Genomic DNA, 68,346 nt, shown 5'->3' with positions numbered 1-68,346 from the left:
GAATCAAACCTCGATCTGGATCCTAGGTTGATACTCAACTGCTGAGCCACGCCCAGCCTGGCTCAACCCTATCTTCTAATTCACTGATCCGATCCTCAGCTCATCCTAATCTGCTGTTTATTCCTTCCAATGCTTTTTTAAGTTTCTATGTCATTCTTAATTTCCTTCATAGTTTCCATATCTTTTCTCATGCTTTTGAGCATCCTTATGATCAGTATTCTGAACTCTATATCTGAGAGATTGCTTATCTCCATTTCATTTAGCTCTTCTTCTGGAGAATTCTTTTGTTCTTTCACTTGGGGCTTGTTTATTTGTCTCCCCATTTTGGCTGCCTATTTTGATTTGTTTCTATGTATTAGGTAGATTTGCTAGGACTCCCAGTCTTTTGGATGGTCTCTGGTGCAGACCAGTGTCAGATGCTGTTTGTGACTGGCCTTGAGTACCCTGTTTGAAGCTTTCCCCACTTCACAGCTTGTGGTTCCTTCCCTCTGCTTGGGCTGGGTGCGTCTGGAGGGAACCAAGGTGCACACCAAGGTCTGCTTTTCCAAGCCCTGGGTCCAGAAGCAAATCAGGCAGACTCAGAGCCCCCACAGGCTGATTGCAAATCAGTCTCTTAATGAGCCTCAGGCTCTAGAAATTTCACAGGGTGGGGCAGCTGATTGTTATTCAGTCTCCTAAGGGGCCTCAGGCTGTAGAAACTCCACAAGGTGGTGGTGGTGGGGGAGATTTTCCAACCAGGTGGGGCAAATGCTCCCCCCCAGGCAAAAGGTCTGTCTGAGAAAGATGTCCTCTGCAGTATGGGGGAATGACTCAGCACCGGGGTCCAGATGACTGCCCTTTGAGCACCATCCCCGAGCCAGCAACTCCAGACTCTCCTCACACAGCTCCAGTCCACTCTGCCCTCCCTCTGCCAGAGCCCAAGGTGAGTGGCTGCACATAAAACTTTGTATGTTGGCTTTTTAAAAGGGTGTCCGCATTTCCAGCTATCTCTCCCTGCTGCTTTTCACAGCCAGATGTTATGTGGGCACCTTTCTCAGTTCGGTTGCTCTGGGCTGGGGAGCCCAGGTTGGGGTTTAGGCCCCAGAGTTCTCCGTGGGAACCCCCACAGCTGAGATCTCCCTCCGGCCCTTCAGCTGCGGCCTGTGGGAGCCCAGCAGCCCTCTCGCGTCCGCCTTCCTACCAGTCTCTGTGCGGCCTCCACTTTTCCTCCTTGGTGATGAGGGTTCTCTCCAGCTAGTCTTCAGTTGGTTTTCAGGATGGTTTTTCTATGTTTTAGTTGTAATTCCAGTTTGGTCCCTGGAGAGTGTCAGTGTAGCTTCCAGTAAATCAGCTGCAGTCTTGGAATCTGGCTGTTTTATTTTGAAGGTTGACAGCTTATTTAAATTATTAAGTCAGGCCTGGCCAGTGAGGCTCAGAGGTTGAGCGACGACCCACGCACCAGGAGGTCCTGGTCCAGTGCCTGGTCAGGGCACATGCCCGGGTTGTGGACTCGGTCCCCAGCAGGGGGCGTGCAGGAGGCAGCCCATCAATGACTCTCTCATCGTTTGATGTTTCTATCATTTCCTCTCCCTCTAAAAAAATCAACAAAAACATATTTTAAATTATTAAGTCAGGCCATGTCACTTCTCTGCTCAAAATCCACTCATGGCTCCACCTCACTGAAGGTTAAAAAAAAGCCAACAGACTCCACACAGTCTCACCTGATCTCTTCCCCAGACCTCTGAGCTCACCTTCGATCACTCCCTCCTCCTTCCATCGGCTCCAGCTCCTCCGGCTCCTTGCTGCTCCATAAACCAAATGTAATCTCTGCCTCAGAGCCTTTGTCCTTGAGACTCTCTCTTCCTGGAACATTCTCCCCCAGTTTTCCATGTGATCTTACTTCCTCTATTAGCTTCCTAGGGCTGCCGTAACAAATCACCCCAACTCTGGCAGCTGAACAACAGAAATTCATTCTCTACCAGTTCTGCAAAAACCCTTTTTCCAAATAAGGTTACAGTTACCGGCTCTGGGGACGAGGGCATGGACATATCTTTTGGGGCCCACCCTTCAATCCCCTACACCTCTTAATCTCCTTCAGGCCTTTGCTCAAGTGTTACCTTCTCAGAAAGACTTTCTCTAGCCACATTACTTAAAAATGGGCGCTCGCGAATGAGCCCCCCCATTCCCACTCTCCTGATGCTCCCCCTCTGCTGGATTTTTCTCTCTAGCACTCACCCCCAGGCACGTCATGTGTAGTTTACTGATTTATTGATTTTTATTGTCTGTTCCCCCTTTAGACTGTAAGCTTCAGGAAAATAGATTTTTGTCTGTCGGTTGTATTTTGTTCTCTGCTGTATTTCAAACATACAAAACCGTGCTGGGAGTACAGGGGACATGCAGTAAATAAGTGCTGAAAGAAGGGATGAGTGAGTGATCATAGTGAGCCCCAAGCTCTGCTTTAAATAGAAGGGTATAAACAAGAGGCGCGCAGGAGAAGGGGAAGAAAGGCCTTCTGTTGGGAGTCTCTGGGGAGCAGGCTTCACTGAAAAGGTGTATTTGAGCTGGGTCAGGTGGAAATGGGAGGTGTGGGGATCCTCGGAAGCAGGAGGTCCAGGGCCAGGACCCAGAGCGTGACTGGGAAAGGGTGAGGGGCCTGACGTGGCCCGGGTGTGGGTTAGGAAGCAGAGCAGAGGGACAGCGTGGTGCACGCGAGGAAGGAGCCCACCTTTGCTCCCCTGACCCTTATGATGGGAAACCACCCCCTGCCTGGGGTCTCTCACTGGGAGACCCAGATTGATGATCCTCCTCAAAGTACCCGGCAAGGGGAGCCCGGGGATTTTCTCAGTGACCACATCTGTGGAGGTGCCTTGGTGCACAAGTCAGCACTTCAGGCTGCAGGCAGGGGCAGCCGGTCTCAAACTGGCTTGAGCTAAAAAGGGCGCCTACTGGCCGGGGATCTGAACAGTCCCATGTAGATCTCATTTTAGGCTTAGATTCATCCAGGGCTCAAAGTGTCACCCGGAATCAGTCTCCAAAGGCTGCCTTTTTCCTGTAGTGGCTTTCAGGCAGCACTCCTCTCACTAACACACACACACACACACACACACACACACACACACACACACACGCACGCACACATGCACAGACACACACACATGCACAGACACACACACACATGCACACACAGAGACACACATGTGCACACACACATGCACACACATGCACACACACACACATGCACATGCACACACACACCAACACACACACACCTCTCCAGACCCATCAGGGAAAGAGCTGGGCCTTCCTAAGAGCAGCAGCCAAAGTCCAGAGGTCACCTTTGAGGGGCTACCTGGGTCATGTGATCATCTCTGAGCCCATCACAGCGGTTAGCAGGATGGAATCTGATTGGCCAAGCCTGCAGCATGTAACCAGCCCGTATCTGAGGGGCGGGGCCGACTCCATCCCAACGGGGGGGGGGGGGGGGGGGGGGGGTTCTGGGGGGGAGGACAGAGGAATGAGAATGGGGCCCTGGCTGTGATTTCCCCCAAGGACAATCCCTAGGCAGGTGGCAGGTGTGAGGAGAAGGCAGAACGGGTTCTGGAAAGGCACAGGGCCTGAGCCTCAAGTGAGATGAGCTATTGGGATGCAGGTTTCCCTGAACTAGTCGCCACTCTTCCACTTTGTCATTCACTCCAGAGCATAGATGGGGGACACAATTGGAGGGTGTAGCAGAGGCTGTCGGCCCCTGGCTGTCGCTGGTCCAGGCACGCTGGCCCAGCTTCAGCTGCTGGTCCTGTGTTTCTTAAGCTTCCCCTAGCTGCAGGAGCAGGCGCTCCCATGCACACAGCAAGCAGAGGCACCGAGACTCAGCACAGGCCCCGCAGCGCCCGGCCCGTGTGGATGGGGCTGGCATTTGGTTCCCCGGCTCCTGCCCGAGGAGGCGGCAGGGTGACTCTGCTGTGTGTTCCGCACCATCCTCCACAGTTCTCCTGGGGGCATCAAGCTTCAGTTACCCAAGTGGTAAACTAGCTTGATAACACGTCCTTTATTTCCTGCCTGCCTTTCCCTTATCACTTTCCTGATCCTGTAATGCGCTCCTGGGCCACCAGCAATAAACGACAGTACTTTCCCTGGAACCCTTGCGTCTGGGGCGGACCCGAAGCGAGACACAGGAGTACCCTTGCAGCTGCTTTGATTGGTTTTCAAAGCAAACCAGTGGCAAACTCCTGTTGACACACAGCACAATTACGTGTGACAGAGCCCAAAAGAACTGCGAGTCTGCGGAGCGTCTGACTGAGAAGAATCTTTTTGGCTGCCTCTGTGGAGGGTGTTACAGAGGGGAGGGGACTTGGGAGGGGAGTCTCTTAAGGGCCCTGAAACGGGGCTCTGTGTGGGGGTGACTGCTGTGGCCCTGGAGGGGGGGCAGGGGGACCTCACTGTGCGCACGGAGGACCAGGGAAACTAGAAGGACGCATTTGATTCCATGTTGGCACGGTGTGACTGCGGGGATGTTGTTGGGGGCGCTATGGGAACAATTTGGTGACTTAAAAAATGCCCACATGCTTTGATCCGGGAATTTCACTTCTAAAAATTTATCCCACAGACACGCATACCTGCACGTGTAGCTTAGGAAATAAAATGTTGCCCAAATATGTGACAATGTTCTATCTCCCAAAGAGATAAAAAAAAAAAACCAAAGCAAAACCAGCATCACACCCGACAGGATGGCTACTGTCAAAAGCCAGGAAATCAGTGTTGGCGAGGATGTGGAGGAACTGGAACCCTCCTGCGCTGTGGGTAGGAATGTAAAACGGGGCTGCTGCTGCGCCGAGTGGGGTGGTTCGTTAGCAAGTTAAAAATAGAGCTGCTGCATGATCCAGCAATCCTACTTCAGGGTATGCAAAAAGAATTGAAAGCCGGGCTGCAAACAGATACGTTGGACCTGGCTTGCTTACAATTTTGGCTGTTGCACATAGTGCGTAATGATTCTGACACCAATTCTGATGTTTGGGTGGGGTTTTTATCAACATCGCTAAGCAATGAACTCAGCTCTGACCCTGCCTACCTGGAGATAGCATGAGATTCCCAAGGTTAAGGGCTCAGTCCTACAAGTCTGCCCCTTCCCTTCAGACGCCAATCACAACCCCAGGCTGTTGTTACCTGTGCTTCTGACCCACCAGCTATAAGTGGAAGGTTCTAACGGCCCCCTCCTTGGGTTTGATTAATTTGCTAGATTGCATGCTTGGTACTGTTTTCCTGATGGGCATGAAGTTGAGCATGTTTTCATATGTTTAGTGGTCATTGGGATGCCTTTTTTTTAAAAAAAAATGAAGTGCCAACCAAATCTTTTATCCATTTTTCTTTTTGGATAATCTGTTTTTTTCTTATTGTTTCGTAGGAGCTCTTTATATAGTATGGATACAAGTTTTTCATTAGACATGCAGATGGCCCATGTCTTCTCCGGCTCTGCAGCCTCTGTTTCAGTCTCTTAATGGTTGAATGGATGTCCTTAATTTTAAAGCATTGCTTTTTGAAGTAACCTTTAAAAGGTTTGTTTACAGCATTATTTACACTTGTAATTGTGAAGTCATATCCCCAGGGGAAATTATTAAATTGGTGTTATATGTCTGCCTCCTCCCCCCTGCCCTCCCCAAACTAATTCCGTTGGGTGACCGCCATAAACATCCAAAATTAGAATTCACTGAGGTCATTTCAGGCTATTGTGTCTCCTGAAAATAGTACATCCTGGTTTAAAATAAAGGAATCAGAAAGTATCAGGTAATGGGAGAGCATTCTCTGTTTCACTGTTGCAATAAGAAAACACTGGAAGTGCCCACGTGTCATCCTTGTGTTACATTCATTCACTAGAATACTAAAGAGCCATTCAACAAAGGGAATATGCGTTTATGCAGAAGAATATACTTATGTTCCTTACAGGGACAAGCGGGCAGTGGACCAACGTGTGTGGGAAAACTCGGGGGCACGTCTCTGCTCCTAGAGGCGCCGTCTGCTCGGAGGGACTCAGACCAGCGGTGGCAAGGCGGTGGGGACATTTGGGACATTCAAAATATTTTTTAAGCCACGTGCATCTATTATTTATTCCAAAGGGAAAAAAACTAATGAAAAATCTGAAAAATACAAAATAAAGGAATTTGAAAGGGAATATAAGTTTTCATCCTAAGAAATGTACGCAGTCATTTTGTCTGAGTCCTGAGCAGTTCCCTTCAAAGCCACCAAAACTTCTCCCTGCCCAAGGTGAGTGAGGGCTGAACACGGGGGTGTCTCCTTTGGGGGCTCTACTTTCAGCCATGGGGGCCCACGTGTGGCACACTCAGGGCCCGCTTCTCCACAAGGCGTGGAGGTCCACAGTAGTCCGAGGGACTCATGGAAATGTTTGAATTTATTTAAAAGCAATAGAAAAAAAAAAAGAATACAACCCAGCCTGGATTATACTTGTCTTTATACCAACACAGTTATAACATATAATTATATATAATACATATTATGTTAAATATTACATATACTTGTTTTTATATTTATTTTATATTATACATTTATTTTAGATTACATAATTATAGTTGTATAACATTATGTTAAAATATATTATATATTATATAATATACATATAATTTTTTTTGTTTCTTCTTTACCTCTTTTTTTATTTTTATTTTTTCCATCACCATTTTTCCCCTCTATGCCCTCTTCCACCTCTACCCCACCCACCCATATAATTTTTTTCAGTCCTCACCCGAGGATATTTTTTCCATTGCTTTTCAGAGAGAGTGGAAGGGAGAGAGAGGGTGGGGGAAACCTCAATGTGAGAGAGACACATTGGTTGGTTGCCTCCTGCACGAACCCCAGCCAGGGCCAGGGATCGAGCCTGCAACCAAGGTAAGTGCCCTTGGCTGGAATCAAACCCAGGACCAGTCCATGGGCCGATGCTCTAACCACTGGGCAAACCCGGCTAGGGCAATATAATTTTTTTTTTTTACAAGGAAGGGCTTCATCAAAGGGCAAAATATGGGCAAACTTTTTCTTCAAAGGGCCACATAGTAAATATATTGGATTTGGGGCCAGCTGGCCTCTGCTGTGACTGAACTCTGCTCTGAAAACTGCAGGAAGCAGTCAGGGATGTGCACAGATGGATGGGAGTGGCCACGGTCCACACTTTAGTTACAAAAGCAGACGGCGGGCAGAGTCTGGTCAGGGGCCAGCCCTCTGCAGTTGGTGCGAGTGAGTTTCGGTATTTGTTGAGTGAATGAATGGCCTGGAGGTGGGGTTGATGCCAGGCCTGATCCTTGTCTGGTGGTTCAGTTTGGGTGGGTGGGGTGGACACCAGGCCGAGAGTCAGTTTTCACGTTACCCCAGCCTCTACCTTGCTGTGTGACCTTGGGCAAGCTGGCATCCCTTGCTGGGTCTCAGCCCCTGTCTGTAAGACGGAGGCAACTGCCTCCCTTTGCTGGACTCCACCGAGAAAATGAAATGCAACAGAGGCTACGGAAGTGCCTGGAATAGGAAAGGAGATTCCCACCGGGCAGCTCAGCCAGGAGCGGCCGGCTTCCTGGAGGCCTGGCAGCCCAGGGAACGTCACTTTGGCAGAGGAAAGAAGAGGGTGGGGGCAGCCAACAGTGTGACCCGAAACACAAACAGTTCCAAAGAGGGGCCGAAACTCAGCTTGGTGAAAACACGCTTGTCAGGTTTTCATCCCGCCTCTGAACAGGACAGGGGAAGGTGCCCCAGGCTGATCTCAGTTGGCAGCGGCCGTTAGTGGCTGGCAGGGCCTGGGCCCCTCACGTGCTCCTGGGCACGCATCCGGCCAGGAGTGGCCCCAGGTGCCCCAGTGTGCAACTGTTGATCAGCCAGGACACTGGCTCCAGAACCTAAGGTCGCACCTCAGGAGCTGACCCCCCAGCCCCGTGCAGGGGGCCCCACGTCCCCATCTCTCTGCAGGGCTGCCCGTCGGTCAGCTCCCGTGTGACCTGGAAGGGCAGTTTGGGAGCACGTGTTAAAGTAGACAACACACTTTCCTGGGATCTGAGAATTTCCCCTTCTCTCCAGCTGGATCAGTCAGAGCCCTGACAGGATACAAAAGTCATTGCAGACAGGTAGGGTCACCAGACCCTACGAGGGAAGTCGAGGTACCAGACTAGTCCAGAGAAATGCTCTCGGGAGTGCAGACTAAGAAGTGTACGGAAATAGCAATTGCACCTTTGTCGGTAATGGAAACATTAGGAGCAGCCTACCAGTGGAGGGAATTGTTTTCAAAGCAATTACACCCAGACTGTGTCCCTCAGGTAGGACAGCATTAAACTGCAGAAACAACTCAGCCCTGAAATCTCTATGGTTTAACACAGTTTTTATCACTCAGCCTATGTGTCCAACGCGGGCTGGGGCTGTGGGAAGGCGCATCCTCGGCTCCATACAGTGACTTGGGGACCCAGGCTAAGGCAGTCTCTCCCATCTTATAGGTCCCACCTCCTCACCAAGAGGCTTTGGGAATCAACCCTCCAGGGGGAGAAGAAGAGGGGTGAAGCCCCTTTTTTTAACTGCCTCTCACTACAAGTGACGCTTGTCATTTGTACTCACAGTCCATTGCCTCCCCCCACCCCCAAGGATCCAGGAGGTAGGGCTGCCTTCCTGGGCGCTCAGGGAGGAGAGGAAAGCTTGCTGCTTTATCCCTAGTAATCCTGTCTACACAAAAGGCTCGCGGTTAAGATGAATGAGGTGGTTGCCCGGCCAGGCGTGGCTCAGCGGTTAAGCATCGACCTAGGATCCAGGCGATCAGGGTTCGATTCCCAGTCAGGGCACATGCCCGGGTTGCGGGCTGCAGCCGATCAATGACTCTCTCATCATTGATGTTTCTGTCTCTCTCTCTCCCTCTCCTTTCCTCTCTCTGAAATCAATAAAGATATATTAAAAAAAAAAAAAAAGATGAATGAGGTGGCTCCTTAGGTGGTGACATGGAGAGAGGGCCGGGACATAATAGTGGGTGAAAAAGCAGGCTGCAGACCACTGCACACAGTGTGACAACATTTAGGCCACGCGAACAGATCAGTCACAAAACAAATACTGTTATGAAAAGATAGATGTATAGTATGTAACTGCACAGAAGTGAGCTGGGACCATGTAAATCACCTCTGAGTGAGAGGGGGTCTGGATTCCAGCCTCGCCGGCAGTGTTTTCACTTTACACACTCGGATATATGCACACGCTGCACTTGAGTAATTAGGAGCGAGGGCTGGGACCCATACCTTCCTCCAGGGGCCACGTCTGAGTCTAGCTCTGCCACAAACGTCCTCGAGGCCCTGGGCAAGCAAGCCACGGGCATCTGCTTGGACCTCTGTTTCTGTAACTAGAAAATGAACCATTTGCTTTTGAAGGCCTCTTTCCACTTAGACCCTTCCCCCCAGGGTGCCAAGTTCCCTTCTCCCCTCCCCTCCCCTCCCCTCCCCTCCTCCTCTGTGAGTCCCAGAGGAGCCCCTCCTGCCCTGGCTGCCCTAGTCCATGTAGCTGATGGGACGATTTCCAGAATCACCGCATCAAGCTTGTTTCATGGTTTCCACCAAAGACCGCGCCACAGCTCATTCAGCTAATGGCCTGTTGTTGGACCTTTTGTTTGTTGCCAGTTATGCCCATTGCAAATAAAGAACAATAAACGTTTTTGTGCACGAAGGGTTTCCCATGCGTTGAGAATATACTTCCTTAGTATCGATTCTCAAATGACTCCATTTGTTTTTGAACTGGAGCAAGAGCTCATGTGTGCAAAGCCTTTTGTGAACTGGCAAGTTCACATGGATGTGAGGGAGAGTGGCTGGGGCCCCCCATCACCTAAACCAGCTCACCCTGGGGAGCAGGGCCTTGTGGCTGGGGAGGGAGTGTCTGGGCTTCCGGAGCCCTCGCTCTGCTACTAAGTTATATGTGACCTGGGACCGGTCTGTTCCCCTCCTTGAGCCCCAGACTTTGGCAATGAAGGACTGAATTAAGTGACAGTTGTATTTGTCTTATTTTTTTCAGTTACAAATCACAGAAATTCCAAGTCAAAGTGGACTGACCAAAAAGAGTGTTTATTGTCTCTCACAAAAGAGTAAGGGGCACCTGGCCGGTATGGATCAGCAGTGGAACATTGACCCGGGAACCAAAAGGTCACCAGTTCAATTCCTGGTCAGGGCACACGCCGGGATTGCAGGCTCAACCCCCTGGGGGGGGGGGACCCGTGCAGGAGGCAGCCGATCAATGATGTTTCTTTCTCATTGATGTTTCTAACTCTCTATCCCTCTCCCTTCCTCTCTCTAAAAATCAAAAACTTTTTTTTTTTTTTAAAAAGAGTAAGGAGCAACAGTATCAGGTCTGGCTGTATCCAGGGGCTCGAGCAGTGTCATCTTTCTGTCTTTCTGTTCCCTGTGTGCTGCTTGTTTTCATGCAGCTGTTCCCATGTGGGGGCAAAGGCCAGAGAGGACTTGGATCGTTGCCTGTTCCCCGCAGGGATGAGTAGGGGGTAGGGGACTGACCCCCCCTGCGTCTCACCTGCCCCTCCACTGAGGGTAAGCGCAGCCTCTCTGCAGCTCATGACTCAGAGCGGGACAGGAGCGGCTCCCCAGAGGAAAATCAAGGTGCGTAGCCAAGAGATGGGAGGGGGGTGCTGGTTAGGCAAGGACACTGATGCCACCACAGTAAGCACACGTTTATATCCATCATTCAGCTGATTCTAGCACCAGCTCTGGGAACTGAATCCCCATCTTACAGCAAAGGCCTAGAGCTCCAGTAAGTTCCCAGACAGAGCTGGGCTCCAGCCCAGGATTTCCGAGCCCCCATCAGGACTTTTTCTGACTCACTCCACTGCCCCTTCTCTGATGCCCCATTCATGTTGGAAGGCCTGCTCCTGGAAGCCTTCCAACCGAATTATGCGGCCCCTCCTGGCATCTGGGGACAAGGAAATGACAGAGGCACCACCCCTGCACCCCCTCCCACCCTCCACCCCACCCAGGAAACTAAGCTCTGTTCCCTGGGACCCATTCCTCCACGGGTGACATCATCTCACTCAGAGCCAGTTGTCTGCAGAATGTCTTCCTCTCTGTTAGGAACCAAATAGGAGGCTGTGGTGGCGAATTGGGGTGGGGGCAGGGAAAGAATCCTATAGACAGTGATAGGGGCTGGAGGCAAGGGAGGGGGTCTCTAGGCTATGAACACAGTTGACAGTCATCCTGCTGGAACCAGCCTGGCTCCAGAGAACTGGGAACACTAATTAGAGCCAATACCTGTTCTTGTCTGGGCCTCAGTTTACCCATCTGTACACAGGGGCTTGGGCAAAGAATGTTCTAACACTAAATAAATCTCATTGAATAACAAAGAGCCAATTTCCTCACACGATAAAGAGTTCCTACAAACCAATAAGAAGAAATACCCCAAAGGAAAAGTAGGCCATGGGCCTGAGCAGGCAATCCTCTAAAAAATCCCCCTAGCTCTAGCCGGTTTGCTCTGGCCTGCGGACTGAAGGGCCCCGAGTTCGATTCCAGCCAGGGGCACGGACTTGGATGCAGGCTCAATCCCCAGGCGTGTTCGGGGGGCAACCAATCAATGTGTCTCTCTCACATCGATGTTTTTCTCTCTCTCTCCCCCCACTTCTACTCCCTGAAAAGCAATGGAAAAAATATCCTCAGGTGAGGATTAAAAGAAATAAAAAAAAAAAATGTCTCCAATAGTTAACAGTTTACAAGGGAGAAAACGTTTAAACTCAGCAGCAATCAAAGGACTGCAGGGAAAACCAGCAAAGCAATATTACTTTCCCTGATTGCGGTGATAAAGATGATCTCATGCCTAGTGTGTGGTGGGTGGGGATGAACACTCAGCCACTTGGGGGAGGAGGAGAAACAGGTGCTACTTTCTGGGGGAGAACCTCTCATATGTAATAAAAGCCTTAGCACATTGTGGGCGGGTGATTCTACTTCTAGGACTCTCTCGGAAGGCAAGAACCATGGAGGTCTGCAAAGGTAGCTTAGCAAAACATACAGTAGCCAGAGAAATATTCTTAAAACCATAGATCACGCCATCTTCTTCCCCACCCCTTAAAATGCTCTGAAGGTTTCTTGTCAGGCTTACAATAAATCTAGCTCCTCACCCTATAGCCTGCTGCTCCCTTCTTTCCCTCTCTCTCACCCCCTTTACGACCCTGCTGTCTCTTTTCTGTTCCTCAAACATGTCAGGCCTTGTCTAGCCTCAGGACCTTTGCACTGGCTGTTCCCTCTGTCTGGATGCTCATCTCCCTTGAATGTAAACCCCATGAGGGAGAGGGTCCCTGTATGATTCACAGCTGGATCCTCAGCGGGACCCCTGACATTAACAGATGTTCATTGAATAAATGAACAGTTAAGAGCGTGAGATTTGGGGTCAGAGGCTTGAGTTCAGGCTTCCCCACTGATTAGCTGTGTGACCTTAAGCAAATTCCTGCACCTCTCTGAGCCTTGAGCTCCTCTCATGGGAAATGCAAACAGAAGAACTGCCCCGTGGGGTTCTTATCAGGATTAACTACAGTAAATCATATCAAATCTGGTGCAAGAGAGCCCTTGAGAACTATTTGTGATAATTATGGATATTTCCAAGGTATTATCTGTGATTGTCCTGCAGTGGGCTGAGGAAGCCCCTCCATAGCATCCAGCATCCATAGGATGCACCCACCAGAAGGATGTTGTAGAGAACAACTCGTGAACATGACAGGTGATTAGAGATACTGCTTCATCGCTCCTTTCCCCATCCGGGGCCTGTAACACATGCTCATAACAATTCAGGCAACAAATAAAGAAATACCTCACATTTCTCATCCAAATCTCATGCTATATTAAGTGAAAAAGGCATGACTGCAATGAGCTCACTTTTAACAAATAAAATATATTAATATATACTCATAAGGGCAAGCCTGTGGGATTTACAATAAAAGGTTAAGGTAGAATAGAATAGAGTAGAAATTACTGGCATTTTTCAGTCACCTTTGGCTTTTCTGTGGTTTCCTCATTTGATGGCCAACTATGTATTACCATTTGCAATCTGAAAAAGCCCATGTGACAGTTAATGGAGCCCCTGCACCCCTCCTGCCACCATCTGGCTACTTGATTCCCAGGGCCTCTTAAGAAGATCAGGTGTCCTGTGTTGCCTTAGGCAGCTGGGGGTTGTATCAAGACCCCAGAGGTGAGCCCTGGTTCTTAGTAAACATTCAAGGATTGAAGAGATTAGTGCCTTGTGGTCCTGGGATTGGGTGCTACCCTGAGAAGAGTCCTAGATCGGAGAAAAGTTTAAAAATAAAAAAAATTTTTAAAAACCAATACCAAAACCAACCACATTGGCTTAAGAACTAAGGGGAGTTTATTGGTATATGTAACTGGAAACCCAGGGCCCTAGAGCTTCAGGAATGGCTGGATCTAGGTGCTCAGATGCTGCCTTCCAGAATTTTCAAGGCTCTGTTTTCTTTTACTGGCTCTGCTCTGAGGCAGGCTCTCTCCCTGTGGTAACAAGATGACCCATCAGCCGCTCCAGGCTCATGCTCTGGTAGCTCAGCAACCCCACCAGACACAAGGCTTCTCTCCCCGCAAAAGCTCCAGGAAAAGTCACACGGTGGCCCTGGTTGGCCAGACTTGGGTTTCTTGCCCGCCCCTGAACCGTGCACTGGATGCTGATTGTCTGGTCCTGGTCCACAAGCTCACCTGGCCTTCAGCTGGATGGGGTCAGCTCCACCAGGAACCGTGAGGGGTTGTTCTCACAGGACAGCCGAGGGGCTATTCCCAGAGGGCAGAGCTCCTCTCCACCAGCGCATTGAAATACAAAAACTCCCTTTATCAAGAGAACTGGATTAATCAGAACACCCTGTCCTCAGCTCTGCTGAAGAACTGAAGAGGAAGGTCCCACATGGGGGTGGGGAGGTGGAGGGAGAGTGTAAGGTGGGGAGGCTGGAAGAGATTCCTGCCTGGGATGGGAAGACATAGCTCAGAGTCAGTGTCCGGGCCTCAGTATCCCCATCTGTAGAGGAAGGTTGATGTGGCTGAAGCCATAGGTTTTAGGATGGTGCTGTATATTTTTTGATGAGATGATTGGGGACAGCTGCCCCTCCCTTTCCACTGACTTTGGGATGATCTCTTAATGGAATCCAGTTTATTGCTGTGATCCATGCTGGCAGCGTCGTGATATCGTTTTTCCAGGAGGGGCCTGTTAGCTTGGCTGTAAGTGGAGTTTGGAGGCTATTTCTGGCCAAGACCGAGGTGGGTGAAAATGTGGGGGTGGGAGGTGTCAGGCAGCTTGGGGAGGAAACCTGAGCGGGGCCTCATGGCCCAGGGTCTGGGGAGAAGGGCTGGTGCTGCGGGTGGCCAGGACAGCCCTGCCCCCAGGTCTGCAGGATGAGACCTCAGCAGCTGGGAGAGGAGCTGGTGGGACATGAATGTCCCTCCTCCTGGCACCTGTCCCCAGGCTTGTGACCATTGACCCCATTCCACAAACAGTCTTGGGGAGAAAGGCGAGGAGGGAAGCCTCCTCCACAGTGCCCACGAGGTACCTGCACCTAAAACGGAGATACTAGTAACAAACCACTGAGAGCCCGCAGTGGGCAGGCGCCATTCTAAGTGTTTACAAGGATCAGCTCAGTCCAGCCTCACAACTGTATGAATCAGGCGTGATTTGTCTCATCCTACCAATGGAGAATCGGGGAGACACTCAAAGAGGTGAAGTGACTTGCCCAAGGACACACAGCCTGTGAGCAGGGGAGCCACAGTCAGCATCTGGATGCCTGTAAGGATGGGCAGGCTGAGCTCAAAGGCAAGGAATGGCAGGGACACAAGTGCTGGGTGGGCCAGAGGTGGAAAGAAAGTCAATCACCTTGAGGAGAGAGGGTGGGAATCTGTAAGGGCAAGCCTGAATCTGGGCCTTTGAAGGATCTGTGCAATTTGGACAGGATGAAACATGCAGGGAAGGGTTTTCAAGCAGGAACAGCATAAGTAAAGTCACAGAGACAAGCAAGTACAGGGGCTATTTGGGACAGGGCAAGCAGCCTGGCAGGGGCCTCTGCCAGTGCTCTGTGGGTCATGAGGTCACTTGAGCAGTGGGCTGAGGATGGGACTACTGTGCCCTGAAAGTGCCTTGAGGCCTGGAATCCTGAGCATTTGCTGGAATGGCCGAGGGGTGGCTGACCCCAACCCGTCACGTGATTTCATGGGTCGGGAGGCAAAGCCTGGCAGCCTCGGGCGTCCGAGGCAGGGCTGGAGGACGTGGAGGGGAGGAGCCCTGGTTCTCTTGGACCTACATGGGGCAGTCCACGCAGTCTGGGCGGCTGTGGATGGACAGGAAGCCAGCCATTCCTTCCCGTGAGCTGGAGAATGGCCTCTGTGTGAGCCACAACAAAAAGGCTTTTCTGCCAAGTCCGAGGGGGAGGAAGTGGCCAGTGCGGCCCCTGCCCCAGCCTGAAAGGAGGCTCTGTTGGTGGCCCTGGGGTCTTCGATGCCTAGAATGTGTGGGGAGGGAAGGCCAGGGTGGGCAGGGGCCTCATCTCTGTCCCATTCCTCCAGCGGCACCAGGGTGGAGTGGGGTGTTGGGCTGCTGTGAAGTTGGTCCCTCTAGGTTCTAATCCCTGCACGGCCATTTCCTAGCTGTGTGACCTTGGCCAAGTCACTTCACCTCTCTGAGCCCCACTTTTCTCATGAGTAAAAGGTAGTGGGGGAGCTTGCAGGCCGTTTCCTAGCTCAGCCTGAGAGGTCTTTGGGGCTTCCCAGGGCCAGCATTTCCTCCTCTCCTCAGCCAGCTTTCAATACAAAGAGAGGAAAGGGTGGGATCAGGGGGGCTGGGGAGGGGGTACGCAGCTGTGAGGGAGGGTGGGGCCCGGAACATGTTGAAGGACCCTGAGTTGTGGAGGCTGGGCCTGCTCCATAGTTGGGATGGGACCCCACTCCAGCTGATCACTGCATTCCCGGGGGTGCAGGCTGGTGCTCATAGGACAGCCCAGAGGACAGACAAGGTCCAAGGCTGGCCCAGACCTGAGGGACAGCAATGCTTGTCTCCTGCTTTCCTGAGTGTCATCTGCACTCTGCCTGGGCAAGCCCTTCTGCTACTTCAAAGGTGAGAGGGCAGATCTTGGGTGCCCCTCACCCTCTGAGCAGAGCATGTGACAAGGGGAAGTTTGGAGCCACAGTGGAGTCATTTCCCTTTCTTTCCTGGCCAAGCTGGGCCTGCAGGCTGCTCAGAACCCAGTCTGGAAGGGTGGAGGGCCAGATAGCCTGGCCTGGGTCTCTCACCCATCTTGGATGTGCAGGCTGTGTGGGAAGCTGGGCTGCCCTTTCTCACCATGAATGAATGACAAGCGTCTTCCCTACTCCTCCCCTGTCCCACTCCAGTGGGGCCACCCCCAGTCCTCTGTCCTGCCCTCGTCCAGTCTAGAGGGCAGCTGCCTCTTACTCTTCCCCCAGCTCCTCCCCTTCCAGGGCCACTGGGAAGAAAACCCCACAGAACTGGGAACGAGGTCTCTTAGGTGCTGGGACTCTGCCCAGTCACCTGCAGCTCCTCCAGCTGTAAGCTCCAGCCCAAGGCCTCTTACAAATGAGGCCACACTCGCCGGCCGCACAATTTAATCAGTGCAGATTATTTACAGAACGAAACATATGGGGGTGGACACAGACCCCCCTCCACCCCTTGGCTGGCTCCCCAGTCCCAAGAACAGAGGGGGCAGAAGCTGCTGGACCTGCACGGGGTGGGGGGAGTGGGGGGGTGAGGGGAGGAATGGGGAGCAGCCCATGAGAAGCCCCTCCTTCCAGGGGCCTTGGGATTCTGGGTGGCAGACCCCTGTGCTCAGGGCTATGGGGGAGCGGAGTAGACAGAGCCGGCTGTACAGTACCATTTCCCACAGCAGCTCGCCTCTGCTTGCTTTGGGAAAGAAAAGAGGAAGCATGTCCACCCTCAGGGTTGAGCCCAGCAGCAGGGGAGTCTTCAGGCCACAGTGGGTTCCTGCTCGCCTCTCCCACTAGTGCCCTGGGGAACAGGGAGCTGCAGGGGAGGAGCCCTCTCCAAGCCTGGTACATGGTGGGCTGTGGGCACCCACACAGGTGGGCATATTCTGACATCTAGCACCCCAGCCCGGGCACCCATCAGCCTTCTCTCTCCCCAGGAGGGCCGGGATACTGGCAGCTGAAGCCTGAGGTTGGTGGGGTTCTGAGACCCCTGAGGATGGTGGTGTGGGTGAGAGAGGGTGGCATTAGGCCCGGGGAAGGAGCCTGGATGGGTCATACAGCTTAGAGAGGGAAGGTAGACGGGGGCGGGAGGCCCAGCCAGGGAGGCAAGGCTCCTGGGGTGGAGGGGCCTTGGCAGACCTCCTTTGGTCCGTGGTAAGGCGGGCCCAGGACCCCTTCTCTAGACGGAAAAGGAGGTGTGGGCTCAAGGGGTACATGGGAGCTGGGGGTTGCTGGCCCCTTGGCTGGCCAGGGGAGGGTGTAGCGTTCTTAGGCACAAAGAGCCTGGGCTGCTGGGGTGGTTAGAGGTTGGTTGGGAAGGAACCAAAACTCCACATGGACTCATAGCCAAGGGTCACCTCCCCTTCCATTCCCTCTGACTTGGGGTGGCCCTGGGTGAGAGCTGTTCCTAAGGCAGAGAAAGACTTAGGTGGGTGGAGACCAGTCAGGCCCTACGAGCTCCAGCAGAGCTCAGGGTCTGGCCCTGGGACTCAGGCTGTGGAGGGCCCAGCTCCAGAGGAACCTCCACAGCTCACAGCTCAAGTCAGCCTCTCCCACCTGGGCCTTCTGACCCTCCCCTCTGCTGGCTGTGGCCAAGCCAGAGGTGGGTGGGGGCCTGATTCCCTGTCTGGAGCAAAACTCCATTTAGAAACCTCTCTAACCCCCTGCCCTGAGGGACTGCCCCTGGTTGGGAAAGTAGAAACCAATGCTCAGTTAGTGTGCAAAAAAAAAACAAAAACAAACCAAAAAAACAAAAAAACCTGGGCATAAATAAACAATGGGGTCAGGGCTGGCAGGGATGTTGGAGGGCCTGGGGGGCGGGGCCCACCCAGGGACTGAGGGAGCCACCGAAGGCTCTTGCTGGGTGCCCCAGGAGCAGTCTCAAACCACAGGCTCCGCCAGCCTAGCACCGTGAGGAGCAGGAGGGCGGCGGGTCAGACCCAGTCCTGCAGAGAGCGCTTGCAGTACAGGAGCATGCGGGGCGCGCCCTTGCGCTGCATCTGCACCAGCGCGTAGGTGAGGCCCAGGATGCACAGCAGCAGCAGCAGCGGCGGCACCAGCACCAGCACCATGTTCACTGTCCGAGTCACCTCCTCCATCTGCACCACCACGCGGCTGCCCCCATCCGCATCTGTCCCCTCCCCAGCACCCGGGCCGGCCTCCTGGCCTTCGTCGCCCTCCTGGCCTTCACCGCCTGCCCCAGGCTCTGCACCCCCGTCGGGGTTGAAGGGCGGACGGGCCACATCGGGCCATCGGGGTCCTGGCTCTTCGCAGCCCATGAAGTCCCGCAGGATGGACTTTGGGTAGCCGGGCTCCATTCGCAGGCGATCATTGTCGAACTTCCAGTATTTGGTGCCCTTGTAGAAGTAGGTGTAGGCTGCGGGGGCAAGCAGGCGGGAGTGGTCTCAGGGTGGGGCCATTCACCAGCCAGGGACCCTTGCAGAAGACCAAGACGTGCTGAAGGAGCCCTGGCTTTAAAACACCCTCCTTTTCACTTGCTTCCCTGAGCATTTTCAAATCTGCCCCTTCCCAACTTACAGGAAGCCAGACCGGGTTCAGAGACGGGCAGGGTTTGGGTCAAGGGCACCACTGAATACCATGCTTCCTGGCTGGGCTGACATGGACTAGGGCAGTGCACGGGGGAAGGGTCCCACAGCCTGCTGGGTTGGAGGCTGCAGCCAGGGGACCCTGTTACCGTCCCAGGACTGGTTTCACCCCACATGAGACAGTCTGGCTCAAGGCCACACAGCCAGCCTGCAGTGGACCTGGAGCAGAGCCCAACACTGCCTTGGCCCAGCTCTCTGGCCTTGGGCATCTTGCCACGTCCCATCAGCCCCAGGAAGGGCCAGGTTTGAATCATGTGGTGAGTCTGTGCTCTGCTGAGCACAGCAAGATCAGAGCGGCTGCAGAGCGATGCCATCACACACAGCAGTGTGAACTGCCCAAGCAATGGCAAAGCCCGCAGGGTCTCCCCTACGCCTTCGAGCCTGGAACCTAAGATTCGGGGCTATGGCCTTTCTTAAGCTCACCAGAGACCACGCTGGAGAAATAAAAGCCCCAGCTCCCTGTCACTTGGTTATAATGACAGAGATCAGGCTTCCCTTCCAGGTGGGTAGGTGGGCACCCTGGGAGGATGCTCATCCCATCGCTCTCAGCTGAGCTCAGGCTTGAGGCTCCCTGCAGGCTGCCCGGGGGGGCAGGGAAGCTCTGAGCACCAGCTCTAGACACCGGCGGGCCTGGGTGGGACTCCTGACTCCACAACTTCCTGGATGTGGGATCTGGGACCCTTTACTCAAGCTCCGTGGTTTAGTATGACTGTCTGTAAACCAGAAAGGTGACGATGAAGGGAGGACCAGGAGGGTCATGCTCTAGAAGTTCCCAGAAGCCCAGGGCCTCACACAGCTGTGTGTCCCCCACAATGTCCAATGGCCTGGGGCAAGCCCTGTCCCCAGTGTGTGGAGGGGGATGGTGAGTGCTGGGCAGACTGGAGAGTGCTGGCTTTGGTACCTGCATCGTTGCTCAGGAAGGCCCCTCTGGGGGAGACGGGGATCCCCTGCCAGACACTGATGGGCTTGGGGTAGCCAGGGTCTCCACGCTGTGTCTCCTCATTGAAGCGCCAGTACCTGTGACCAGAAGCACCAGGCTGTGGGCCTGCTTAGGCCTGGAGTCTGTTCCCCATGGGTAGTGGGTTCTCTGGGTAGCCTGGGAGGAGGGGGCCCAGTTGGGCCTTTACCCTTTAGGGGAGGGCACTCACCTGTCCGCTTGGAAGAAGAAGGTATGCCCCGTGGGCTCCCACCAGATGGCTGTGTCGATGCGGTCGTAGGGGATGCCCAGGCCATAGCTGGTCAGCGGCTGTGGGTAGCCGGGCTCCAGGTTCGCTTCTCGGAAGAGCCAGTAGCGGTCACCTGTGGGAGGAGTGGGAGGCAGGTGAGAAAGGAGCTGAGGGCTGAGGGGGGTGAGCGGGGAGGGGACACAGGAATGTTATTCTGGGCCCATAAATCCATTCACATTCACTGCCAAACTCATTACACACACACACAACCACACTCACACCCTTGCACACAGGGCAGGCACTGATACCCATGACAACACACAATGCAGCTGACCCTTGTGTCACCCACTCTATACTCTTGCACAACTGTGACACACTCGTTTACATATACACGTCACCTGCTCACACCTGTACACACAACATACAGTCATATTATACATGGGTCTGCGTTCCCATGTGAACATTCACCCCTCAACCGTTCTTGTAGAGAGGAAAGCTGGGGAGTCCTGCCTGGCTTCTGAGTCTGGGGGCTGTTCCCTGGGGTACCCCAGCACATGGCCCAGGGCTCCCCACTTTTGGTTTGGGCCAACCCTGTCCTAGGGGAGCTCTGCCTCATTGAAGCTCAGGCCAGGTGCCTGGGGACCCAGCTGACCGGGGGTGCTGCCCCGATGGGTGCAGTGCCCCTTTGCTCTCCTCCTCAGGCCCAGCTGGGTCAGAGGCAGGGGCCGGAAGACTGCTCATCCCCTCCCACCGACCCCAGCTCACCTTTGAAAAAGACAAAGCGCCCGTCTTGGCGCTCGTAGGCGGCACTGATGTCGCTGGGCAGACCACGCCAGAAGTGCCCAATGGGCATAGGATAGTTGTCCAGGACACGGTTATGCCGGACCCGCCAGAACCAGCGGCCCTGGGGAGGGCGTGGGTGTGAGTGGGCAGAGCATGCACGCTGCCTCGGCCTGGTGTAGGGACCACCTGGGACCACCCGTTCTTGGATGAGGGAGGGTCCAGGGGAGGCCATTGAGGTCCTGAGGGCAGCACCAGGGAGAGCGCCCTGGGCAGAAGGGGCGAATGGGCGGGGCAGACCCCTGGGCTTGCTGTATGACTCCAGGGAAGTCCCTCATCCCTCAGGCTGGTGGCTCCTCAGTCTAGAGTCTGCTGGCTTCCCAGGGGCAGCTCCGTGGAGGGGTGGGAGTGCCTGGCAGCCAGGTGGGGCAAGTCTTGGGGGGGGTTGCTCTCCTGCTCTGAGTCTGGGCCAAGGGGCTGAGGGAGGCATAGGCAGGGGCCAGACCTTGAACACGAACATCTCCCCACGCAGCATGGCCACTGTGTCAAAGTCCCCGTCGCAGATGTTGGGGCCATACTGGTCAGGCCGCTCAGTGGCTCGGGGCTGGACTGGGGGGCCTGGCCTTGGGGGCCGCTCTGGCTTCCCGCCTGGGGGTGGAGGCTGGGGGGGTCTGGGGGGCCGATGGTCTGGCCGGCCTGGCCGCCGGGGTGTCACAGTGGGGAGGGGCCGGGTAGGCTGTGGCTGACCGTCTGGGGTGCCTGCAGAGCCAGGGAAGGGGGAGCAAGAAGTAAGCCCCAGAACCCAGCCAGGACTCCAGGGTGTCCTCCTCAGAACCCTGGGGAGAACAGGGTCTCTCCAGGGCCCCTGCCTGGAAAAACACATGCCCCTTGTGAGGACCCTTCCTGTCCACTGCAGACCCCATCCCACCCTCAGGAGGACCGCCATCCTCCATAGAGCCCCCTCCTTGACCTTCCAACACGGGGCTTAGGTCACTGTGCCCCCAAGGTGGCCCCTGTCTCCATTTCCCCTTGGGGACATTCCCCTGAGGATGCCAGCCTGTTCCACTGGAGGCTCCCGGGACACAGTAGACACACACAGAGGCAAGAACACGGCTCTACCAACTCTGCCAAGTTCCCCTCTTATTACCAGGCTGCTAGTGTTTGCCTTGTGCCCAGCAAGGTGGGCACTGCCAGCCCCAGTGAGGGGCTTGGTGTGGGCACTGAGCACAGGCCCTGACCCACCAAACTGGCCCTCAGGAGACCTCACCGCTGGAGGCTTTCTTGGTTGGGGCCTGGGTCCGGGGGTGCCACCTGCCTGAGGACACTGGGAAGTGATAAACCAACAATACTTAGCAGAGAGTCCAGGACAGGACTGGGCTGGGAGTGACAGTAGGAGGAATGGGGTCCTGGAACCTTCGGTCTAAGAATATCACTGAGACTGAGGAGGACAGGGGGTCAGAGATGGGACCTGGGGCCACCTGGGGCCCCTGCAAGCTCCAGTCTGGAGCCACTGTGAGGGCTCTGGGTGTGGGACCCTGGGTGGGCCAGCTGATTTCTAGCATCATCTGAGTGATGTGGACAAGTCACTAATGCTCTCTGGGCCTCGGTTTCTCATCTACAAAATGGGACAGCAGTAGCACCTATGTCCCAGTAGGGCTGGGAGTTGAGGGCAGGCGTGCAGAGCCCACCGGCTGTGTCCGTGCTGTCCGCTCACCGTAGAGCTGCTGGATGCCCCTGAGGTCGTCTTCGGGCAGCTGGAAGTTGTCAATGTCCATCCACTGGTAGAATGGCGCCATGATGGCACTGGGGTTGCTGGAGTGCTCCAGCCCCAGCGCATGGCCCAGCTCATGCACCGCTACCAGGAAGAGGCTGTTCCCTGCAGTGAGGCCAGCAGAATGGTCAGCTCTGGTCTGGCCCAGGACCTGGCTGCCCCACACTGGGCCTGAGGTTGCCAGGGAGCCTGCCCTCGCTTCACTCTTAGAAGAGGCTGAGCTGCTCTGACTTTCTGGGCCTCCAACTTCCCCATCTGAGAAATGGGTACAACGATCCCATCTCTTCACTGCCATCCCTTGAAGATGGACAACAGCTTGAGACCAAGTGTCAGTGCTCCAGAGAACCACGCAGAGGAAGCTTTCCCCTCCCGACCCTGCAATTCCAGCTCTGCCTCCGCCGCCCTCACCCTGGCCAGCTGTTCTCACCATGCATGTCCGTGCTGGAGAAGGTCCAGGGCTCATCTGCGTCGAAATGGGTGTCCCCACCCATACCAGGGCCGGGGAAATAGGCGTGGGCCAGAAAGCCGCCTGTGCCATCAAAGGGTGAGCTGTCGCCATGGAAACCGGAGGCAAAGAGGACCATGATGTCAGCCTCCTTCTGCCGCCGCAGCCTGATGTCCTGGTAGGGCACCTCCTGGAAGACCAGGGGCGTCGCCTGCTCCCACACGCGGAAGGCCCTGCGCACCGCCTCCAGCGAGTGGTACCAGCCCAGCTTCTCTGTGTAGTTCTGGATGCTGCAGGTGGGCGAGGAGACACGCCAGTGAACCCAGGGCCTGGGGCTACTGTCCACTGCTGGCACCCACTGGGTTGGAGGCCAGGACTCGTGGTTGGAAGCCGGGAACTATAGGTTCTGAATGCTGGGCTCCAGGGTCAGGCTGACCTGAGTTCAAGGCTGGGCTCTAACATTATCTGTGTGACTTTGGGCAAGTGAGTTAGCTCTCTGAATCTGAGTTTTTTCATTTGTAAAACGGGTAAAGGTTAGTGCTTTCATCGTGGTGTCCCTGTGAGGATAATGTGAATGAACTCATTAGATCAGAGTTAGTGTCTGTGCTGGACAGATCGCCAGTAAAGCTGGTTGGACCATGAATTCACTCTGGGGGCCTGGGGTTTAAGAGGCCGTGGGAGCTACTCTTCCTCGGGAGATGGAGCACTGGTGGGGCCATCGCTGGACAGACACAGGAAGAGGAGCCCTTGGGGACCACCGCATGCTAAAGGCTCACAGGAGGTTCTTGCTTAAGGACTCAGCATGAAGGAGGAGGGTGCCTGAGGGTTTTTATAGGTGACTTACTGCCCACCCACCTGACAGGTGCCTGGATTCCGGTCCCCCTGCCCTCCCCCATACTCAGGTGCCTGACACCCCATGTCCTGTACTGTGGAGGCCCCCAGTTTGTACCGGTGCAGGAATCCATCTGGGCCAGTGAGGCCAACCCAGGCAGCTGGCGGGTGGGGGGGAGGGAGAGCGGAAGCAGCTCCAAGAGTCCTGACCTTCTCAGGAGGAAGACGGCCTCGGGTGTGCAGCCGCAGTCAGTGTGGGACCTAGAGTGGGTTTGGACTGTCTATATACTGGACACCCTGGGGGGGCTGCTGGGAAAGGAAACCGTCCAGATGAGTCCACTGGGAAGCCTGAAGCCTCAGACCAGGTGATGCTCCAGGAGGGACACCACTCTGGGAAACCGGGGTCCCTACCTGAAGGTCAGGTGGGGGTTGTTCCACTTCCTGCCGGTGAGGGCATAGCGCTTCCGCCTCCGCAGATTGGCTTTCACACGCGCCCCAAACTGATCTGGCACTCCACAGCGGGGCCGCTTCATCCACCTGGCTCATGGGCATGGATGGGTGAGCACAGAGCCTCCCCCAGACAGTCCACCTCCTTCCACCCTCCTCCCTCTGGCCTTCAGCTGCCTCTTAGGGTGTGGTGGGAGACTAGCGAACCTTCAATTTCCTCACCAGGAAAATGGGTACAATGATCTCGTACTGGAAGACTGGATGCCCAGTGGTAGCTCTGCAAAGGTGATCCCCTTCTCATCAGAATCACCCAGGGATGGGACAGTTACTCCTGAGGCCTCCTGACCTGGATACGTTATGCTCTTTGCATGCTCATCAGGATGTGGCTTTGGATCATATCCCCTCTGTCAGTCCCATCGGGGCATGTGCACTGTGTCCCACCATTCCCATTCCTGTGGCAGACATCACCAATCAATCCTACGCTCCTTGTGGCCAAGCTGGGATTCGGGCTCAGGTGCTTTCTCAACACAAGGTTTTAGGCAGCCACTCCCACCCAATCAGACTACAGCATGGAAGATCAAACCATTTGTCATCTCTTATCTAGACCAGTCTTTTCTGGTAGCTCCACATGCCAAGACCTCATAAGAGTAGGCCAGAAGGAGGGCAGGTACCAGAGGGGTCTGGGAAGGGCCTGACAGAGGGACTCACGCCTTGGTCTCTTCGTCGAGCACGCCGGTGACAGGGATCCCGTAGAAGCGCTGCATTTCAGAGAGGGCTGAGGCCAGGATCTGGGCCGAGCGCATGGTGGACATGTGGCGGCTGGGCTGAGGCAGGTAGCCATAGAGTCGTAGCCAGTTCTGCAAAGGAGAGACTACAACAGTCAGCAGGTCCTGGCATGGCTGGCTCCCGATACATACAGCCTGCGTCAGCCTACTACCCACCACATCACCCCAGCTGCCACCACCTTCCTGCTTTCACCTCCTGCAAACTGTTTTCACATAAGAGCCAGAGCAAATGGCCTTTACAAGTCAGGTGTCTGGTTCATGAGGTGTCTTCTCATCTCGGAGGAAAAGCCAATTTTTACAGAAGCTACCAGGCTCTAGATACCTGACCCCACCTCAGCTCTCAGACCACACTCTTCCCATGCACCCAGCCAGGCACTTTCCTGTCTCAGGCCCTTTGCACATGCTGCTTTCACAGACATGTGCATAGCTCACTCCCCCAACCCCCATGTTCTTCAAGTCTCTGCTTTAGCTTCATCTTACTGGAGGGTGTTCTCTGATAACACTAAAAAAAGACCCCCACCTGCTGTGCCCTGAACCCCCTCTCCTTACTTGTACTTGTCACCATCTGACATACCATATATTTCACTTAGGTGTTTATCATTTGTCTCCCTGCTATGGTGAGAAAGGGGACTCTGACCTGCCCACCTTATGGCCCCAAGGCCTTGAGAGCATGATGACTACTATGGGAGGCTGTTGGCACAGAGGCCAGGGACTTTTTGTGGGCCTTGGCCACATGGAAATGTGTCCTTTGCACCTTCCTGGCTCACCTTGGGTCTCTGGGTGCCCCCAGAGTAAGGGCTATGCATCAAGGGCCCACAGGCAGGATGGTGACAGAACATGGTGGCTACTCTGGGCTGACAGCCATGTGTCAGCTGGCCAGGGCCACGCCCACATCTGTCTGCCACCAGTGTCACAGCCAACCTCAGATACTTGCTCCCTCAGTGCCACCCGTCACCCCAGCCCTAGCACCCGGCCACACCCCCTGGCTCAGCAGCACCCAGACTGCCGCTGGAGGGAGCACCGCTGAGCCCAAGAGGGCAGCGCAGAGACATGGTGGCAGAGCTGCGAGGCCTCTCAGGGCCCAGAAAACAGCCACAGAACAGGGAGGCAGAGCCACGGGGATGAGAAACAACCATGGCTCTGGGGACAGAAAGAGCTGGGGTCACATCCAGCCAAGCCAGTTCTGAGGTGTGGCTGTTATACTAGGACCCGCCTCACATCTAGGGTTTCTGTGAGGACTACATGGGGACGTCCACACTAGTGCTCCCATTGCGCTGGGGAGGGGAATGTGCTCAATGAATGTGTCATTAATGACAGAGGTGGGGGGGTGGCTGTCTGGCTGTCCCTGGAGCGGCAGACTTTTGCCTCTGCCAACAGGGCTGAAGGCTCAAGGCTCCAACAGGGCCTGAGGGCTGTGCAGCCTCAGGTGAAGGCAGGTGGCCTCCCCTGCCAGCCCAACTCAGCCATGTGCCCAGGCCAGACACCGGCACTGTCATGGGCACCTTCCCACAGCTCCTGCTCTTTCCAAGCACGAGAAACCTTTCCTGAAGTCCCGTGTGTGTGTGTGTGTGTGTGTGTGTGTGTGTGTGTGTAAGGGGGGATGCCCACCACCCTTCATGGACAGTTTTCCTGAAGAAGCTTGGAGAGATCTAGAAGGCGAGGCCACGACTCTCGGCCAGCAGCAGCAGGGAAAGGGATCCAAAGGGAGGTGGGGCTGCTTGCTGACACTGGAGGGCACCTGACGTTGCTTATTTGCATGAGGTAAAAATATCTCAGGGAGCTCAATCACAGGCCACCAAGGGGCTGATTAGCAGTGTCTGCAGAGTGACAGGGGAGGGCAAGGAGGGGGAGGCTCCCGCTGATGCCCTGGAGAGGAAAGAGCGGGGGGGAGGGAGCTGGGCCTGTCCGCAGGGAAGAGCTCCAACGCCCAGCAGAGGGCATGGGGTGCGTGGGGGGCCCTTTAATTCTAGGGGCAGTTCAGGGGCTGATGGGAAGGTCCCAAGGGTGGCTATGGACCCTCCTTCACCCAGATCTCTTGGAAGCCAAGAGCTTCCATCTCAGTATCAGCCAAGCCTCAAACCCTCAGCCTCCTGGTGACAAATGCCTCCAGGCCACTGCCAGGGTGAGAAGCAGCACCACAGATGGGTGGCATGGGTGGGGTAAGCAGAAACACAGTTTTGGCCCAGAGCAGCTGAACCTCTGAATGACCAACAGGCACTTGGGGCTGACCACCCGGTACCAATCCATCTACACCACCCATATAGGGCTCTGGGCTTTTCCTGCCCCAGAGCCCGGGAGGGATATTCTTGAGTCCTACTGCTGTGCTCAGTGTGACAAGCCCAGGAGGTGAGGATGTGGAGGGAAAAGACAGCATGGGACAGGGGTGCACAGGGAGGCCGCTTGCACCCTAGGCCCCAGCTCCCTGCACGGCTCTGCTGCCATGGACAAAAGTGGGGAGCGATTTAAAAGGTCATGACTGACCTCTTAGTGCCAAAGTGGGAGAGGGGCTGTGTTCACGCTCCTGCTACTCCCACTGGTGACTGACTGTAAAGACTGTCCCTTATACAACGTGCCTCCTTTTCCTCCCCTCACCTGCTCTCACAGCTGGAGTGCCAAGCAGATGAAGCTTTGTTTCTCAGGTGAGGAAACTGAGGCTTGGGGAAGTCAGTAAGCAGCAGAATAGGGGGACCTCCTCCACGAGGGTCACTGTCCATTGGGAGGCAGGGAAGGTTCTGAAGAGAGCTCTGGAGCCACAAGGGCCCCTCCTACCTGCAGCCCACCCTGGTTCTTTCAGCCATTTCTTTGCATAGATGCTTCAGGTGAGTGGCTGTCCCCAGGCAAGGAGATATGGGGCTATCAGGAGTTGGAGGGGGAATCCCTGGCCCCCTGCCCTAGGAGAGGCCATAAATGCAGCAGCTGAGGGCTGAGAATCTGCTGTGGGCTGGCCATCCACTCACCATCCCATTTAATGTTCACAAAAACGCCATTCCTGTTACACAGACAGTGAGGTTCAGAGAGGTGGCCCACTCAAGGTTGCACAGCTGACTTGGCTAGAACTAGAGCCCAGGAGCAGTACTACTGGACCTGGCTGTTTGTAAAATAGCACCAGCTCCTCTTGGCCTGAGGCTGGGGACACCGGGCTCAGGTCCTTCTCAGGAACAGTGCCCAGCACAGCACTGGGAGAAGGTGTCTCATGCTCCCCACGTTCCACATCTCTGGCTGGGTCTGGGCGCTGGGCCATGTCAGCAGGGCTGCCCCCCAAGGACTGCTGAGACAATGCCAAGGCAGGTCCGCAGGGGGTGTGTGTCTGGAAAGGAGCTTCCAGATGGATCAATACTGTGCATTAAGCACAGCCGTGGGGGCAGGGGGCGCGGGCTGCTGCTATCACCACAGCCAGCTCTCAGCCAGCTCCTCCCATCGGCCTTGTCAGAACCTGTGCGATAAGGACAATCTCTGCAGGGCTCTGCTTTGCTTCTGTCACCCATGGCTTCTGTGCAGTCTGAGCAGACTCTGGCAGAGCTGCCCAGACAGGCACAAAGGGCGTCTTGTCAGGCCTGCTGGTGACGAACAGACCTTTCAGGGCACTGTGAGGTCCTCGCTGTGCCCATCTCAGCACCCGGGGTCTCGGTCTCAGGGCTCTTGGGAACAAACCAAGGCCATGTGGGGGGACAGAATGGGTGCTCAAGGGATGATAAGCCTGGGGGAGTCACAGACCCTCCAGTCTCAGGCTGGAAGGGACCTCAAGGCCATCAAGCCCAGCTACTTCACTGAAGCCTCCACGGACCACAACTGGGCCAGGGACCCATCAGGCCTACACCCCTGAAAGGTGGGGGGCTCACTGCCACCAAGGTAGCCCATTTTGTCTCCTTGGTCCCCACTGCTTGTCCACAGAAGCCGGCCTCCGAGTAACAGAAAAGGACAAGCACAACCTCTCCGAGCCCCTGCCCCACCTCAGCAAAATGGGGTCCGAGTTTTCACTCCCCTGCCCGAGTGAGCCGCATAAATCTTGGGGGGATATTGAAGATGCCAATTATCTTAGTCCATTCAGGCTGCTATAGCAAAAATACCATAAGCTGGGCAGCTTATAACATTTATTTCTCACAGTTCTGGAGGCTGGAGGTCCAAGGTCAGGGTGCCAGGGAGGTCAGGTTCTGGTGAAGGCGCCCTTCCTGGCTGCAAACTGCCAACTTCTCACTGTCCTCACACGGTAGGAAGGCAAGGAGCTTTCTTGGGCAGGTTTTATAAGAGCACTAATCTTACTCATGACGGTTCTGTACTCACCACCTCATCGCCTCCCAAAGGCCCTAATATCATCACCTTGGAAGTTATGTTTCAACATATGAATTTGGGGGGGGGACACACAAACATTCAGTCTATAGCACCAACTTTAATCTGCGCTGGGGAGGCTCCCCACAGTGACCACCACAGCTGGCCTCACACAGAAGTCAACCTCCCAGCTGGGCAGAGGTGACGATGGCAGAGAACATCTGGATCAGCAACGAGAGGGGGATGGAGGGGGCAGCCAGAACCCAGCAATTAGCAGGGAGGGGCTTTTCCATTCTTGGCAGCATTGCCCTTCTTAGTTGGCATCAGAGAACATGGGCAGTGGGTGCTGGGGTTTAGAGAGAGGCTTCTATGGGGGGTGGGGGTCTGGGTGTGTTTCTCTGTTGTTGCCTCTCCACCCTCCTTGGGTGGGGCAAAGTGAGGTGTTTGTCCAAAGGTTGGAATGTGCAGGTTGGACAGATAAACTATTCAAACAAGAAGTGCACACTGCAAGGAGGAGGCTGCCTAAGGGGACCCCGGGAGCAGCCCAAACGCAGGGACCTGGCAGAGGGCTGGTAATGAGGGGCGCGGCACAATCAGATCCTAGTCCCTGGCTGCATCCATCAGCCCAGTTCTCTGGGGGTTCACAGACAATGAAGAGGTGGTTTGTTAGTAAAAAGAGAACAGACTAAAAAGCAGGGATGGATAGAAGAGAAGATTCAGCTTCTGTAGGTTGCCAAAGACAATGGTCTTACATTTTTCCTCAAGGGTGGGCATGGGGCCTCTGGAGTTTCTGCTCCATATTTAAGAAAAGGTATTAATAAGAGTGCAGGTGCAGGGGCCCTGGGGAGGGTGTGGCCAGCGGAGATTGGAGCGCAGGAAGCCTGGGGCTATGGCTCCCCAGTCATATCTGAAGGTCAAAATCAGAACTCAAGCTGACTGCCCACTCCTCCTTTTGCTCATCCTGAGCAGCCAGCAGGTAGGTATGTGGGAGTCTGTTCAGGGAAGGTGAGTGTGTCCATGCTTTAGGGGCAGCTGCATTAGACCTGTGAACTCTGGCAGCCTGAGTCACTTGTATGGGGCGGGCTGAGGGCCTGAGGTTATGCTTGGGGAGGAAGGGGGTTTGGGTGGGGGTGGGAAAAGAGACCATAGCTTTTCTGGTGAAAACCAAAGGCACTTAAGCAGGCTAGGTGCTGTAGCCAGCAGGGCAGGACAGATCTGAAGGGGGGCCCGGACTCTCAGGTGCGGGAGGCCAGGAGCTCCAGCTCGCACCTCAGTCAGGTGAGGCCTGCATTTATGCAGGGAAGTGGAGCTCCAGCCCAGAAACGCTGGAGACTGGGAACTGACATCCAAGGGAGAAAGTGGGACAGGGCAGAGTAACTCGGCAGTGGCTTCTTCAAGAAAGACAGCCTTCTTCAGGCAGGGCTTGGCAGGTTGCAGGTGTCTGCCAGCTCCTAGCACAGGCCAGCCTCCCTGATTCCTGTCTAGTGAAACTCCTGTGGTTTCTGCCCTGGGAGGGAGAGGGGCTGGCTTTGGCTCAGTTACCAGGATGCTCAGAGAAGGCCCCAGCCATGACCTGACCTGAAGTCTGGAGCTGTAAAGATTCTGGGGCGAGGACCAGAGCCTTCTCCAAGGGAGGGAGGCTCTGGACACAGGGTGCAAGCCAGGCCCAGGAGTCTGAGGCTGGTCCTTGGAGAGCGTGGACCTGGGGACAACTGTCCCACAGCCTCCTGGCAAATGTGCTGGCTGCTGAAGCCATTCGACTCTGGGCCTTAGGTCTGGCCAGACTTGACGAAACTGCAAAGAACAGCCTGTACCCCAAAGCCAATTCTAAGAGCAGGGACAACCCACTTGTGTCTAGCCATCCATAGTCCCCTAAGCCTTCAACAGTCTCTTCCAGCCCAACCCAAATTCCCCCCCAGGAGAGAGGCTGCAGGTCACTCTCAGAATCTCTAGCTACTGCTCCCAAAGGCTTAGAGCCATGTCTGTGACCCCACTCAGGCCCTGGGAGAGGAGGGAGTGATGGAGGAGCAGAAGCAAAGGAAAGAGAATGAAGCCCTGCAGATCACAGGTCCCCACGCTGCAGATCCTGGCCATCTAAGATGACAATTCATAATGCATGGCCACCAAATTCCAGCTCGCTCCATAATTACTTCCTGTGCAGAGATGCCATTCCTAAGTAGATTAAAAACGGCTCAAGGATGGGTCTGTGACTTGCAATTCTTTGGTACTCCACTCCAGAGAGTGGCAGGTGGGTCCAAGCACTCCTCACTGGGCACCTGGAACACAGGCTGAGGGGCAATTCCCACCAGCAGGAGCCCCTTGCTTGCCTGTCTGTATGAATGAGGGGGTGGCAGCTGGACTGGGCATGGGCTGGGCTCCCACTCCACCTCCTGCCAGGACCTGGCTCCCAGCAGCTTTCCCTGGCCTGGCCAAGGAGGGAGGGAAGAGCAGGTGGGGAACTGGCTGAGAGGTGTAACTTGAGCTGGGAGGAATTCCCTGCCCTTCCTCCACGCTTTTATTAAAGCAGGGCGGGGAAGGGCAGGCTTCCATCGGAAAAATCTCCCAGGCAGCAGGGAGAGGTGGGGAAGCCGCTGGGGGCTGGGAGAGAGCACCGGCCCAACTGCAAATAGAACCGGCGCTCAGGCCGCAGCCCGGCGGCGGAAGGCTCCGGGCAGGGCCAAGGGCGCCGAGGCGCGAGCCTGCCTGGCCGGCGCAGAGGCGGTCTCCTCCCCCACTTTCCTTTCCTGGTCCCGGCAAGGAGCCGGGTCTTAGAAGTCGGGGAAAAAGTGGACCCGCTTTTACTTTGGGGCAGCGGAGCTGGCGCCCTCACTATCGCAGCTCGGAAGGACGGCGCTGGGCGACTCCATGGAGCCGCGGGCACTAGTAGACCCAGCTCTGCGCCAGGAGGCCGCGCCTGATCGCCCACGGGACCGACCCAGAGAGGGGGTCCCGTGGGGACCTCGGCAGGCTCCGGTGAAAGGACCTTCGGAGCCCCGTCCTCTGCGTCACGGGCCTCGGCGCAGAAACTCTGGTGCGTAGGAAACGCCAGGGGGACTGGGTCTCCCTCTCTCTCTGGGACCCAACCTGGCCGTGGCGCGGCTTCCGTCCAAGAGCCCAAGAAAGTCGCCAAAGCACCAAAGCGACCGAGGCTGCGGTCTCGGAGGTTCGCATCCCTTCCCCCATCCCCGCCCGCCGCGCGTGGCTCCGTGTCACCCGGACCAGACGCTTCCCAGGCGCGAGCGCCGCCGGCTCACCCGTGGCCCCCAGGGCAGCCTCCACCCCGCTCGCAAAGAACGTCACCGCGCCCGTAGGGCTCTCGAGGAATCCGCCGCCGGGGGGAGGGAAGGAGGGGAGCCAGGGCTGGGGGCGTCAGAAGCCGCTCCCAGGGGGCTGGGGCGGGTCAGTGCCCAGGGCAGGGCTGTAGGGGTAGAGAGTGGGCGCGCGCCCTCCGCCCTCCGGGGTTTGGGAAGAGGTGCCGCAAAGGGAGAGCTGGGGAGGGGCAGCTTGCCTGGCCCCTTTCCTCCGCCCGCCCCCTCCCCTAGGACGGAGGGCTCGTCTAGTCTCGTCGCCCCCTACCTCCAGCTGCGGGTGTGGCTCCTTTCCTGCCCCCCAGTCTCCCAGCCCGCGCGGCAAAGGCTCGCGAAAGGGTCCTTACCTCGGCGTTGACTTCGGCGTCCTCTGCAGCGGCGCCGCGGCCCAGGCAGCCCAGAAGCAGCAGGAAGAGCGGCAGCAGATGCGGCCGCGCCGCCGCCTCCCGGCCGCCGAGGGGGCTGCCGGCCCGGGGCGGCCGCCCGGGCGCGCTCCGCTCGCCTCCCATGCTCTCGGCGCCCCGCGCGGCCCGGAGCGCTGCACGCGGAGCTCGCCCGCCCGCCCGAGCCGAGTCCCTTCACGCGCCTCGGAAACTTGCCACGCTCCCTGGCTCCCCGCCCGGCGGGCGCGCGGCAGAACCTCCCGGTTCCGGTCCCGGTCCCGGTCCCGGTCCCCGCGGCAAATTCCCACGCCCGAGGAGAAGCGGGCAGGGCAGATCCGGGCACGCGGAGCCGGCCCACGGGAGAGAGGGCCGGCCGGAGCCGCCTGCCTCCGGGTCCTGCAGCCTGGGCGCCCGGGGCCCGGCTCCCGAGAGCAATTGCAACTCCTGAGCCTCTTTGTCTGGCTCAGCGCTCCGGCCGCCCGGTCCCGCGGCGCCCCCTGCGCGCCCAGCTCCCTCTGTCCATGCCCGGGGCCGGGCGCTGCCCAGAGCGCGCGCCTCCCGCCCGGGCACTCCGCTCGCCCCGCGCCCGATCGGGCCCGGGTCGCCGCGCGGTCCCCGGAGGAGGCGCAGGGAGCGGGTCGGAGCGAGTGAGCGGCCAGGAGCCGGCGCCCGACGTCCCCGGCGACTCCGGCGCAGCCCCGGCGCTCCCAGCCCTCCGCCCCGCGCCGCGGTCGCCTCCGCTCTTAAAGGGCCAGCGCTCTCCGTGCGCGGCCGCGGGGCGGGGGCGGGGGCGGGGGGCGGGGGGCGGGGGGCGGTGTCTTAGGCGGAGGCTTCTTGGTAGCAGGTGCAGGCGGTGCAGCTGGGCCGGCGGCCGGTTCACTCTTTCCAGACATCGGGAATCCTCTGTGCCCCCCTCCGTCACTCCTAGCCTGGCTTTTGTTGAATGGGGGGATCCCTGAAGTGACACCTCCCGTCTCCCCTCCTCCCGCGAAGGAGTGGGGGGAAATGAAGATCCCTCTTTCTCTTGGTGGGGATACTGAGAGCACGGGTGGGCAGGAAGGAGGGCTGGGGGAGGAAGGGCCCCAGTGTTTTAGGCTTAAATAAACAAAAAAGATAAACAAAATCTAGAGGTTTGTTATTTTCTCAGAAGCCCTCCCAGTCTTTGGGCCTTCAGGTGGCTCCCCTCAGTTGCAAAGGGAGGGCTTGGGTAGGTAGTGGATGCCAGCAGTGTGACCAGGGCGGGTTTGGGGGCACAGGTGGCAGTTCTGCCTCCCCTCTTACCTGGGCAGGTGGGCGAGTTACTTAACTTGTCCCGAGTCTCCCTGCTCTTATCTGGAACGCGGCCTGAGGGTTAGATCTGCTTGGGTTCCCTGGCCTAGCACACATTCGCTATCCAAGTCCAGGACACTGTTTTGTGCAAGTGAGATGTGACAATTCTGCCTGACAAGGTGCCGGGCTGGCTGGTAGGCAGATCTTCCCACCGAGTGGAGCTTAGAGTGCTAGATTTAAGTCGATTCCAGGATCAGCTTGAGATCCCGTGGGTGTGGATGCCGAAGCCTAGAGGTGGGAGGCCTTGGTCTGAAGTCTGGAGAGGCTGTGGGGTCACATCAGGGACAATCCTGACCCAACAGATCGGTGTCCCGGGATGAATGTGAAGGCACCCAGCAGGGCAGGAGGGCAGAGACCTTCCCTCCCCTCTGCCACCTCCCAGCCCCGGAAATGGGAGCTTTCCTCACCGGAGGGAGATTTCTCTTGAAACCACCCCCTCTGGCCTCACCTCCCGGAAATGGGCAGAGATCTGGCAGAGTGTGAGAAGTTTACCTGTTCAGGGATCTGCCAGGTGGAAAGAAAAAAAAAAGTACCGTTAAAGAGAACAGACAAGTTAAAGTAGCAAAGATAGATTTTTGAAAAACAAAACAAAAACCTGTTGCAATAGAGGAAGAGAGACTCAGTATAGAACTGGGCCTGATTCCCAGTTTATACCAGTAACAAGGGGGGATTTACAGCTGAGGAGCAAAGGGGTAGGGCATTGGTGCATGGAAAATGACGAAGAGGAGACATCAAGTCTGGGGGGATTCTGGCTGAAGGCAGGCCAGGGTGATCAGATATCACCTGGCAGGGGCAGTGGGGTTCTGGAGGTTGACCAGATATCAAGGGTGAGGAATTCTCATTAAACTGACTTAGCAGGTTTCTTGCTAAAACTGGATCCTACAGGAAGCACAGGCCTGGACCTTGTTGGGGAGAGGGTTCAGGGGATCCAGATTAAAGTCTGATCATGCAAAGAATCTTTGTCAGTTCCCTACTTGTTCAAGGGAAGAAGAGGCATTCTTTTTTGTTTCTTTTTTCAAATATGTTTTTATTGATTTCAGAGAGAGGAAGGGAGAGGGGGAGAGAGAGAGAGAAACATCAATGATGAGAGAGTCCTTGATAGGCTGCCTCCTGCACGCCCCCTACTGGGGGGACCGAGACTGCAACCCCGGCATGGGCCCTGACCCAGAATCGAACCGTGACCTCCTGGTTCATGGGTCCACACTCAACCACTGAGCCATGCCAGTCAGGCGAGGCATTCTTTTTTGCTCTGAACAATATAAGTCCATTTCTCACTTGGTTGCCTTTATTCCTTTAGAACCAGCTGAACCATCTGTTGAGACTTGGTGACAGTGGATAATTGCTGTATTGTACGACCCATAAGACATTTAATGAGAGGGATACTTTGGAGATAAATGGAAAGAACAAGATTAAAGGCTGAATTGGCCTGTGTACCCAACTTTGTAGATCTTCAAGGATAGACCAGAAGAAATCCATGACTTATCGTCCTTCCTCAGTGGTGGGAGCGAGATGGTGGTGATAACACACCTTTCTCTGTTCACCTCTGGAACCATCCTGGTTATGGCAAAGACGTCAGGTAGGTTGCAGGAGACAAAGGTACAGCAGTGGCTTCCGATCACTATGGGAGTGCCCCCTTCTGCAGCCAGGGTCACATGAAGGGCGATGCCATCATGGAGAATAGCAAGCTGGGTTTCTCATGGTTGTCGAGACACCAATTCAAGGCCCCAGTGGTTAACCGGGGGCAAAGTGAGTTGCAAGGTGAATTGCTTAAGCAATGAGTAAGGTTGTCTTCCTTTCTGTGATTTCAATTTCCATGGTTTCAGTTACCCGCGGTCAATCATGATCTGAAAGCATTAAGTGGAAAATTCCAGGAACAAACAACGCATACATTTTAAATTGCAGTCGTTCTGAGTAGTGTGATAAAATCTCGTGCGGTCTTGCTCTGTCTTGCTCGGAATGTGAATCATCCCTTTGCCCAGCATCACCACGATGTACACGCAACCTGATCATTAGACACTTAATAGAATATTACGATTGACAGATGAATAAGGTGTCCTCATGGGCCTTCCTGTGACAACTTAAGAAAGTGGTCCCTTACATGGAGATAGGGGCGAACATCTGAGAATCCTAAGAGCAGCGGGTAGCCATGGTAAGTCCAACTCTTCCCCGTGGTTTAGCCTGTTCCGTTTTGAGGGTGCTGTTGGCTTTCTGTGGCATCTGATGACTGAGGACAGTAAGGGCAGTGTTGACTTTGACTAATGTGTTGCCTTTTTGATTTCCTGTATAATTTTCCCAATGAAATGTGATCCTGTCACTAGAGACGGCAGAGGGCGATAAATTCAGTCGCGTGCGGCGATTTGATGTTTGGCAGGGCTTGGGATTCTAGAAGTTTATGGAATAGTCTGTAATGGAATATCCAGCCTGGAGGTCCCCTTCTTCCTCCAGGAGGTTAGGGTCATTGACATGAAGAGTAAGGTCCACTCGGGAGAGGGGGTTTTCTGATCAAGCCAGCCTAGGACAGAGTAATGATCTGTACCAGTTAATAACTGATTGGACCAGTTAATGGTACAATCATGGGGCGTCCCATCAGTGGGTAAAGGAAGGCAGGGTTAACATTATGACAGTGATGTATGGCGATGGGAGAGGGAGAGAGGAGTAAGATTTCATAGGAGGTAAGTCGAGACGCAGAAAAGTGCTATATATTTTATTAAGCGATGAGGTCTGCGTAGCCTGAGGAACGTGAATGTCAAGCGAATGACGGAATACTAAATCAGAGGTAGCTTGGACAAGTCTGGTGGTTGCAGCCGTGGGTCACAGGGGGATATGCCTTGGCTACTGGGTCGAAGGCCAAACTATAATATCCCGGGCGTCTTTGGTGTCCATTATGTTTCTAGGATAGCATGCCAAGGTCATGACCCTCTGGTTTATGCACAAACAAGGGAAAGGGCAGGGAGTAATTGGGAGGTCCAAGGCTGGGAGGTGAACCTAGAGGGCCCTTAAGGTTCTTGAGAGCATCGTTGGGTAGGGGATCCCCAACCCCTGGATCTGGGGATACTTCCCTAGTCATGGCAGAGAGGAGTGAGGCAATCATAGAGAAATTAGGCTTTCACGTAGTACCCCGCAAGACCTCAAAAACTTTTCAGCTGTTGTTTTCTGTCAGGGAGAGGAAAAGGTTGAATTGCAGAGGCTCTGTCTGTGGAGACAGGTTCACCTGCAGCTGAAATATCATGACCCGGATTTCAGACACACAGAACAGTGGAATTTTGTCTCTAGCCATCTTGTGGCCCTTTCTCACTAATGGCTTAAGGTGTTCATTGTCCAGAGGAGTTGTCACAGCTGTCAGAACATGGAAGGATTAAAGCGTAGTCTCCTGGGAATTTTAAGTCCCTCCAATTGGCAATTAGGGAGTGCAAGAAGGAAGCAGAGGAGCCTCAGTAAAGCCTTGGGGCATAATAGTCCAGATATATTGTTGATCAACTCAGGTGAAGGCAAACAAGTATTGGGATTCCTTCCGAAGGGGGATCCTAAACCAGGCGGAACACAAATCAAGGACTGTGAAACGCTGGGTATTGGAAGCAACAGCAGACAGGATCGTGTTAGGTTTAAGCACCAAGGCAAATCTGGGTTTGATGATTTTATTGATAGATCTCAGATCTTGGACTAACCCATATCCTTGCTTATTTGTTTTTTTTGACGGCCAAATGGGGAATATTGCATGGACTAGAAGTGGGGACCAGAAATGTTTTGCCTAACAAACCTTGGATTATTGGGCAGAGTCCCTCAAGTCCTTTTGCCTTTGAATGACATTGGGACGTGGGGGAGGGGTAAGCAGACTGGAGACAAGGGTCTAGGTCGCACTCGCTGTCTCAGCTGAGGGTCTGATGGTGGTTGTGATCCAGACCTGAGTCACAGCAATAAAAACTGTTCAAAAAAAACCAAAACTGTTCAAGGGATCCAGAGTTAGATAGAAGTTAAACTGGTAAAGATGGATTTTACCCAACAAACTTGCAGAAAGAAAAGGAGAGAGAGAGAGAAACTATTGCAAAGAGACACCAGTATAGTATGGGGTTCAATTCCAAATACAACCAGAATAAGTGCGGATTTATCACTGAGGAGCAAACTGGGGTGGGGGGGTTGATGAATGGAAAGCCACTCAGAGAAGGCAACGTCTGGGGGAATTCAGGCTGAAGGCAGGCCAGGGTGATCAGATATCTCCTGGGGGGCAGTGGAGATGGGGAGTTTGATTAGCTAATCAAGGGTGGGTATTTCTTGCTAACCTGATTTAGCAGGATTCTAGATAAAACTGATTCTAGGAGGAAGTACATGGCTGGGCCTTGGGTAGAGGGTTGAGAGGAGCCAGAGTAAAGTTTGGTCAAACAAAGAACCTTTGTCAGCACCTGTTTGAGAGAGGTTCCTCCAGGAAAGGAAGTGGGGGTTTGGAGAAAAAGTTGAGGCAATTTCTTCCATTTCTTTTCTTTCTTTTTTTAAAAAATATATTTTTGTTGATTTCAGAGAGAGGGAGGGAGAGGGGAAAGGAAGAGAGAGACATAGAAACATCAATGATGAGAGAGTCATTGATCGGTTGCCTCCAGCACGCCCCCGACTGGGGATCGAGCTGCAACCTGGGCATGTGCCCTGACCTGGATTCCAGTCCCCATCTCCTGGATCCTAGGTCAATGCTCAACCACTGAGCCGCGCCTGGCCGGGCAATTTCACCCATTTCCACAGACAGACTTCTCAGTGGGGTCCCTCCTTTTTGGAAATGGATTTCTAAATTTTTTGCTTTGAAATATCCTTTTGGGAAATGTACAGTAGACGTCAGAAATGGACCACAGGGTTGTCTCCATTTAACTGAATGCCTCGCCATCTTTCACACTATCTTTTCCCAATCAGCCAGTTTTTAAAAAAGTTTGAATTTAGGGTGCTACCTAGTAAAGAGAGGTGCCTAGGGACTGTGAGCAATGCGCTTAGAGGCCTATGGGAAGACTAGTTTGGTCATTGTCTTTCTCTTGGTAGGAGCTTCCTCTCTTGGGATAAATCCTATCTTAAGGAGATGGCATCCCTGTGACCAGACCTTGAAGCTCCCAGTCATTGGTTCTGGCTCCTACAGGTAGCTTGGGCCCAAGGTGGGTTTGTACATCCATCCATCACAGGGGTCTGTCGTTCTACTGGGTCTGGCCAGCCCCCAAGGTCCGGAGAGCCTGGGATGTGTGAACCCCAGCCCTTTGGTCAGCCAACTTTAAATATCATCCACATTTTGCCAATATCACTTCCTAGATCCCCTAACCTCCTCCACCCTTTTTCCCTTGGAGTCTTTTGAATTCAAGCCCAGACTCGTCATTTCACAGCACACTTTCCTTCTGAGACCGATGTAGTGCGAGGGGTTGTCCAAACAGCTCTGGATTAGAAGCCTGGCCACGGGGCTCCTGCCCCAGCACTAATTTCTTGCGCAATCTGAGCAAGTTATTTCCCCTCTTTGGGTTCGTCTCCTTGCGGATTTGTAAAAGGAAGATTCTGGCTCAGGTCATGCGTGGCTGAGGCCCCTCATTTGGTTAAAGCAAAGGCACTGTGGATGGGAACCAGACCCAGGACCCCACCCCCACCCCTGGCCGCCCTGTCTCCCCACCCCCCCAGGCCCCGCTCAGGCCCCCGGTACCACAAGACCAGGAATAAACAAGCCGAGGTAATTTCCCTCTCCCTGGGAAACAAAGCTCGGGTGGTCTGGAGAGCTGTGTGGAGAGCCAAGGGTGCCAGGTGGAAATGGGCCAAACAGGCCGAGGGATGATCATTTCCCTGCCCTGCAGGGAACATCTGAGGACACCGAGGCCAGATGTGTTGATTTTGCACCCTCCCTGGTGTGATAACATCCCCATCTCCAGCTTGTCTTTACTCCGCGCCAGCCGGCCTGGGGTGGACCCGGCCGCTCCGGTGGAGCCTCTGTCTCCGGAGCGTCTGAGCGCATCGCCTCGTAAGGAGGAGCCCCAGCTGCTTCTGCACCGTCAGCGGAGCACTGCACGGCTGGGCGCCCGCCAAGCCCCTGTCGCCCAGCCCAGCCCAGCCCAGCCCCCGCCCCTCCCCCAGTGAATCTCCTACTTCCTTCCTCTGTCACCACCTTCCATTCTCCATTGACAGCAGGTTATTGATCTTGGCCCATTTCTCAAAGTTGCCGCACTCTAGTTCCATCCACGCCACATCCTGCCCCCGGGCCCCAAGGGTCAGTCCCCCCACCCCCAGGTTTGTGGATGGTGGTTCTACACACCCAGTTCCATGCCAGGAAGGGTGAGCACCCAAGATAGAGGCTGGTGTCCCTGATGAGGAAAGGCAGGTGGTCTGTGCCCGCAGAACCTGCCTTGTGGGAGGCTGGCTTCCATCCTGAAATGGGAACCTGCAGGAAATTGGGTGGCCTATCGGTACAGTGTTGGGATGGGGCTTCTCCTCCGTGCACCCTGCCTGTGCCCCTGCCACCCCCTGTTGTGAGCATCCAGAGGCCCAGATGAGCCTGATTCCCCCAGCTGCCCAGGTCAGGGCTGGCACAGAGCAGGTGGCAGTCAGTACTGGCTGCACAGCCGGGTTGCTGTGTTCCTTGCGTGCCAGGAAGGCTGCTTGGCTTCTCCATCTCCAGCGTGACCTCAAAAGTCAGAAGAACTGACTGACCAGTTGGAGTTGAATCAGCAGATCAATGCGGTGGGGATGGGGAACAAGGCACAGAATGTGACTTCAGGGGCCTTCAGTGCAGAGACTGGGAGCTCCCCTCGGGAAGTACAGGGGCAGGAGGTGGGGTGGGAGCCAGGCCCCCATTTCCCACCTTTCCCTCAGGTCTGACCAGGGCAAAATGGAGGTTAGGCTTCACCTCTGATTTCTCATGTGACCTCAGGCTAGTGACTGAGCCTGCTCTTCTGTACAAGCGGAACAATCATTCCTACCCAGCTCACCTTTCAGGGGGCTTATTGGGAGGACCAGATGAGGTCTTAGAAAGGGCTTTGAAATTGTTATAGTATCAGGTCTAAATGTCTACACTTACACCGATGAGGAATGGGGGCGGCGACCCCTGGCCACATGCCGACTTCTGGGCTAGATGTGTGTGCAACCTCGCTGGTATGCAGGCCTGGCAGGCTGGGTGACCCCAAGCCAACATTGTCTCTCGTGGCCACATTAGAAGTCATAACAGATACTCTCAGGGTCCCCCAAACTGTGAAGCACCTGAAGAAGGGGGGTAGAGAAGAATCGCCTTTACACCTAGTTGGATAGAAGCAGTCCAAAACCAAGTCCAAAATAAAAACTAATTTTTATTCGTTGAACATAATTTAAAACTATAACGTAAAAATATCTCTTCATCCATCACTGGAAATCCAGATGGCAACTGGAGAGGACTGGTCCTTTGCTCTCATGAGGGCTCAGAGAATAAAAACCCTGTGAAGCCCCTGGCCCTCTGTCCATGTCCCCTTGGCAGGCCCGCAGGCCGCAGCGGGCAGCTGGAGGCTGCAGAGAGTGAAACCTGATGGGGGAAGGCGCCTCTCTGCCTCTTTGGAAAAGCTGATGGGAAACCAGAGGTCACGGAGCGTTGGAGGCCTGGCTGAAAGCCACCAACGAGGTCAAAATGAAACATCTGCTCAAGTCTCCCCAGGCACCTGGCTGGGGGCGAGTGGGAGGAAGGAATGGAGAAAACTGATGCTGAACCTCAAATTAGCACCCTGCACCTTGGCCCTGAAGTGGCCTTTGCTGGCATAGGAGGGGTGGGGCCAGAAATAAATAAGACTGACAAGCTTCAAAGAGGGAGGGTGATAGACCCATTGAAGGACCCTATGTCTTGGCTTGAGCAGGGATGAGCCAGGACACAATGGTTTTAAAAACGCTGGTCTGAGGCCAATGGCATCACAATGCAAACAGCTGACGGGGCCCTGGGGGGGAGTGTGGGGAGGGGCCATTTGTTGGCGGGACTACAGTGGGGATTCTGGCTGAGTATGGGTGGGCTCACCGGGTGACCCCGTTTTTATTTATTTTTTGCGCAAGAACCACTGACCTAGAACTAGGGAGCACGGTCTGCCCTCTACTGGTGATTTTTGGGAATGACCACAACACAGCAGCGCTGGACCTGCAACCCAAAAAAACGGGCCAGGAGAGAACCAGCCCCCAGGGCCCATCAGGCCTCCCAGGACGGTTTGTGAAGGCTCCTCCATCTCTGCCTGACCTGCAGTGGGGTCTGGGACAAGGAGGGCCTCTGGAGCTCACTTCAAAGGCATCGAGAAGAACTTGTTCCCGGACTTGCAGCGGACCTGCTCGGCGTGCACACGCAGCAGCATCTCAGAGTCTTCAAACTCGTCCACAATTTCCTTAAACCAGGAGACACGAGAGGACAGTCACTTTAGGGGACTCAGAGGGTGCTGCAAACAAATGCAGCCTACTGAAATCCTTCAGAGGTTGGGCAAGGCTGAAGGGAGACCCAGGGCCACACAGGCTCCAGGCCCTATCAGCTCTGCAACCTCATGGAGTTGATTGATCCTACCACCCCAACTTTGCAGAGGAGGAATGGCTGCTCAGAGCCCTGGAGTAAAGACTCTAATAAAAACCAGGACTGGGACCCGGGTCTGCTGGACCCCTGACCAGAGCTCTTTGTCACTGCTGGCATGATGGGGCCAAGAGCAGAGGTAGCTGCTTGATGATGGCCCATGGGCTATACCTAGCATGCACGTTTTGTTTGGTTTGCAAAACTGAAAAAAAAAGTAAAAAACTGGTTGCCAACATTAGAAAATGGGGAGATTATCCATAAAAGTCTGGATTTCTGGTTTCTCTGGAAAAAACAGGAGCGGTAGCAACACTAGGCTCACATTCCTGCATGGTAACACTCCCCACTGTCTCCCTGACCCAAGGAGGAGTACCACCATCTCTAAGCTGATGGGAAAGTGAAATATTTCACCTACTTTGCACAATATGAGAAAGGCTCTGAAGGTGGATATTCCCTACATCTGGCACGTTTCACTCCTTTCCAACACCAGCCAGGCCCCTGTGGGCATCCCAGCCTTTGACCTCCAGGTAAGGGGCTAGGACTTCAGGGCAGGCCCGCTAGGACTTCAGTGCTCTAAGGCAGTGCTTCTCAGATTTCATTGCGCACAGGAATCCCTAAAGATCGTGCTAAGATGCAGTTCTGATTTTTCAGGTCTGGGTTGGGGCCTCGGAGTCTGTAGTGCTAATAAGCTCCCAGGTGCTGCTGGTCCAGGGCTGCACTTTCAGGAGCAAGGTAAGGTGGTGGGGTCTACGGACACGTCAGTAATTTCCCGGGGATTCAGGTTTGCATACCTAACCCCCAGGGCCAATCAGCTCCCCACCGAGCTCCTGCTTGTGGAACTCACCTGCAGCTCCCTCAGGCACTGCCCTTCCAGCTGGAGACGAGCATCGCCCACACACCAGGCCAGGCTGATGTGGAATGAAGGGTCCTGCAGAGGAACAGCAGGGAGGTGGGTGGTCACCCAGGTGCCATGGCAGGCCTGGGCATCATGGTAGATCTGTGACAGAGCTGTCAGGGCATCCATGCTGGATCCTGGACGGCTCCATGGGAGACTAGACCTTCAACGTCTATCAGTGTCGGTCCCAAGCACCCTCTACAGCAGGGGTGGGGAACCTTTTTCTGCCAAGGGCCATTTGGATATTTATAACATCACTGTGGGCCATACAAAATTATCAACTTAAAAAATAGCTATGAAAAAGCTCCTAGATTTATTGGATTTTGAGTCCTGCCTGTGGTTGCCTTGGCAGGGCCAGACCAAATGATTTGGAGGGCCGGATGTTCCCCACCCCTGCTCTAACTGAAGGCTGGTTTTACTCAAGTTAAAGATGGGCAACTGGCGATTACCCGTTGATTACCTGGTAGAAAGTGGTGAGGTCAAATTCCTCCAAGACTCTGTCTACCTCTGAAACCAGGTCTAGGAACTGCGTGTGCCCGGAGGTGACTTCGAGCCCAAGAAAGGTCCTATGGGGAGACAGAAGTAGAGACCACAGGGCCATGAGACCACGGGGGCCTCTGAGAACACGAATGTCTGTGATGGGGCGGAGGATGTGACGGACCGAAAGCGAGCAGAGTGGACCAGGAGTACTTTCTCAGCGGTCTCCTGGGCAGGTCGTGTTCCCGATCACCCTCCCCTCCTTGGTGTGGAAGCTGCCCTTCCCTAATTCTAACCACACACTGCCCCTTCCTCCCCAGGGTCTAATAACACTTGCAGGGATGCTTTCATCTGCCACTGCCAAGTCTACAGACCCAAAGCCCCTGCAGCCATCTCTCCTCTCCGTCATCACTTCGGAATCTGGCTCCTTTCTCGAGGTCTTGGCTCCGTGGCACCAGCTACTGTCCCATCAGCACTCAGACACGCTCTCTCTCGTCTTTAACAAGCCTCCCTGGAGCGCACACCTTTAGCCAGCCTCCACCGCATTCCTAGGAAAACTTCTTTTAGATGACCTGTCTACCTTCGCTATCATGTCCCTCCTCTGTTCACATCCCTCCAAAGGCTTCCATTACACAGAAAACCCAAACTCCTTCCCTTGACCCTGCATGAGCTAACCCCGCCCAAGTCATCACTTATCACCCTCCCACCTGCTCCCCGGGTCCTACTTCACTGGCCTCCTCGCATGCCCAGCTCTTCCCTGCCTCTGTTACTTCACTAGCTGTGTCCTCTGCTTGAAGGTTCTTTTTCTGGTTTTGTTGTTTTTTTAATCTTCACCCAAGGATATTTTTCCCATTGCTTTTTCAGAGAGAGTGGAAGGGGGGGGAGAGAGAGAGAAACATAGATGTGAGACATTGATTGGTTGTCTCCCACATGCCTTGACTAGGGCCGAGGACCGAGCCTGCAACCGAGGTCTGTGCCCTTGGCTGAAATCAAACCTGGGACCCTTCAGTCCGCAAGCTGATGCTCTAACCACTGAGCAAAACTGGCCAGGGCTGCTTGAAGGTTCTTGTGGCAGCTCTTCCTCAGGTCCCCAGCAAACGCCACCGCCCTGGCCACTTCCCTAGTGCCCTCCTTGGCATCTGCTCCTGACTATCTTATCATATCACATAGTAGTCATGACCAATCTCATTCACTTTATTACCTGTCTCCCCTGCATCTGTGAGATCCCTCAGGGCAGGCACTGTGTGACCTTCTCACTGGGGACTCTGTTGGTGCTGAACGGATGTCTGCAGCAGAGAGTGAATGAATGAATGAGCCCTCCTCTCAGAGATGCTCAGGGCAGGCAGCTCGGTGAGGGGATCAGACAGGGAGGCTGGCTTTGAAGCCATGATAATAACAATTTATGTTCATCAAAAACTTGTTTGGCTCACTTGAGCCTCACAAGTGCCCAGTGATGAATGCAGCCAGGACAGGCATGTGATGGCATGGAAAGGGAAGGTCGCAGGGGTGAAGATATGAGCTAAATGTTAACTGGGGTCAGAGCTGGGTGAGAACCCAGGTTTTCTTTCAGTTGCTGGCTTTTTTCACTATACCGAGATGTGTTCTCTACCTCTGCCCCTCCCCTCAAGTTCCCCTATTATTTCTCTTCATGAAAAGTTCAGATTTGGGAATAACTGCCTTTGTAGTCCTAGAGTAGGTTAATCTTCTGGAAATGATGGGGCCAAGGGGGAAGACCCACCTGGTTTTCTCTTCATTGGTATAAATCTTTACCCGGTCGGCAGTAAAGCAGAATCTGAAAGTTAGAAGAAAAGGCCACATTTCAGGAAGAAGAATAACAAAAAAAAAATCAGAAAAAAATGGTGTATAATAAAAAATAGCACTTTGAAGATATAGTTCACTCATCTCACACTCAGTATTGTCACCCTATTATACAGGTGGTAAATTGAACCCTAAAATATTAGAGCTGGACAAGACGCTTTGAATAATCACCCAGTTCAAATAACACATAGTTCACCCAGACGCTAGCAAAAATTTTACCTTGTTGATAAACCGTCATTCCATTAAACGATATGAGACGATCTCAACTTACTGATGCAGACTGAGAAAGTCTTACTCATCAAGTAGGGATAAGAGATCATAGAAGGGACAACTGTTCCTTGCAGTTTTAAAAAAGACAATTCTGATCTAGCCTAAGCAATGATAAGAACATTCCCTGTGTGACAGGCACTATAATTATGCCCATTTTACAGACAGGAAAACTGAAGCTTGGTGAGGTTGAATTGGGTGAACTACAATTTGAACCTCAGTCTGCCTGATTCCAAAGTCCTTGCTCTCACCTGTGATGCCTTAGTAGGTTTCTGTTGGTATGAAACACCCACCCACCACTCAGATTAGTTGCATAGGGACCACCAGCTTCTGCCAGGAAAGTGCTTCGACTCTGGTTGCTTCTGCTGTGTTCTCTGGGATACCAGGAGATCTCGAAGGGAAAGACTGGCTTGCTGCCCTTTGTGGACCAACTTGGCAAATGCCATTACAGGAAAGGATCATCATTTTACAGCCTGCAGGCCAAGGTCTCACCCCATGGGAGGGAACACAACACCCCAGAGTCTGCATAGAATCCATCGACTTTTGGCTTCTCTATCAGCCTTCGGCCTCCCAATACATCCCTTTTAGGGGAAATGTCAGGGACAGTAGAGCCAACAGGAGACTGGTTAAATGTACAGTTTAGGAAGTGTCCTCCTGGAGTGGACGTTGAATGTTTGTGCCCAACTATGATGGTTAATTTTATGTGTCAACTTGACCTGGCTAAGGGACGCTCAGGGAGCTGGTGAAACATTTTCTCTTGGTGTCTCTGGGAGGGTGTTTCTGCAAGACAATAGCATTTGAATTGCTAGACTGAGTAAAGCAGGTGGCCCTTCCCCTGGGGTGGGCATCACGGCGGAGAAAGGGTGAATTCCCTCTCTCTGCTTGAGCTATCATCTTCTCCAGTCCTCTGAATCTAGCGTTCAGTTCTTAGGCTTCCAGGCTCGTAGTGGGACTTGTACCATCAGTCTCCTCCACCCCGCACTCGACCCCTAATTCTCAGGCCTTTGAACTTGAACTGGACTGAATTATACCACTGGCTTTCTTGGTTCTCTGGCTTGCAGAGGGCAGATTGTGGGACTTCTTGACCTTCATAACTACATAAGCCAATTCCCATAATAAGTCTCATATTTATATCTGTATCTGTATCCTGTGGGTTCTGTTTCCTCTAGAGAACCCTAACACAGATTTTGGAGAAGCAGGATTTTAAGGATGAGTTTTCTGAATTGGTTCTGGGGTTTCTGGAATTCTGGAGAGCCTGTTAGTCAAGTCAGACATTTGCTGAAGCTCTTAGAAAAGAGAGCTGTCTTTCCAGATTAGTGGACGGGCAGCCTGGAAGTCCCAACTCCCCTCTGAGGCAGCCACCCCCACTCCGATGACCTGCACACAGACAAGGACTAGAAGGCTTCCAGAGCCTACGTGGGGGGCCTAGGTCACAGGGATGAAGTGTAGAGCAGGTAGCTCCAGGAAATGTTCGGTACTCTAACCTGGAAGTTTGGCCTGCTTGCTGGGGTGATTCACCCCACACCGACAGGACATGCCAACAGGACATGCCGGTGGTAGTTCAGGACAGGAAGAGGAGCCTCGGAGGGGAGGGAGAGGAGAGGCAGGGGCACTGGGCACTCACCTCTGGTGGGAGGCCATGCGGTCTTTCAGAGCCTGCACGAAGGGAAGGATCCAGTGATGGCGCAGAACCACACTGTGGGACAGGCTGAGGTGGAAGGACTCCATCCTCACCAGCCGGGGCACGTATGTCTGGGCGTGGGGCAGCAACGCGTCAAGCAGGTCCAGGAAGTCCTCCTCGGCTTCATCTGGAGGGGAACAGCGAAGGGGGTGGGCCATTCCCTTAGCCAGAGTGGCATGACTGAGTGGAGAAGCCCAGAAGGCAAAGGCCTTTTTCACTCTGGGTTTTAGGAGAAAATTACCTCGACGGCAGCCTGCATCCGTGTATTTTAATAATATTTTAATATGTGTTTCTGGTTATAGAAGTAACACACTTATGCCCACTGTAAAGAATTTAAGTAGAAAAGACCTATGCAAAGGAGAAAGCAGGGGTCCCTGGAATGCCATCACCTACAGCAGTGGTCTCCAAACTATTGTGATCACACGGGCCATTAGTAAAACAAGCTTGCAAAACGTGCTTTTTTTTTTTTTAATCCTAATCCGAGGTTATTTTTTCCATTGACTTTTAGAAAGAGTGGAAGGGAAGGAGGGGGAGGGAGGGAGAGAGAGAGAAACATCAATGTGAGAGAGACACATTGATTGGTTGCCACCCGCATGCACCTCGACTGGGGCGGGGGATCGAACCTGCAACCTAGGTACGTGCCCTTGACTGGGAATCGAACCCATGATCCTTCAGTGCTCAGGCGGATGCTCTAACCACTGAGAAACACTGGCCAGGGCTATCATCCCCATTTCAGAGATGAGGAAACTGAGGCTCTGAGAAGTCCAGTAACTTACTAAAGGGCACCCAGAGTAGTGGGTCATGGAGCGAGGACTGACTCTGAAGACAGGGCATTTTCTATTTTCTGCCTGCCACCTACTTCTTAGGGTGGGGGTGGGAACTGAACCCTCTTAGAAATCAAGTGCCAGCTGCAGCTGTACTCTGGGATGGCCTTGACACTGCCCTAACCCTCTCTTGCTCACCTCCGCATGGGCAGAGAGAACATGATACCTAGGGTTAATAAAAGCCTTCAGGCAATGCTTTGAAAACTGAAACTAAGTGGACAGAAAAATTCCCCAATTCTTGAACCTGCTTCTCTCTGTGCTGAGTCGATCTTTCCCACCATCAGTGTCAGAGGCTTCTGGCTTCTTCCTCCCGGCTGGAGTCAGCTTTCTCCCATCCAGAGGCACCTATCGGTCTCAGCCACCTGCCTTTCACACGGTACTCACATGGTACGTAGACATGGGTGGCCCAGTTGCCCCGCTCATGGGGAAAGGTGCGCACCCGGCCCCCATGTTTTGCACTGTCATCCTTGGGCCCCTCTTCGGTGCCTGGGAACATGTGCAGCACACTGTCTGGTACCGGCAACCTCTGGCTGGGAAGGGGGCTCTGGCCACTGCAACAGAAATGAAGAAAATGAGCTTTTGCATCGTCCGTGCATTCTCTACCTCCGTACAGGGTGACTGTACATCTATTTCCCGCCAGGTGCTGTAAGCAGCTTCTACAAAGCTCTTTCCCCAGTACTCTCATTGGGGTCTCCTAATGACTCTGAGACAGACCTCAGCAGGGAGCGTGGTCCTCCCGGGACAACTGAGCAGGCAGCAGGGCAGTTCAGAGGTCACCTTCCTTAAAGGGGCAGACTGAGCTGGAGCAGCGCTTCCTAGCTCTGTGGTCTCGGGTCAGTCTCGTCCCCTTCGTAGGCCTCAGTTTCCTCATCTGTAAAGTATACTTCTACCTGATGGTGCCACTGTGAGATCAACCGAGATGCTGCTCGAAAAGCACTCGGCAAGCACCAGGCCTGGCACTTAAAAGCCGAGGCTCCACGAAGTAAGAGGCTTCTCTGGTTTTGTTCACTGCAGAGTCCCCCAGTCCCAGCCTGGTGCAGGGTGGGTGCTCGGTGAATATTTATTGGATGAATGAAAAAACTCTCCTCCGCTTTAGCTATTACTATTGCAACTGTGTTAAATGAGGAAGCAGACCTAGGGCGGTACAGCGCTGGGCGCCAGGAGGCAGAGTCAGCGAGCGGCCGAAGCCGCCCGAGAAACACGGTTTCTCGCCTCCGAGCCTTGGCCTAGCTGGGGCTGGGGAGCACTCTCCCCGAAGCTGGGGCTTCGTCCAGGCCTGTGCTGCGGAATGTCCCCGCCCGCCCCCCGGGCCCCTTCTCCTTCCCGGCCGCGCCGCGCTCTGCCACCCTCCCCCAGGCACTCCGGTGCCGTCGGGGTCTCGCGTCAACCCGCACCCTCCCCCCAAAGACTCCTTCGCTCCTCACCGAGGGCGGCATCCAGCCCCCGGCAGGGCCTGAGCCCCGGGCCCGGGCTCGGCCTCGTCCTCGGAGCCGCTGCTGCTGTAGCCCACCAGAGGAGCCGCGCTCATGGGGCCTCCCGCGCGACCGCACCGCCGCGCCGCCGGCCGCCCTCGGCACCCGGAATCCGCTGCGCCGGAAGTGCCTCCGGGGACGGGGCCCGGCTTAGCACCGCCTCGGGGCGGGGCCGGAGGGCGGGGCCGGGAGGCGGGGCCCGCGCGGCGCGGCCCAGCCCAGGCTGCTCACCCGACCGCACTGCCCGCCGCTCGCTGCCGCACAGGGCAACCCGGAGCCCCCGGGGCCGCCGCCTCCGTGCGCCCATTTCACAGATCGCTCTGGGGCTCTGTCTGCAGCCGCCCGGACCTGACCTTCCAGCCACGGGCGGTCTCTAGGTCAGCGGGCAGCGCACTAGACACAGCGGAGCTCCCTGCCCTCGCGGCCCGGGCAGAATCCGAGGTCCCGGAGCCCCCGACTCCAGCCGGCCCACAGGCCGGGCTCCGGGGCCCCTCCCCTAAGAGCGAGCTGAGCGGTCAGAGGCCGGTCAGTTCCAGCAGACCTGAGGGTCTAGGAGGCCCCTCCTCTCAGGGGCAGGGGTCTGGCCGGGGGCCGGGTCCCGAGAGCCCCCTCCCCTAAGGCTGAGCAGGGTGGTCGGAAGCAGACCCCCCCCCCCCCGAGTCAGCTGAGGCGTGCGGGCCGGGACGCTGGAAAGCCGCCCCGCGCCCCCCGCAGTCCAACCCCGCCTGGCCGGGCCCCGGGGTCCCCGGCAGGGGGCGGCCTCGCTCCGCGCGGTCCGCTCCTCCCGCAGCCGCCACCGCCCCGGCGGCCGCTCCTCCTCCGGCCCCGCCTCCTTGCCCCCCCCCCCCGCGCGCCCGCCTGTCCTCCAGTCTGCTAGGCTGTCGGTCCGTCCTCCCGTCCTCCCGGCACTCCTCCGCCCCGAACCGCTAGCCCAGCCGCACTCATCGCTTCCTCGGTTCGGGTCATCGCTAGCCGGTTCCCCGCCCCCGGGTTGCCCGCCGCCGCCGCTACGCGAGGCCGGGGATTGGCAGCGCGCGTAGGCCGCGCCGCGGCCGATCGAGCCGGAATAAAGGGGCGGCCGAGAGAGCAGTGGGTCGCCTCTCGCCCCGCGCCTGACGCCGCTGGTGGCCTGGAGCAGGTGAGCGGCGGGGCGCCCGGGGCCGAGTCTGGGGGCCACTTCCGCGCCCGCCGCCCCTCGTCCCCAGCCAGCCCGGCCGCCCCCCCAACCAGCCAGCCAGCCCCGGCGGCCTCTGAGCTCCCGGGCGGCCCATGCCGGCCTCGAGGCGCAGCTGCTTCCTGGGCCTGCCGGCGGCCCCGGGGCCTTCCTCGGGCCCGCTGGCCGGGCCCGGCGCTCCGGCTGCGGTGGCCTGGCCGTCCCCGCCGAGGGCTGACAGGAGGCAGCTGAGCGGGGCTGGCGGGCAGCGCAGGTGGGGAGGCGATGGCTTTCATTCGGTTTCCCCGGGAGGAGGAAGGGCTGGGGTGGGGCACAGGTGTGGGCCTCCCTTCGCTCCCCTACCCTAGTCTCTCTCTTTGCAGGGAGATCTGAGAGGCCTCGTGGCTGCAGCTTCCTGGAGTGGGTGGGCAGTGGAGCTGGGGGCCCTGGGCCAGAGACCTTATGTTTGGCAGCCATTCATGCAGGAAAAAACAGTTGTGTTGGCGCAGCCTAACCTACACTGCCCTTGGAGTAGCCCCGCTTCCCCCTTTCCTGGGGAGCCTTTGGCACCTGCTTGCTCATGCAACCTGCTGCCTTTGCCCAAGGCAATGGCTCCTTTCCTTCTCCCTTTTCCGGAAGATGGGGAGGATGACAGCTTTTGGCCTGACCTATGTTCTTTTGGCAGAACAGTTAGAGGCCAGGCTGTCCAGGGAAGGCATCCACTTCTCTCCTCTTTCCCTCAGGAGAAAACTTAGAAACTTTCCAGTGTTAGAGGCAGAAAAGCTGGGAACCTGTAAGTGGGTTACATCTGATTCTAAAAGTTCCTCCTTCTCGCTGTCATTACCTTATGCTGCCACAAAGTGGTGAGTTAGAGATTTGCCTGGGCTGGGTGGTTTTTACCTTCCATTGATTACTCAGAAAGTTATAGACTTAGAGCAAGGGAACGGGGATTGTCTCTGGAAAGGCGATGAGGAGAAGTGCTCTGTGGTTAGCATGTTACTTCCCGCATTGCAGAGGCAAACTCGTAATTGCTTATATCTTCCTGCAGGCCTTGACACATTCAGATAAAAGGATTTAGCACTTTTTTTGGTGCTCTGGGAGAGTAGTAGAGTGGGGAAATTCTGCTGTAGACATTGAAGCTGGGTGGGTCTGTAGACCTATCACTGAATCCCATCATGCACTGGCTCTGGTCCCTGCAAGACCATCCAACCTGTGTGTGGAGAGAAAGCAGGCACATGGTCAGGGTGGAGGGCCCGGGAGATAGTTGAGAGGGATGTGAGCCAGCCCCTCATAAGAGAAGGTTTTTGAGATGGTCCTTTGTTCCATGCAATTGTTTGAAATATTGAGAGACTGAGGCTGTTTGCTGTTGGGCCTACATATCTGGGAGGCCTGTTCTCTTCCACCCAGTAGGCTGTTCTCCTGAGCTGTGATGTCCTGAGTTGAGATTCAGGGCATCAACGGGAGAGAAGCTGACAGGCCTTAGGGAGGCCTCAACCAGAGCCTGCTTTTATCCACCTTACATATTGGGCTCCCAAGTAAGAATTTATTTGCAAAAAAAGTTATGCTGCTAAAATTATTACTTTGGACACCGTGGCCCAAACTGGTCAGTCTTTTCTTGGAGTGTGAGCAGAATTTGTGACTTCTTTGTATTGTGGGCAGATCACCCCAGACTCTCACCTGCAAGGCAGCTGATTAAAGAGGGTTGGCAGTACTTGGGAGGCTGGGGCTCCCTGGCCCAGGTGGGGTGGAGACAGCCACCATCCCCTTTGCTGGAGAAGCTGAGCTGCCAGCAGACTTCTTTGGTGGTGTGTGAAGGGAGCAGATCTCCCAGCCTTAAGCCTCTCTCTCTTCCCTGGTGTGGTTTATGTCACTGTGGCAAGTGCAGGCAGAACAGGGAGAGCGCCCAGCTGAGTGTCCCTGCCTCAATCTCATGATTTCTCTCTTTTCTACAGAACCCATCATCAGGGAAGGCGGAGCCTCCCTGGCATTGTTGGCACCGTGCCTCGAAGAGCCCCTTGTCCTGTAGGCAGAGCCTTGTAGTCTGTCTTGGTTCATGACTTGGGCCATCTGACTGGTCTCTCTTCTGTGCCTTGTCTGAGGTCCTTGTCCATCCCTGATCCAGGGCTGCTTCTCTCTCTGGGTTGGTCCTCTTAATCAGGGAAACTGAAGCCATTACTCTCCAAGCCCTGTTTCATCTTCCCAAGCATGTCGGAAAGCTGGCAGCAGCCGCCACAGACACAGCCGCAGCAGCCGCAGCCACCGCAGCCTCAGCACCATGCAGAACCACCGCCAGCCCTAGCTGAGCACACGCTGCCTCCAGGCACGGCTGAGAACCCTCTGGGCTGTGCCGTCTATGGCATCCTCCTGCAGCCCGACCCCGGCCTGCAGCCCCCACAGCATGAGCCCCTGCAGGCAGCAGGTGAGCCGGGCCCCAAGTGTGGTGTGTGTGGTCACGACCTTGCACACCTGTCCAGCCCCCACGAGCACCAGTGCCTGGCAGGCCATGACCGCTCGTTCCAGTGCACGCAGTGTCTCAAGATCTTCCACCAGGCTACTGACCTCCTGGAGCACCAGTGTGTGCAGGTTGAGCAGAAGCCTTTTGTCTGTGGTGTCTGTAAGATGGGCTTCTCGCTGCTCACCTCGCTGGCTCAGCACCACAGCGCGCATAGTGGCACCGGCGGCCTGGTGAAATGTTCCATCTGTGAGAAGACCTACAAGCCCACCGAGGCTGCAGAGCCAGCGGCCACTGCTGCCCCTTCGCTGCCCCCACAGCCCCCACCTACCGTTGTCACCCCTGCTGAGCAGGCTGACAAGCCCTACAGCTGCCCCGTCTGCCAGAAGCCCTTCAAGCACCTTTCAGAGCTGTCACGGCATGAGCGGATCCACACGGGTGAGAAGCCGTACAAGTGCACACTGTGTGACAAGAGCTTCAGCCAGTCGTCACACCTCGTGCACCACAAGCGCACGCACAGCTCTGAGCGGCCCTACAAGTGCGCGGTCTGCGAGAAGACCTTCAAGCACCGCTCGCACCTGGTGCGCCACATGTACGCGCACTCGGGCGAGCACCACCTGTTTCGCTGCAACGTGTGCGAGTTGCACTTCAAGGAGTCCTCGGAGCTGCTGCAGCACCCATGCACTCCCAGCGGCGAACGGCCCTTTCGCTGCGGCGAATGCCAGAAGGCCTTCAAACGGCCGTCAGACCTGAGGCAGCACGAGCGCACACACAGTGCTGAGCGGCCCTTCAAGTGTGACCTGTGTCCCATGGGCTTCAAGCAGCAGTACGCGTTGATGCGGCACCGGCGCACGCACAAGACTGAGGAGCCCTTCAAGTGCGGGCTGTGTGAGAAGGGCTTTGGGCAGCCCAGCCACCTGCTGTACCACCAGCACGTGCACACCCTGGAGACCCTCTTCAAGTGCCCCGTGTGCCAGAAGGGCTTCGACCAATCGGCCGAGCTGCTGCGGCACAAGTGCGTGCCCGGTGCGGCCGAGCGGCCCTTCAAGTGCACGGTGTGCAACAAGGCCTACAAGCGGGCGTCGGCGCTGCAGAAGCACCAGCTGGCCCACTGCTCCCCAGCCGAGAAGCCCCTGCGCTGTACCCTGTGTGAGCGCCGCTTCTTCTCATCCTCGGAGTTCGTGCAGCATCGCTGCGACCCAGCCCGGGACAAGCCGCTCAAGTGTCCGGACTGCGAAAAGCGTTTCAAGTATGCATCAGACCTGCAGCGGCACCGACGGGTGCACACCGGCGAGAAGCCTTACAAGTGCCCCAACTGCGACAAGGCCTTCAAGCAGCGTGAGCATCTCAACAAGCACCAGGGCGTGCACGCCCGCGAGCAGCAGTTCAAGTGTGTGTGGTGTGGCGAGCGCTTCCTGGATGTGACCCTGCTGCAGGAGCACAGTGCGCAGCATAGTGCCGCTGCCGCCGCTGCTGAGGGTGCCTACCAGGTAGCCGCCTGCCTGCCCTGAGTCCCTGCCGCAGTCCCCACCAGGCCAGGCCCAGCCACCTCCTACAGAGGTCCCTTCACTCAGCTCCATGTTCCGAGGCTCTGGGCGTGAGGACAGAAGAGCACTGGGCAGGTGGAGGGGCCTGGCACTTCTGGTACCTGCCTCGAGGTGGGGGAGCCAGATTGCTGTGGCTGGTCCTGATTCCACAAACCTCTTTCCCATGATAGGATTCGTTTTCTTGAGAGCCATCAGCCTCCCTTGTCTTTGGGGGCCTGGAACCAGACTGGAGGGGTTGGTACCTGTCCAACCTTCCCAAGCCTTTTAGCCCAATTAGAAATCAGATGGTTAGGAAAGAGGATGGTCATGGTAGGGTCTAGGAGAAGGGCTGGACTCCAGAGGTGGGCTGGGTGTAGGGCATCCCCCTTCAGGTTGCTATCTGAGGGAGAAGGCCAGCTTCATGATGTAGTCTTTGGGACCAGGAGGGCACACCATGAGCCACAGGCCTCCCCGCCCCATCAGGCTCGCTGCTGGCCTGGCCCCCAGCGATCTTGCATTGCCCAGATGCCCTGGATAACATCCAGCTACTTCCAAGGTCTGCTCCAGGTTTTGGATAGGTGAGATGTATAATATGGCTGCACATCTGTGGGCTGGGTGTGCCTGAGAGCAATCGGCCTAGCCAGAAGGGAGGCCGAGAAGTTCTCCAGGGAGAACACTCAGCCAGGGCCAGTGGCCACAGTGCCATCCACAGGGAAAGGAGGAAAGGCAGCCTTTGCATGGAGGTGTAATCCTGATATTTTGGAAGCGCCCCTCGCATTTGCAGCGTGGTTCCAAGCTCTGGTGGGGAACGTGCTCTCAGCCAGACAGAACTGCCGATCTGAAAGAGGAGGATTATTAGACCGCCTGGTGCCCGGGAGGAGGCAGGGCCAAGCCCATGATCTTCCCAGTGGTTGTGAATAGGTGTCCTCCCCCTTGAATTGTGTGAACCAAAGTGTCAAGGGTGTGGCCTCAATCAGCTCCCAGCCTCTGCTTCAGGGCCCAGACTAGGCCTGTGTACCCATCCAGAGTGGGGCAGGTGAAAGGGCTGTGTGAATGGCCTCTGATGGCACCGAGCCCTCCCAGCCCATGGAAACCCGCCCCATCAGGCTCACTGCTGGCCTGGCCCCCAGCGATCTTGCGTTTCCCAGATGCCCTGGATAACATCCAGCTACTTCCAAGGCCTGAGAGTTCTCCCTTGGGTCCTCCTAGCACCCTCCGTGTCTCTGGCTGCCCACGGGGCTTGTCGAGCAGAAGTACTGGCATAGAGAGCAGGCGGGGGAAGAAGGTTAAGGAAATCAGTGGGTGGGTGGAGTCCACGGGTGTCCCTGGATGTCCGTCTGGAGCCCTTGGGAAGCCCAGAGGACCTTTATTATGGAAATGATTATTTTGACCCCAGCTCTGCCCCTGCCCTCCTCCAGCCCCTTTCCCTGGTCTTTGGTCTTAAAAGAAGACTTTAATCAGTGCACCAATAACCCAAAGGAGCAGGGAGCCCCACCGCGTCCCACTCCCCTTTTACAAGTCTGAAAAGTGCGCGTCCACCTCCTTTTTCTGACCAGTTCCCTTTCTGCGGGGCTGGTACGTCCCTCAGGAAGGACTGGCCCCAAAAGACATTTTCAATGCCTCAAAAGACATTGAACCCAGGCTGACAACAGTCCCAATGGCTAACTTTTTCTTCTCATTTTGCTTTCTAAAAGCATCTGTTACACTCTTCATAACATTGTCTATTTTAATTTCATGTCATTTTGGATCTTACACAAAAATGTGGGAATTTGGATTTTTAAAAAGAATGACTCCATTTTAGATAGCCCCTTTTGATGTTAATATATAGTGAGTCCAATGTATGCTTTAGAAGTAAAGACATTGACCATCACAGATCAAAGCACTGCGTGTTCTGATCATTCTTCCACGGGCATGACGGGAGTGGAGAGGGAGAGGGAGGTGTGCAGGCCGGGGTGGCAGGCTTGAGATTGGGACAGAGGTTGGGTTTGGATCCTGAGTCTTGAACATTCTGGTTGTGTGACTGGGCAAGTCACTGTGTGGCTGGCTCTGTGTTCAGCCCTGCAGGAGGACAGTGGGAGGGGACCCTGTTCTCCGGGAGTGGAGCCTGTGCCCATGAACCATGGTGACAGTGGTCTGGTCACCACAGCCAGAGCTGGCCAGTATCCTGTCTGTGCCACTCATTAGTGACAAGGCTTTGGGCAGGTTGTTGGACTTCCTGAACCTTGTTTTTCTCACCTGTGAAATGGAGCCAGTAATGCTCTCTCCTGGGCTCAGGGCAAGGGCACAGTGAGATGACCTGTGTGCAGCGTTTGGCATGTAGTAGACACTCAGGAGAGCAGAGTTCTGCGAGGGGAGAAGTGAGAGGGAGCCAGCCTAGCACTCCCGTCTGAGTGTCAGGGCTATCCCCACCCCCCTCCAACACCCTGTTCCCAAGACCTTTCCCTTCCACCAGCTGGCCTGAGCCTCATACTATCTCTATAAGATAGGCAGGGCAGACCTGAGCACTCCCTTTGTCCCAATTCTTGAGATATCCAGGGGCCTGGAACTGGGAGGGCTGGCCAGGTAGGCCAGGTGGGCGCCAGGTAGTGGGGCCAGGACATTCCTGGTCTCTGAACCTCACAGGCTTCCAACTCCCCCCACTGAATCCCAGGGCTCTGGCTCCAACCCACTCTTCACTGACCAGGAAGCTGGAACAATGGCTGGGACTGGTGCTGGCACTGGGTCTGGCCAGGGGAGCAGGAAAGCTCTTTCCCAATAGGCAGAGGGGGTGGCCAGCCCTCTGCTTCCTTCAGAGGTTGAAGCCGCTGTGCTCTGTCTTCCCATCTGTGCAGGGGCAGCTTTATAAAGAGCCCAGGCCTCTGTAGGTGCCTTGTAGAGAGACTTCTCTAGTCTCTAATCCTTCATCCTGACCTCTCAGGCCTCCCCACTCCCCATTCCCACCTTCAGAGTGGGCCTCAGAGAGGACCAGGGACTGCTCAGGCCTTGGAACTTTGCCCAGGGCCTCTCAGCCTGGGTCAGGATCCCTGTGATAAGGTCCGCATCTCATCCTCAAGCTGGTGGGTTTCTTTGTTCCTTGAAGGTCAGGCCTCCAGGAAACGCCTTGGGTGTTTGGAATAGCAAGGAGGCTGGTGGTGGGGTTCGTGTTGGGTATTATGTTCACACCCAGGGCCAGAGTGGTAGATTGGGACCAGGCCAGGAAGGCCTGGAGTTGAGGCCATGGAGGCTGTGCTGTCCCCAAGGCAGTTGCTGCAGGGAAGATTTCTAATGTAATCTATTTATAATGAGCAAAAAAACCCCTGCAGCTGAGGGGGCTTCTAGGCCAGGAGACAGTGGCCCAGCTGGGTGAGGGTAGGGCTTTCCATTTCTTGGCCTCTGGGTGGGATTTTTAATCTGCAGACTCTACCACTGCCAGCACTCCAAGAGAGATTTCTGGTGGGGTAGCTCCTCCTTCCAAACCCTGGTCAAATGTCCCCACCTCCAGGAAGCCCCCTCTGGTTTCCTCCCCATTCTTGGCTTGCACCTTTCTCAAAGCAGTAAGGCAGTAGAGTGTGGTGGCCACAGGCTCAGGGGTCAGGCAGGCTGGCTTCAATTCGCAGCTCTGTCAATCACCAGCTGTGTGGGACCTTGGGCCAGTCACCTAAACTCTCTGCATCCCTTTCATTATCTGTCAGGTGGGTACAGAATTACTCACCTCATAGGGCCTGCAAAATGCTTAACACATTGCCTTGCATTTAGAAGATGGAAAGTACAGGCTAAAGTCAGGCTTGTTAATGCTCATCTGTTCCGCATTGCCTTTATCCCTGGGCACACATTTTCTTATCTATGATGTCAGGATTCAATGTACAACTGGTGGGCAAGAACCTATTCAAATTGCTGGGGTGGGTTACCCTTTAACCTTGCCAGAGACAGACACTCTACCTTAGCCTGGCCTCACCCAGGAGTGCCCCTGGCTGTCCCCAGGACATGATGCCTTCCTTTCTGTGGGTTGGTGGACAGAAAAGGTCTGGTCCTGAAGCTATGTGGACAGAGCAGACAACTTTTTGCTTACATAATATGTTCATTGGCTGTGCCTCGCAGAGCAGGACACTTTCTTCTCTGAGTGACCTGGGGCACCTCATCTTACTTCTACACTCTGCTTATGTCATAGGGAAGAGTCCCCAGGCCTGGCCAGACCTTCAGAGCCTGCCTCTCCTCTTTAGGGGGGCCGGGCCCCAGGTGCACTGGTATGGTGAGAGAGCCTGATATGAGGTGTCTAAAAATCCCCTTTGAACCCCTTTTTTTTCTTTAGGGCTCAAGTTCATTGTCTGAGGTGGAGGGGGTGGGGCTACAAGCAAGGGACAGGGGCACAAGGAAAATCCAATTCTCAGGCCTGATTCTATACCTCACCCCCTCCCGGGCCTTGGGGTTTAGATCCTGACTCTCTACCTGGGGTCACCAGATGGTTTTCTCCAGCCCCCACCAGTCCCCCAGGAGTTGGTAGGGGGCAGGAAAGGGTAAGATATTATCATCCGCAGGTCCTGACCCTCTCCCAGCCCCTGCAAAACATCCCCCCCAACACACATACACACATAACGCGGGCCTGTTGCCTCCCTGTGGGAGCATTAGGTTTATTTCCAGTAAGGCTGAACTCTTAGGGAGATGGGGGATGCTAACATACATCCTCTGTTCAGCTGGGAAACTTGCGGCGGCATGGTCCAGCAGCCGAGGATCAGCCTCCTTTTCACAGATTAACGCCAAGGGATTAGGTAGTTGACACGACTGTGGAGAAAGAGGGGTGAGGTGGGGATCTCCATGGTATCCTAGGGAAAAATCAGGCTGTCCTCTAGGCCACCCCACAAAACCCACCTTGCCCTCAAAGCTCGGAAAACACAGCTTCCACCCCATCTCTCTGGCTCAAGAACCTTCAATGGCTCCCTATTTCCTATGATAACTTTTCAGTTTCTCTGCTTGACTTCCAAGCCCCCCTCCCTTCAATTTGTCTCATCTTTAGCTCCCTCTAATCCCCAACCATGCACTGCATTACTCATTTTCAACCCTTTAGTGAACCTACTCTGGCAAGTATCATATAGTAGTAAAAAAATAGCAAGTGTTCTCTTGGGTGTGCACGGAGTGGGTGAGAGAAGGCAAGCTTTCCATCAATAATAATAATGCAATAGTCTGTGTGCCATCAGATAGGGATACACATCCATAGTGACCAAATGGAGGGGGTTTGAGCTGGAGGGGAGAGGCAGAGGGTCAGGGAAGACTCCAAGGATGGGACATCTGGGCTGGGAAAAGGAGTTTTTCAGGCACAGAAGGATCATCTAGGTGCTGAAATAGCACAAGGGAAGGCGTGGAATGCTTGGTTGCACTGGTGGTTTGGGTCACACCCAGGAGACTGCTAAAGCGTACAGAATGGACTTGGAGAGGTGGGAGCCAGCCCAGTTACGAAGATGCTTGACTATCTCGCACACTCCAGCTGAAAACACTAGCCCCAGCTCTTACCACCTCTCTGCATCCTGGAAGACAGTCTTGGCTCTTTCCATCATGTTTCTTATATCTGTTTGTTCTCCTGGCCCCTGCTCTTCTCCCAGGTAAACTGCCGCCCCCCCCTCCCCTTGGGAACATCAGGGACACATTGAGTGGGAGAAGCTCTGGGCTCCCTCCACAGGTGGGCTGCACTTTTGCCAGGGCGGGTCTCTGGAAGGAAGCAGCTCTCGCTCTCTCTCTCTCTGACATCATCGGGGGCTGTGCACCCCTTGGAGGCCCCCTCGCCAGGTCCCCAGGCGGAGCAGGGGTCTGAGAATCCCGGAAGCCAGAGGCCCGAGGGTGGCAAGGCCTGGTGTGGGGCGGGGACACGGGGACAGTTCCTTGCCTGTATCTGGAGCCGAAGCATCGGAAAGCATTCCTGCGAAAGAGGAAGGAGGGTGAACCAGAGGTGGGGAGGCGCACTCCCATCCTGGGGAACCTCCCTCTCTGGAAACCTCGCTGGCCCCTTGGGAGGCTCCAGGCCACCAGAAGGATTACGCTGCACCTTCGCCCACCTAAATGCCTCCACCTCGAAAGGGTGAAGTTGCCAGGGACTGGATGGAGGACAGGGCGCTCCATTTGGTAGGAGTTAAACATTCATTCATTTTGAAATTGCGATTTTCTTCTGATCTATTTGGAGCCAACCAAATTTTTCCCAGATGCCACAGGGGTCTGGGGCCTGTGGCCTCACTTACAGGGAATCGAAAGGCAGGGGCTTCTGTCCATAGCGGTCCAGGCTGGGGTTCTGGTTGAGACAGTACTGGGCCGGGCCAGGGGGATGGAGGGTGGTCCGTGAGCGCGGGGGGGGGGGGGGGGGAGACGCCCCCCCTTGGCCCCCCTCCCACGGCTCCCCGCCCACCCCGCGCTCTCTGCGGGAGGTCTTGTGGCCGGGGACTGGGGGACCCCGCTGTCTGCCTCCTCCCCCCGCCCCACCCCGGGTTAGCCGCTCCTCCCTCCACCCTGCGGAGCCCCCAGGACGGGCAGCGCGCAGCCCTCCCTACCCGCCAGTTCTGCGTCAGCTCCGGCTTCAAGTAGCGCACCGCGTAGCCGCTGAAACTCTCCACTGCGGAGAGAGCGCCCGTCGCGCGTCTTTCGCCCCCGGAGCGCGGCCGGAACGAGCCCCGCCCCCACCTTACCTGAGCCCCGCCCCTAGGTCAAGCCCCGCCCACACCTGCCCTTAGGCTCGGTCCCGCCTTAACTGCGGGGCCAGAACAAGCCCCGCCTCCAGACACTGCTCCTGGGGTCGCAGAAGCCACCCCGGGCTCAGCCTCAGCTCCAAGGGCTGCTGGCCCCGACCTGGCTCCCACCCGGTCCCCAAGACGAGCCCCGCCTCCACGTCCCTCAATCCGTCTCAGCCCTTCGCTCTCTAAGTGCCCCCCTGCTCCCCAGTTCCCCGCCCCGTCCTTGCTGGAGCCCACCCCCTTGTCCCCAGTCCGAGGTCAGCCCTCCGGGTCTGTCGCGCCCCAGGGCGTCCTCCGCGCCGGGCAGACTGACCCCTCTTGCTCGGGCAGGGCAGTTTGAACTCGCCGGCAGAGGACACGAAACGGGACCAGTCCTCGATAGCGCGCGTGAAACAGGGCCAGTCCACTCGGTTGATGCCCCGAGCGATGGGCACGAGGTTTCCCTCGCGGCACCTGCGGCGGAGCCTCTGGCCAGTCCCGGTGATGTCCTGCGAGGGCCATGGGAGTCAGGGCGGGGGAGGGAGATGCAGAAGCCTGGGGGGCTGACCCAAACCACCCCAGAGGACGGAGCTGACACTTGGCTCATGTGACTGAGGGGCGCCTGAAGCCCCTGATGGAGATGGGAAGGGAACCGGGTCCCAAGGGGGCAGCTGAGGAAGTACACGGAGTAGAGCCCAAGACCAGAGGTGCCCTGGGGCTGGGTGCAGGCAGGGCCTTCATTCCTTTCCCCTGAGCGCCAGGGGCAAGGGACACTCACCAAGCACTGCAGGGGTTTGTTGGGGACCCCGAGGAGTGTGTAGTAGGCATTGTCAAAGTCAGCTGAAGAAGGAAGGGAAAGGGAGAAAGGGTGTCTTGTGCACCAGCAGTCACAGGCCCACACACCAGAGGTCTGGCTCACACTGCTTTAAATTTTTTTTTGGGGGGGGAATACTTGACAACTTTAAAAAATCTAAGATAAAGTGGATTTTTACTTAACATGACTTATAACAGAGTAAACTTCAAAAGACCAAACATTTCAATACAAAAAAAGTGAAACCACAGAAGTACTAGAAGAAAACACGGGTAATCAGTAGGGCTCAGCTGGTTGGGCACCATCCTGTGCACCAAAAGGTTGCTTGTTTGATTCCCCCACTCCCACCCTGTAGGGGGGGAGCAGGAGGCAGCCGATTGATATTTCTCTCTCTCCCGCTTTCTTCCTCTCTCTCTAAAAAAAGAAAAAATCAATTTAAAAAATCTTTAGAAAAAAAGAAAAAGAAAGAAAGCATGAGTAAATTCCGTCCTAACCTTGGGGTGGGGAAGGCTGTACCAACTCTAAATCTGGGAGCCTTAAGGAAAAGGTTGATAACTTTGGCTACATAAACATAAACTTGCACATTGCAAAAATGACATGAGAAGTCAAAAGAATGGGAAAAATATTTCCACTTATTTTTCAGATGGAGAGAAGATGGGGCAGAAGCTGTTATCATTGCTTTTGTTATTACTCCTACTGCTGTAACTACTGACCTCTGCACAGCTCTCTCTCCATTAATAATAATAATAATAACAACAACAACATCAATAACAATGTGCTCAGTTCGTTGAGCATCTGTTAGGTGCCATACACTCACTACTCGAAGTACATTTCCTGCCTTACCTTGTTTTAACCTCATACTAGCCTTGTGAGGCAGGTCCCATTATCACTTCCATTTTACTGATAAGGAAACAGGCTCAGACCTTTCGAGGTTTCCTGGGTAGGAAGCAGCAGAGCTGGGACTAGCCCCTTGAATGCTTTCACCTGCCACTCATGGCCTTTCACTCCCAGGTCTCTCTCCTCCAAAACACCTACCCCTTCCCCAAAGACCCAGGGCCCCCAGCGGCAGGTAAGGTGGCCTGACCTTTGCGGCAGTAGGTAGTGGACTGGCAGTGCTCGTCCGACAGGCAGGCCCTGACAGAGTCCATGTCCATGCGGCGCAGGGTGGGCAGGGCCGGGTGGTAGATCTGCTGCTTCACGCCCGCCAACTGGTTTCTCTGCCGCTCCATGGGGATCAGGATGGCTGGGGACGCGTACACGTGGGCAGAGCCATCCTCCCAGGGCACCAGGTCAATGATGCGGGCCATGGCTGGGGAACCAAGAGTACAAAGGGGTTCATCCTGGGCTCAGGCCAGCCAGACACCCTTCTACGTGGGAATGCAAGTTTGGCCAGTGCTTATTTGTCTGGTGGTCTGACATTTATTGAGCATCTACTGTATGCCAGATCCTGTTTTTTCAGGAGCTCCCCATGTGGTGGCAGGGACAATCAGACAACATGACACACACAGGATGTGCTAGGGACTCTGGTAGAGCTCAGGACAGGGTGTTGTGTGTCTGGGGTGGCTGAGGTTGGAGCATTCAGGGAATGACTAAAGGAGGTGGCGTTTGAATCTATTCTTAAAGAACAGGAAGCAGCAGCAGCAAGTGGGTTCAGATTTAGCTCAGATTGGTAACTAATTATGGACTTTTGGCCTTAGCTAAGGCCTCTGGCATTTACTCAAAATTCTACAGGGGGACAGAAACATTTTAAAGAAGGGGAGAGACATGATAGATACAAATTAGGAAACATTGCTGGCTAGGCAGTGCCTTTCTTTAAAAAGCAAGTATTCTCAGAAGCCGTTTAGCCATTTCAACTTTAGTGAGAATTAGTTGACTCAGCTCATTTCTTTCCTGAGTCCTGTTACAGATGAGAAATGGAGGTGGGTGGTAGGTGGGCAGGAGGTGAGGACCTAAGGCTATGGAGGAGCAGGGAGAGGGCACAGGGGATGGGCCTGCAGGAGGAGGAGGGACAGGGAGTGGAGCAGGGAGAGAAGGGAAGGAAGGACTCCTTGCTCCTGACCCGCCCATAGTGGCTACCTGATCTGCAGGGCACAGGCCCCAGGTACACAGGCTTCTAAGGATTTTTTGCTCTTCCTGCTACTCAGTGGGGAGAAGAGGCAGGGAGATGGGCCAGGCCCCAGTGCCATACAAGACAGTAGGGGAATAAAGAATGTTCTGCAAAGACAATGCCCATTGCAGCCTGATTGTGAGGGCACCCACTCCTTGGCAACCCTGGCAACCACAGGCTCTGGGGAGAAAAGCCTGCTGCCAGGGACCCTGCCCCCCCATCCCATTTTAATCTTCCTGAAGGTTGCTGTCTCCTGGGCCACAGCACAGGCCAGGCATGTTGGGAAATGTCAAACAGGGAGAAGGGCTCCCTGGGGATGGCCATGCCAGGGCTGGCAAGGGCAGGCTGTGTGACCCTAGACTAGTTACTATCTCTCCCTGGGCCTCAAGGCTCCCATCTGTGTTAAGCAAGGGCTCTGGGCCCTGCCATGAGGGACGTCTGTGATCTGGGAGGAGGCCCTTCCCTCCCTGCAAACCTCAGGGAAGAGGGCACTGTCCTGCCTGCCAGCCCTAGGGGCTCCAGGGATGGAGATTAGGGGCAGTCATTATCCAGGGTCAGCATAAGGGGATCAGGGAGAGTGGTGGCCTCAGCAGGACAGGGATTAGCAGGTGATACATCATCCCCAGCCCCCTGCAGGCCCACAGCTTCCCTCCCTCCTTCCCAGAAAGCAAGGTCATGAGTGCCTAAGCCCAGCACTCTGAAGCCCTGGGGCCTGTCCACCGCCATGGTCACAACCATTGGAGAGAGACCCTCAGGTGAGGGAACCCTGGGAGAGCCTAACCTATTTACATATATCGGCATTTGCTTTGCATGCACCTGCCCAGGGGCCAAGCTTGTGAGACCACATAGAATTTGGATCCCCAGTTGCTCCTGCAGGGCTCCATACAGCCCCGGGGCAGCATCCCCAAGTCCACTGCTTACAGAAAACTCTCCCAGAGTTGACTTCATTCACCCCCATTTATTTTTTAACTCTTTTAAAGCTGTAAAATGTAACAAAATACAGAAAGTGCATAAATAATGTAACCCAAAGTTTATAACGTGAGACCCCATGTAACTGCCACTCAATTCAAGACGTGGGGTACTACTTTGCAAAAACAGGTCAGCAGTTTCTTAAAAAGTAAAACATGAATTGACCATATGACCCAGCAATTCTGCCTCTAGGAATCTTCCCAAGAGACATGAAAAGATATGTCCACACAAAGACTTGCACGCAAATGTTCAGAGCAGCATTCTTTATAGTGGCCAACAAGTGGAAAGAAGCCAAGTGGCCGTTGACTGGTGAACAGATCAACAGACTGTGCTGTGTCTAGGCCGTGGAATACTCTTGAGAATGAAAAAGAAACGGAGAATCGATACGTGCTACCATGTGGCCGATCCTCAGAAACACCAAGCTAAGTGAGAGAATTCAGATACAAAAACACTCCGCATACATAACCACGACTTGTCTTTATAGTTTCACTGCCTGTGTCCGCAGCCAGAGACAAGACAGGCTAACGCGGCCCTTTTTGAACTTTGCACGGGTCATTGGGGTCTTTTGAGTCTGGCTCCTTTCCCTCCGTATAGATGCACAAAAGGGTCCCAACTAGGGTGCAGCTGAGCTTCGTTCACTTTCCTCACGCCAGAGCCCATCTGACTTTGCCCACCCTCCAGTAGCTCCATTGCCTCCAGGCTGCCCAACCCAGGGGACACACAGTGGTCTCATGTGACCCCTCCTCCCGCTCCCCACACCTGAGGAGCACCCGCTTCCTGGCTCTCCTCTCTCACTAGCCGCTCCTGCAGTCTCCTGTCCTAGCTCCTCCTCTTTTCCCAACCTCAAAATGTGCCAGAATGTTCCGGGTGACATCTTTGGCTCTCTTCTCTTCTTTATCCTGGGTTCCCCAGGTGACCTCAGTCAGTCCTGTGGTTTAAGAGTCACCTACAAGCTGAGCTGATGCCTCCAACATTTCCATCTCCAGTCCACCTGTCCCCAAGCTACACACAGAGACACACACACACCTCACCACCTCCTGCACACACACACACACACACACACACTTTACCATCTCCTGCACACACAGACCTACCACCTCCTGCACACACACACACCTCACTGCGTCCTGCACATATACGCACACACTTCACCATCTCCTGCACACACCCCCCCCCCCCATCTCCTCCTGCACACTTTTGCATGGATGTCTCTCAGGCATCTAAACAAAGTAGAGGTCATGATTTCCCCCCACAGCTCTTCCTCCCTCTCAGCCCCAGGTTTCCCCATTTTGGTAAATGGCACCACCTCCCACCCAGTTGCCCAAGCTGAGCCTCCCAATACATCCCTTTTCCTACGCCTCCCCTTTGTCTCTCCCTCTACTGCCAGCTGTCTCGTCCAAGCCCTGTCATCTCTGCGCTGGCCTCTGTCAAGCCAGAGGAAGGGTGAATATCAGCAATGACCGAGGCCATGCAGGCCCAGGCAGAGGTGCCTCATCCCTGTAGCCTGGTACATTTACAGGGGAGGGGCAGGGCCACCCTGAGCTTTGGTGTTCAGCCTCGGCGGAAGGAGTCTTCTCCCACACAGCTGCCTCTGGAGCTGTAGCTCAGAGGTCTGGGGCGGGAAGGAGAGCCCAGGGGTCCCCCAGTCCCAAACTGGATTGTCTCCCTGCAGCCTCCTGACCAGCTTCCTGCTTCCACACCTGCCCACTGCCCAACAGCCACGAGGGGGTTGCTGTTGGCTCCCTGGGCATCCACCTCCTCTCTTCCACTGCTACCTCCCCACCCCCATTTGGTACCTGCTAATCCTTTGCACACGGCTCGTGCTGCCAATTAATCCCCCTGTATTCAAGAGGCCAGCTGTGAGTGGTAGGGAGAAGGCAATTCCTGGCTGGTGGTCAGTATCTGAACAGGTAACTTGGGCTGAGGTGGGACGGCTGATGGGATCCCCACGCTCTCCTTCTAGCCAGGCATTTAGACATGGAGAACTGGGCAAGGCTGAGAACCTTGGGGCTTCCCTCACCCCTACCTCCCCATGCAGCTCAAACCCTAGTGTGCATCTGGATCCCAGGGGCAGATTGTGGAATGCAGGCTCTAGGCTCCGCAGAGGGCTTGAAGGGGCCTAGGAATCGGTATTTTACCAGCTCCCCAGAAGAATCTGAAAGGCTGGTGGTCCAGGCACCACTGTTGTCCTGGGCTGCCTCTCTCAGGTCCCCTTTCCTACCTGAGCCACCGTCATCAAATGGAGTCAGCAAGGATGTGGCAAAAGATGGGAGGGACCTGCAAAAGTTTCCATGTAGAAGGACATGGCTGAGTCTGGGGGAAGAATTAAAACTGGGAGTGAGGAAAGCTTCCCTTGTCATTTCCAGAAGGTTCAGAAACTTGAGTCACAATAGCTTGCTGCTGGAAAAGGGTTCCCAGGACCTGCCCGCAGCCTGGG

The 68,346-nt window shown here is 55.2% G+C and overlaps 4 protein-coding genes across 5 annotated transcripts; 1 reads left to right on the top strand and 3 right to left on the bottom strand.

Moving 5' to 3' along the window:
• Window positions 1-16,555: 16,555 nt before the first annotated feature.
• Window positions 16,556-33,648, bottom strand: MMP15 (matrix metallopeptidase 15). Its single transcript, XM_081118530.1, has 10 exons — window positions 32,922-33,648; window positions 24,924-25,072; window positions 24,180-24,305; window positions 22,920-23,227; window positions 22,436-22,597; window positions 21,227-21,480; window positions 20,707-20,845; window positions 19,924-20,074; window positions 19,677-19,792; window positions 16,556-18,546 (listed from the first exon to the last, which is right to left on the bottom strand). The coding sequence occupies exons 1-10, from the start codon at window positions 33,081-33,083 to the stop codon at window positions 18,104-18,106; spliced, it is 2,010 nt and encodes a 669-aa protein (XP_080974656.1). The 5' UTR covers window positions 33,084-33,648; the 3' UTR covers window positions 16,556-18,103.
• A 1,804-nt stretch (window positions 33,649-35,452) lies between these two features.
• Window positions 35,453-50,350, bottom strand: USB1 (U6 snRNA biogenesis phosphodiesterase 1). Of its 2 annotated transcripts, none has more exons than XM_081120098.1 (9): window positions 50,176-50,350; window positions 49,136-49,302; window positions 47,871-48,054; window positions 45,900-45,953; window positions 44,145-44,250; window positions 43,634-43,717; window positions 42,516-42,616; window positions 41,308-41,486; window positions 35,453-36,798 (listed from the first exon to the last, which is right to left on the bottom strand). In XM_081120098.1, the coding sequence occupies exons 1-9, from the start codon at window positions 50,277-50,279 to the stop codon at window positions 36,677-36,679; spliced, it is 1,101 nt and encodes a 366-aa protein (XP_080976224.1). In that variant the 5' UTR covers window positions 50,280-50,350; the 3' UTR covers window positions 35,453-36,676. The 2 variants fall into 2 exon arrangements, with proteins under 2 accessions (XP_080976224.1, XP_080976225.1); XM_081120099.1 differs by lacking the exon at window positions 35,453-36,798 and adding an exon at window positions 37,348-37,810.
• A 723-nt stretch (window positions 50,351-51,073) lies between these two features.
• On the top strand, window positions 51,074-57,230 carry ZNF319 (zinc finger protein 319). Its single transcript, XM_081119803.1, has 2 exons — window positions 51,074-51,361; window positions 53,329-57,230. The coding sequence occupies exon 2, from the start codon at window positions 53,582-53,584 to the stop codon at window positions 55,337-55,339; it is 1,758 nt and encodes a 585-aa protein (XP_080975929.1). The 5' UTR covers window positions 51,074-51,361; window positions 53,329-53,581; the 3' UTR covers window positions 55,340-57,230.
• A 2,703-nt stretch (window positions 57,231-59,933) lies between these two features.
• SPMIP8 (sperm microtubule inner protein 8) lies at window positions 59,934-64,140 on the bottom strand (the record flags this gene model as incomplete). Its single annotated transcript, XM_081118616.1, has 6 exons — window positions 59,934-60,112; window positions 61,558-61,622; window positions 61,864-61,925; window positions 62,357-62,531; window positions 62,801-62,862; window positions 63,918-64,140. 6 exons carry the CDS (start codon window positions 64,138-64,140, stop codon window positions 60,082-60,084), a joined length of 618 nt encoding a protein of 205 aa, XP_080974742.1. The 3' UTR covers window positions 59,934-60,081.
• Window positions 64,141-68,346: the final 4,206 nt, after the last annotated feature.

The sequence above is a fragment of the Miniopterus schreibersii genome (assembly GCF_964146895.1).
Source record: "Miniopterus schreibersii genome assembly, chromosome: 18".
In the NCBI taxonomy this organism is placed as follows: domain Eukaryota; kingdom Metazoa; phylum Chordata; class Mammalia; order Chiroptera; family Miniopteridae; genus Miniopterus; species Miniopterus schreibersii.
This window is presented reverse-complemented; position numbering and strand designations above follow the sequence as displayed.

Excerpts from the sequence above, each read along its gene's own strand:
- MMP15 (XM_081118530.1), bottom strand. The coding sequence starts at position 33,083 with ATGGGAGGCGAGCGGAGCGCGCCCGGGCGGCCGCCCCGGGCCGGCAGC. Across the intron at positions 25,073-32,921 it reads ACGCCGAAGTCAACGCCGAG|AACTGGCTACGACTCTATGG; the intron begins GTAAGGACCCTT and ends TCTCCTTTGCAG. Across the intron at positions 18,547-19,676 it reads CTTCCTGAGCAACGATGCAG|CCTACACCTACTTCTACAAG; the intron begins GTACCAAAGCCA and ends TTGCCCCCGCAG.
- USB1 (XM_081120098.1), bottom strand. The coding sequence starts at position 50,279 with ATGAGCGCGGCTCCTCTGGTGGGCTACAGCAGCAGCGGCTCCGAGGAC. Across the intron at positions 44,251-45,899 it reads ACCAATGAAGAGAAAACCAG|GACCTTTCTTGGGCTCGAAG; the intron begins GTGGGTCTTCCC and ends GTCTCCCCATAG. Across the intron at positions 41,487-42,515 it reads TTCTTCTCGATGCCTTTGAA|GTGCTTCACAGTTTGGGGGA; the intron begins GTGAGCTCCAGA and ends CCCCTTCTTCAG.
- ZNF319 (XM_081119803.1), top strand. The coding sequence starts at position 53,582 with ATGTCGGAAAGCTGGCAGCAGCCGCCACAGACACAGCCGCAGCAGCCG.